Source organism: Henckelia pumila, chromosome 4, assembly GCF_033568475.1.
Source record: "Henckelia pumila isolate YLH828 chromosome 4, ASM3356847v2, whole genome shotgun sequence".
Classification (NCBI taxonomy): Eukaryota; Viridiplantae; Streptophyta; class Magnoliopsida; order Lamiales; family Gesneriaceae; genus Henckelia; species Henckelia pumila.
In genome coordinates, this window is record NC_133123.1 from 184,122,094 (window position 1) to 184,194,182 (window position 72,089).

A 72,089-nucleotide genomic window follows, 5' to 3' on the forward strand; every position below is an offset into this window, starting at 1 on the left:
AGCTCTTGGCACTACTCTGAGTTTGAGTACAGCTTACCACCCAGAGACCGACGGGCAGTGTGAGAGGACCATTCGTACCCTCGAGGATATGCTTCGAGCGACAGTGATGGATTTTTGTCCAGCGTGGCATGACCACTTGGCGTTAGTGGAGTTTGCTTATAACAACAGTTACCACAGTAGCATTGGCATGGCACCATTTGAGGCTCTTTATGGACATCATTGTCGTACACCTTTGTTTTGGGACGAGATTGGCGAGCGGCAGGTTGAGGGTCCTCAGATGATTCAGCAGATGACTGATGCAGTGGAGTTAATCCGACGCAGGATTAAGGCGGCCCAGGATCGACAGGCTAGCTACGCGAACACTCACCGGAGGCCATTACACTTCGAGGTAGGAGAGCATGTATTCTTGCGTGTGTCACCTTTCCGGAAGGTGATGAGGTTGGTCGCAAGGGTAAACTGACACCGAGATTCATTGGTCCTTTCGAGATTCTCGAGAAGGTTGGAGATGTGGCTTATTGTCTGGCCTTGCCACCCGATCTTTCCAGCATTCATGATGTGTTCCACGTGTCCTTGTTGAGACAGTACGTGGCGGATGAGTCACATATTTTGCATCCGACCGAGGTACGGTTAGATCAGGATCTGTCGTATGTGGAGAAGCCCCTACGAATTCTAGACAGGAAGGACAAGGTACTTCGTAACAAGCGTATACCGTTGGTGATGGTACAGTGGAAGCGCAGAGGTACAGAGGAAGCTACTTGGGAGTTGGAGAGCCGGATGCGAGCTGAGCATCCAGAGTTGTTTTGAGATTCTGTACTTTCTTGTATTGATTTTGTACTTGTTCAAGTGTAATAAAGAACATTCATGTTGAATCCTGTATTTTTCCTCTGACTTTAATTTTGAGGACGAAATTTCTTAAGTGATGGAGAATGTAGTGACCCGTATCCGTAATTAATGATTAATGAGTATATTAATCATAAGGATCATGTTTAGATTAAGTAAAACATGATTAAGGAAGTTTCTGTTGGATTAACGGACTTCGGAAATGGATTCAGAATAATCGGAAATGGTCCAGAGGGTGACCCAGAACGGAAGCAACGTTCTGGCAGCTGATGTCATCCATGATGTCAGCAATATTACGTCATTGTTTACGCACTTGATGGGACATCAGAAGCAACAAAGAGGAACGGACGCAACGTTCTTCTGTCAGAACGGACGCAATGAACCCGAACAGAAGCAACGTTCTGTGTCTATAATAATGAGGGCCGAGAGTTCATTTGAGATGCACCAATTCCTCTCTTCTCTCTCAATTCCTAAGCCTTCTAACTCAGATCTAGGGAGATCTAGGCGTCCTACGGGAAATCCGAAAGTGGCATAGCAATCTAGGCGTCGTAGCGGAGCTGTGGCCTAGTTTTGAGGCTATCGACAGCAAAGGGCTATCGACGGACACAGGTATAACTTTGGAATCCTAAAAATATTTAGGAGTATGCAATAGCTTAGTTAAGGCTTTTAGAGCTTAATTAATGATGCATGGGTTTGTATTAGCAGTAGACTGGATTAGTAGGCTTGGAGTCTAGACCAGCGGAGCTAGGTTTGACCAGCAGTTGTTAGAGGTACGTAAGTACTGACCGAGATAGCCGACATGATATATTTGCATGTATGTTTCATGAGTATGTGCTATATGTTTTATCATGTTTTAGCATGTTTTACCGCCTAAGCACATACATGATTTTACATGTGACTGCATCCTGAGAGATGTGAGTCATTGACAATCTCCATAGGGAATAATGATCTCATTTTGGACTCGAGTCAGGCATGACAGTTTTCATATGGGACTTGTATCCTGTTTTGGATTCGGGTCAGGATGAGGTTGGCTCAGCCCTGATATAGAATATACGAGTACCCGGCGGAGTAACTCTCTAGCCGGTACTGTATATTCCTGGCACCTTGAGCAAGTGTTTTACCTGAAATTTTAAATCATTTGTGTGCGCATATTTGTACTTATATCATTGCTTTCGTATTGAGCGTTGTCGCTCACACCCCTGTGTTTGGGTATTGTGATGTACCTTGTGGTGGGGCAGGTTTGAGGCTGGATGGTCCGGGCGGCTCTCAGCAGGGTTGAGGATCCACGAGTGTGAGGTGTTAGAGGGTAGGGATTTGTTTACCCTGAACCTTCGATTTGGTTGTATAATGGTATTTATACACTAGTGTTATCGTCGTTTGTATTCTGTCGATCGGATTTGTTGTATTTTATTATCCGCTTTGTACGCTTTAAAGTATTTTGCATGCTCTTTATTTATAACTCTGATTAGTTAGTGGATCCGGATTGGGTCATTACACAAATTCTGACTACATCTCTAGTGGTATGATCATAACTTATGAAAATATCCGACTGCTTATGATCAACCCTGATCTGAATCTCGCTACCTGCGATAACCTCCAACTATTTTCACTGGTCATCCTGCCACGGATAACAAGTTACGAATCTTTCTAGCATCAAAGTACGTACCTTCCGTACTTATTCCACTCGATGCTGACTAACGTTCCCAAAATAACACTACTAAGAAATCCAATGGCGAAACCCCACCTTTTGCCAAATCACACCAATTGTGACAATGTCGTTGTTCACAATCCTCGATCTTACAAAAGCCTTAGATCAACATCTCCAAAATACACTACCATCATGTTGGATACTTCGACAGACTAACACCCTCCACTGTATTAGTAGCCTATATCGAATGATCACCTCTATCTTGTCACTCGATATAACATTCTGACCAACAATGGTTACCCTATCATTGATAACATCAGTCTTTGTGAACTAGGCTTGCTCACTGGAATGAACAAAAATGGTTCATCTCAAGCCTTAACGTAAACCTCATAACATGCGGCACTCCAGTTAATCCATCTGACTGATCAGGCTCGATCCTAAAATCTCAATGGCATAGCACATCCAAAAATGCTGAGAGATTTGCGACAACAATCCCGCTAGACCCTGAAAACTACAGGTCTCAGCTGTTGTCTCATCCCACGAATAAAAAACTGTTGCTAACCTGCTAATGCACATCAAAATCCACGACATTTGTCGGACCACTACTCAAAGACAAACCTCTAAGAAGACCACCAGAAACACTTACGCAAAGTATTCGACTAACAGTCCCGAAGCTGTTGTCCATTAACAACATGGAAAAATTTTCCCAACTGGTCCACCTATTGCTACTACCAAGCAATGTTCAGATAAATCTATATCTTTCCAATCCAAGGAAATACTTATCTCATTCATCACTGATAAATTAAGCAACGTTATCAGACTAGCCATGACTACAAGAGTCAAAATACAATCACTTCTCGTGATCTATAGAAACTCTGAAGTCCAAATGACTGAACTCCAGGAAATCTCAACAACTAGAGAATCCTGAATGCACCTAAATCTCTTACTGTTCTGTGGTATTACCAAGGATCAAACTTTTAAGCACATAGGCTCAAAGTACTGACCTGAGTACCTCCAAATTCGATGCATCTCAAATCAACACTGATTTGGCTATACCTATCGACCACGTTGATTCACTACGACTAACGCATAATCTAATAGTATTAACCAAATTTAGGCAATCACTCGCCAATTCTTGGTCACTCAAAATTTTCACATGGCTCGATCAACGACTCTGATCTCACTGCCATAAGTTTAATATTCCCAAACGCAAGAATAACGCTGGTTCAACACATCTATCCTTGACAGCATCAGGGAATAGCTAAGAGTAGTCATTGGCACTCATCTTGCGCCATTTCAAAACTGCTAACTGCTACCTTGTTCACTCAAAGAGAATACAAAGGCGAATTAACCCCAAGAAATTTCCCTCAATCTGTCTACCTAGATCATTTCCATCCCAAGAAAAATCCTACGCTTAATCTCTGAATACATTAGACGACACTTTGTGCATCACTGGTAGAAATCTGGCTACCTACTAGATCCATCCGTCTAGCAATATCTCCTAGGTCAAAACCTACCTGCTCAGAGCACTCACTCGTCAAGGAAATCCTTCCAAGAATGGTCCTGACAGCATAAAACCCAAAACAATATCTCTGACAAAAGCCAGACGATAACTAAACCACTGATACCAACCCCGGTATCTAACCACACCAAGGTCATACCCCGTCATGACTGTTACCAATTCTTTAGACTGAGTAGCCTTCCCACCGTCACCTCCTGAAGTGCAAAGTCTTCCAGGTACATCGGCATAGGGTCGCGCCTCCTCACTTCTAATCCTGGTCACAATCCACAACCCTTGTTATTACTCGACCTGAAACCCTGGTGAAAAACCCATCATCACAAGGTCTCATCTAAAGAGGTCAGAAAAACTACAATTCTAAGAAAACATCCTAGAACAAAACCCAACGTTCTAAAGAAAACAGTTTAGAACTATATTCTCATGCCTCCTGAGGAATCACCTCATCACTGGCACTAACTATAGTCAATCAACTAACTAGGTCAATCCTAGGAAAACACCTAGACTAACCACCCGTCAAGCAGTTACAATCGGCTTACTCAAAATCTATGAGTTATAATAGTTAAAAACTAATCAACTAATCACTGGATTAATCTCAAAATAATATATGTATCATCGTTTCAAGTTATGTACAATTTTCTTTATTACAATCCCATGTAATAAAAATTTAGTATCCAAAAATACAATGAAAAATGTACGCCCAATAACTTGAAATGATAAAACCAGTGTCTGATGATTCATTACAATTGAAATACTGTTTACAACAACACAATATTTAAATCATCGTACTTGATATTGATTTCTTGAGCATGAAGCTTCTAATAGACATGCGCATCAATGCTAGCGTACTCCTGCCTAAATCTCTCTATATGCCCTCCTGCAAAAACCTTCGGAGAAATGGTTCGTGCTTGTTAACCAGCTATGCTCTGCATCAGTGCATGTCAGTCGTCTTCTTCTGCTCACGATCTAACGTCAGGGTTCTTCTTGCATCCATCACATGCTTTTGAACATGAAGTTTTCCGTTTTCCTACCGAAAGCATCGATACAAGCATACAGGCAGGGTCATGTTCTGCATGAGTTTAACAACCTTACGCTCAAAACCAGTCATGTCTTAGTCACTTGAGGCATTTTCTGGTGAAGGTCTTTATGACAATATCTCCAACTACGAGTGGAGAATCTTCAGAGGTGTGTCATCATGGCCGAACGGTTATAGATTCAAGCATCAAGTGTGTCCCAACCAATCCTCTGCCACTGCCTCTAACATCTGGTACTCGATCCAAAGCTAGGATCCACGTGAGTAGAAATCTCGGAAACTCGGACACGATACTTCGCTCCTGTCCGTACTTGCTAGAATCCCATAAGCCAAATCTTTAAAAATCTTGTCGATGATGATACTCTTCGGGCAACCTAATCTCCTCATCATCATCTCTTTTATGGTCTCATCAATCCTACAAGGATAACCTAAAGTCTCATTATTATATCACAAGTCTCTTTGCATGCGTTCTAATACCAATAAATATAGCGACCCAACCCGGATCCACTACCTTATCAGAGTTAGAGCATAATTAAGCATGCAATTTCAAATAAATACATAAATTCGCTGCAGAAGACTTAAATAAATGCTGGTCGGCGGAATACAATCAACTAAAACAGATTCGATATACAACTCAATCGAATTAAAACCTACAGCTAATCATGTTGTCTTCACTGATCGCTGGTCTCTCCAAGCTACTGGGCGCACTACCTGCGCCTGCATTTGCACCATCGAATGGGGTGTCCAGACATACAGAAAATACTGAACGTGAGCGACTACTCTCAATACCGAAGCAATGATATATAAAATACATGCAACACATAAATGACTTTAAAACAAGGGTAAAACAGTATACTCAGGGGCTCCATGAATATACAGCGCCGTGCTGGATAGCTAGTCCGCGGGGAACTTCTATATTCACCCATCAACTATAGCGTCTACTCCACCACCGTGGTCACTCCTAGTGATAGCAAAACCAGGTGTTGAGCCTCCCTAGACACGAATTCATAAGGAGTAACTCATCACCGATGGAAACTTTCATGACTCACATCGTACGCGATGCAGTCTTGTGTAAAAATCATGCATGTGCTAAAGCAGTAAAACATGAGAAACACATAGCACATACTCATGCAACACATATATCATATATCAAGCTGGTCATCTCACTCAGTACTTACGTACCTCACTAAAGGTAGTCCTAGCAGTCACACTATCGGTTCCAAGCCTATCATCAGCTTTACAATGCAAATTACTCATGCATTACTAACAAGCTCTAAAAGATATAACTAAGCTACTAGATACTCCTAAATAATTTAAGGAGACCATAGCTATATCTGCATCCGTCTTCAGCCCGCTGATGGCGACTGACTAAAAACTTAGGCACAGCTCCACTACTTCCGGATTCCCAATAGTACGCCTAGAAATTTCTAGATCTGACTAAAAAGGCTAAGAAAGAGAAAGATAATAGAGGAATGAGCGAGTTGAAATGAGGCCCTCGCACCCATATTTATAGACGCAGAACGTTGCGTCCGTTCCTCCGATCGTTGCGTCTGTTCAGTTTGTTCCATCCGTTCCGAGTTCGTTGCGTCCTATGTCCATCAAGTTCGTAAGCAATGACGTCATTTTGCTGATGTCACGAATAACATCAGCTGACCAAAACGTTGCGTCCGTTCCCCAAACGTTGCATCCGTTCTTGGTCATCCTTCGGGCCATTTTCGATCATTCTGAGTCCATCTATGATGTCCTTGAACTCGTCTAAGATTTCCTTAATCTAGTTTTACTTAATCTAAACCTGATTACTTGATTAATTATCCATAAATCATTAATTTTGGATACGGGTTACTAAATTAGCACTCACGTCTGTGTTTTTATCATGGACACTTCATTCGACGGGACAGGTTTCCAGATTTTTGAAGAGTTGGATCAGTGATTGGTCGATGACTAGGACTTGGGAGCAGGGGTCGCTGATGGACTTAGATTAAGCTTTTATTCGGTATTTAGTTGTTTTTTTTATTGGATTGTATAATTATTCTTTTGCTTTGGATTTTATTTATCGGTTGTATTATGTCAGGTTAGTAATTGGTTTAAGATTCCGCATTATCTCTTATTAAGTTTTTTGATCATTTCAATTGCATGCGTTAGTGTTTAACTAGTAAGTGATTCAGATTGGGTCACTACAATTTCATTTCCTAATAAATCAATTGTCCACGGAGAAAAAAATCCAAATATTTGTCCTTAAAATAGTCCAAATAATAGTATTCCACCGGCCTTACATTAAAAAAAAATGTAAATTTCCTTCGACTTTATATATGTGTGTGCAATATATAAGTCCTAAAAAGTGAAATTTCTAGTATTTTTCTAAAATGATTTTGATTTTTTATTTAAATAATAAATTAATTAATAACATGGCCCCAGCATTAAAATTTCAGTTTCTATTTGCAAAGTCAAAGCAACCGTTAGAAGTGGCGATTAAAGCATCGACCTCTTTAAAGCAAGGTTCTAAAAAACGCGAATCGCGTCGAAATGTGAAAGTCAAGTTTCAAGTTTTTCAAGTTTAAACAAGATTACTACGAGTTTAAACGCAAAAAAATGTTTTCAACTTTTATTAAAATTTTAATTATATTAATTCAAATAATAAATAAAATGATAAAATTACCATAAATTTAATATTAAATGAATAAATTTCAAGTTCTTAAAAACATAAAAGTATTAAAATTATATTAATTAATAGTTTTCTACATATCTAAAAAATAATATAATAAAAATAAGCTCATTATCAATTAATAATATGTTCTAAAAAGCGCGAAACACATCGAAGCGTAAAAGTAAGCAAGCGTATGTGGTATTAATACGAGCTTAAACATAAAATTTTAAATATCTAACACAAATTAATGGAGTAAATAATTCCTAAATATAATAAATTTAACTAGAATTCATTGATTTTTTGGCAAAGTCTAATTCAATTTATTATATCATTCATTTTATATCAATTATCATTAAATACAAACTCAATTTAACTAGACTGCTTTAAAATATTATTATTAATATTCTTCAATATGTACTGCATATACTCATCATTGGTACACTTAACTATCCAAGATTGTACAATTTTTATATTTTTAGCATTATTTACTAATCAATTTGATAATTCATGTTCTTTCTTCGTGTTATTAATCATTTTTTGTATTTTAAAAAATTGCACTTAAACGTATTTAATGACACTTAATATGATCAACAAGTGTGTGATCATTTTTAGCCGAAACGAGTTTTTTTTACTGTTTTTAGCCGAAACGAGGCGTTTTGAAGAAGTTTCAAGCTTAAACGAGATTAAACGAGATTTAATCAAGTTTTTTAGAACACTGCTTTAAAGTGAGTGAGTGCAGCCAATAGAAAAGTAAGAGCCACCTCAATCAAATAAATATGCTCCCCTATGCTGCCCCAAATATTAGAGCACCAAGTATATTGTGAGATGATTTCACGGATTTTTATATATTGAATGAATTAAATCTGTCTATATTTATAATAAAAAAATAATATTGTTTTAGTGGTCTAAATAAGATATATGTATCATACAATTGATACTTGATATCGTTTTACAGTAATTTTTGTGTATACGGCTTCGAATCAAATATACAAGTTTGTTTCATTTTTCACAAAATTTTAACAATCATCGGAGAAGCAAAATTCACAAACAAACTTTATATTTTAATCTTATTTAATTTAATCAAAAAATAATTTCGCATTTTCAAGATTATTAGTTAATTAATATGAATGTATTAATAAAACCAAAAAAAATGCTATAATATAAATATCATACTATATATTTGGAACAATTGGAAAAGGAAAGAAAATTTAGATGATTGGACCGATGGAGTATTTAATTCCTCCAAAGTTAATATTATATTTATATTACGGTATTAATGCTTATTTTTAAAATATAATTTTGAACTACTAAGTTAATTTATCCGGATTATAAATTAACCTTCAAGTACAACGAGAATCCGTGTAGATGGTCGAAAAAGTTGCCCTAAGTTCAGGCAATTTAGAAATTAGACTAGTTTGTATAATTCATTTAAGGTACATTTTTTTTCAATGGTCTCAAATATATATTATAATTTTCATATTTAATGTTATGTTAACTTTCTTATTTTTTTTAACTAATTTACTTCTATTAAATTAATATTATTAACTACTTATACGATTATTTTATTCTATTAAAATTTTCATTAAATAAAGATAAAATGTGAAATTAATTTCTAACATTTATTTTATCAAACACTTTCTTAATATGTATGAAAACACGCTAGCCTATATCAATGGGACGGAAAGAGTATTTAATTTTATCCAGAACATGTTAGCATTTTCCAACGCACGTCAGCGTTTTCGAACGTCCCGTCTGCATTTCTTGTGAAAGCGTGAAACATCAACACTATGACTAAAAAAAATACTTAACATAACTTACAAGTGAAAATTCTAAATTTGAATACTTACTAGATCAAAACACAACAAACAAACTTACATGAGCATTTTGACTACTCTGCTCTTAAAATTACATTTCGTACGTCATTTGATGTTAAAATGTTTTCGCTATTTTGTTCAAAAAAAATGTTTTGGCTAAGATAATATCTTTCGGAAAAGAATATTTTGATTTTTGATGCCGACTCTCTTTTTAATCGTAATGATTCCCAGCTAACATTAGGCAATTCGCACTGTTGTTTTTTGGAAACTATCTTCCTGAAAATGAATTGTGTTTTAATAATGTTCATAAATCATCACTTAAAAATGCATAAAACAGTACTATTTGAAATCTAAAATTTCATAATTAAAAATTGACAACTGCCAAATATTAAACATAATTGTTTGATTTTCAAAAAGTGCGGACAAAAGAGGATGAATTTTATGACTATTAAATGCATCTAAAATTTGGATCAAATTAAGAAAAGCCAACCCCTTTATTTATTTATTTTTAAAAAAACAAATTGACTCCCATCTTTGACAATCACTGATCTTTAAAAATAAATTTCTCGGGTTTTAAATTAGAATTTTGCGTGTACAAAAATTGATAGGTTAAATTAGATTTTGCGTGGACAAAAAAATTGTTGATATTTTAGCTAGAAACCTATAAAAACCTAACAAGGTAAAACATAGTATGGTTTTTGCGTGTCTCATTAATCTTTTATGGTGGGATTCCAGCTTCAAATTTAAGACAATTAGAAGATTAATTTAGTTCATTAAACTTTTTTTATGAAAATGTTTTAAAAAATCTAGAAAATTGCAGATGGTTTAAATGACTCCAACATATGACATATTTAAAAACAGAAAACTAAAATCAAAACTATTTTCCAGAAAGCTACATAGCTAATTTTTCCTATTTAATTAAAATAATTACTACGTAACCTATGTTTGGTGGGGCTTTGAATTGATTGGACTAATGTTGTAACAAAATTCGCCTTCAAAGAAAAGTCCCTAAATTATTACACGAAAATAAAATCTCTAAAATATTTTTTTAGAACAAAATAAGCATATCATTAATTTACAACTAAGTTACTAACACCTTATAATGAAAAAATAACACGATTTTAAAAAAAATGAAAAAATAACACAATTTGGGTGTGGATATAAAATTGAGTTTTTAACTAATTTATTATATTAAAAAAATTAATTTTTTAAAATAAATAATTATTTAAGTTATAGAATAATTTATTTGAGCCCAACAAATTTTGAATTAGAAAAATTTAGAAATAATATATATTTTTTGGTATAGTTACACTACTTAATAGTTTGTTATAAGTTTAAGCAATGAAAAAGTTGTGTTCATTGCTATAATTTTTTGTTGTAAATTGTAATAATGAATAAAAGTTTGATGCTGTATAAAGTATATTTTTATACACATGAATATAATAATCTAATTGTTGGTGGCCAATATATATTAAGTGCATGTCAGAGTGGCCTAGCCGTCTAGGTGGCACATTTAAAAAGCTTATTCTAATATGATATTGCTTAATCTATACAAATTAATGAAGGACACGATTGCATATCCATTTTAAAAAAATAAAGACGTTCTCTAAAGTTTTGCGACTTTGTATGAAACAATTTGTATCTATATAGAATATATATATATATATATATCACATTAATATTTCTTAACATAGTATTTTTTTTTGAGTGATTAAAGTAGTATGTTTGTTACTATCAAAAGAAAAAGTAGTATGTTTGTTACATAATTATTTATGGATAATGCTACGTATACGCAGAGTATTACATGTTGGTTATACATGATAGTTAAAATTACATTATTATGCTACATGCATTTTTGAAAGATTTTTTTCAAATAAAGTGTAAGGATAATCATGTAATTTTAAGTATCATGTATAACTCAACGTGTAAGACTCTGTGTACACGTAGCATTACCCATTATTTAATAATTCGTTAAAATGGGAAATTGATTTACCGAACAAAACTCACAAACTAAATCTATTCAATCAGTTATTTCAAAGATATGCTTATCCATAGTATAATAATAATAATAATAATAATAATAATAATTAATATTGAATACTAGGATTTTTTTTCCTCTAGGGTTTGCGAATCCTATTAGCTACGGCTGGATGCCTACTATTGCAGGGTTGCTTCACATGATCGTTCTTTGATTCATGATGTTGTTTTTGTTGCTCGAGTATGGACCCAGATGAAATTTCACAGTTGGTTAACGAGTTAAAAATCTCCAGAAAAAACCCTATTAGGATTGGGGAGGGGAGGTTACCGCGATGTTTGGTAGCAAAAGTGTTATCTCATAAAGGGGTGTCCAAGTTGGCGAAGTAGGTAAAATCTTGAGCAGAGGTCAGGAGTTCGATTCTTCCTACCAACACCTTCTTAGACTAGCCTGTTACACAGGGCTTGCCTAGTGTTGTTTACCTGGTTAACATAGTATTCAGGCTATTGCGTTAGTCCGGAGGTTTACCCAGTGCGCACCGAAAGTATCGGCTGCGGGTTCCCACGTCACAAAAAAAAAGTGCTATCTCCTAATGCTATAAACCAAGAAGCATTCCTACAACAGATTTCTCGAATTCTCCAGTCAGAACATCGGATTGATATTGAGGCAACAGGTGATAATACGTTTGTCTTTGAGTTCCATTCTCTACGTGATCGAAAAAGGGCCTTGAATGAGTCCCCATGGAATTTTTCACGATCGGTCTTTATTTTTAAGGAACCGTGTGGTTGGAATTTTCCATGATCCATGAAGTTCGAAGAAACCAATATTTGGGTCCAATTGCATAATCTCCCACTAGCACTTATGCATAAGGATCTCTTGTTGAAGATGGGTAGACAGATTGGCCAAGTTGTGGAGATAGATATGGGTGAGAACGGGGACTTTCTGGGGCGTTTCGCCAGAATACGTGTAACGCCCCAAATTTATCTTAATTGACTTTATTTGAAATAATCGGAGATTACAAAGTTCAAGAGCCGATTTGATTTTGATCGGGGTCTATTTTGCAAATTTCGGAATTTTCAGGGACTAAAATGCAAATTTGGGATTTGTTAGATATTTAAGCAAAAATCGACTCATCTCCTTCACTCCATCTCTCCCCCATCACGCCTCAACTCCATTGAAGCGCCTCCCAAGTTCTTCAAGCTTTCAGATTTCCGTTTCCGGTCGATCCGTCCGTTAGAATTTATTTCTGAAGGCAGATTAGCGATCACGGCCGCGAGAGCTTTGTTCTATCATAAGTCTTTCTTCGATCGGACACTTTCTATTTTTTGAATGGTGTTAGAATCGATTGAGTTTCAGTTATGTTGTTCTTGACCGAGTTCTTATCGATTATTCTCAGTCGGTTTTGAGATAGAGCGTCATTCGGAATTGTTATGATTTTTGCAGTGATTTTTGAAATTATGGATTTTGAGATTTGATGGGTTTGAGTTCTATTTGTTGATTTGGTATTGATTTGAGTTGATATCGATATTATACTGCTATCTACGTTTTCGGTTTGATCAGAATATAGCCGTTATGCCACCGGTTTGAGATTTTTCGGATTTTGGGAGTTTGATTGAGTTTTTGGGAATTGTTTGATTCGGATTGATTTATGTTCTTAATTATCTCCTTTTAGACTTGTTTGAGCATCGTTGGACTCGGAGTTCTTGGATTTCGAATCATCGAAGAGTCGATCGAGGTTTGGTATCGAGATTACCCCCTTTTTCGTTGAATTGATATTCGTTTGGATTGTGATAGGAATTCTTGTCCTTGTAGAAATCCAGTTGGAGCAGCATTTGAATTGAGAAAGGTATAAGACGACTTAGACTAGAATGGAACGAGTGACTCAAATCCGACTTGATTCGAGTGTTCCGAAAAAATCACATACTTGCATGTTAATTGAATTACTTGAATTTATTGAATGATTTATGATTTTCATTGCATTCATATTGAGCCAAATGATTGATTTCATTTTGATTTAGACGTTTTGAGAATTATAGCAGGGGGCATTGGCAGGCGATTTACTGCAATGACCGACTTAACTCTCTATAGTTGCTTCAGAGTATAGATGATTGAAATATGCACTATCCACCTCGAGGGGAGAGTCGGTGTGATTTGTGTGATATTTCATCCTTGGGATCCCAATAGAGGAAGATAATAACCAGAGTACCTTTTGATTATCCAGACTTGATAATCCCGAATTTTAAAGACATGCATTTCATTTTAGATTCCTCTTTGAATTGCATTGTTGATAATTGTATATCATTATTTGATGTATTGAATGATATTACATGTTTGTTGCTTATACTGGGAATATTATTCTCACCGGATTATCCAGTTGTTGTCTTGTATTTATATGTGTGCTTGGGAAACAAGTGGGGCAGGAGCGAGTCAGAGATCGCATGGCTGGATGGTGGAATGATAGAAGTAAGGACTTGATGTTTTAGAAGTCGATTATGTAATCGAATTTAGATTGTAATCGAACTCGTTTGTATTGTATTGCATTGGATAAGCTAGACTGAAGCATGTTCTACTAGTTTTGAGATTGTATAACCCTAGAACTATCTTGTTTTGGATTATGTTTGATGTTTGGATGATTTACCAATTGTTGGAATGATTGGGAATTGGATTTTGAACTAGAACTTCTTCTGGTTTTTCTGTGCAGAAGTGGCCGCTCGATCGGTAGAAGTTGACTGATCGAGCGGTGAAGCTGCAGCCAAGTTTCTGTTTTGAGTTTTGCACGCCCGCTCGATCGGTTGAATCTTACCAATCGAGCGGCGCAGCTTTTTTTTCACCCGGGCAGTAAGTTTGGAATTTCTGCTCGCTCGATCGGTTGATTTCTACCGATCGAGCGAGGCTTGTTTATCCCGAGATTAGATGTTTAGAATCAAGGTCTCACAAGACGGGTATGTATCAATGTCATGCAATCTTTAAGAAAATGTATTTGGATCCGTGCAATGAGGGAGGAGGATGATATTATAATTTTACTGGTTTATAAGAGACTTCTTGATTTTTGATATTCTTGCGGGAGGTTGGGTCATTCTCATCGGGAATGTGATGACGATTCCGCAGACAAGGATAAGCATGCCTACGGGGTTTGGATGAGGACTACGACTCACATAGGTATAAGTCGAGGTTCTGGAGGGAATGAGACAAAATCTGATTGCATCAGGAATACGGCGGACTCAAATGTAGGCTCGGAACAACGTGACTCATAGGATATGATTAACCCAGAATCGAGAGAAAAATTAGTTGTCGTTTACAAAATATGTAGCTCAGATGGAAATAATATAGTACACAACGGGGTTCTACACAAGGCAGTGGGTGTTGTAAATGAGATGGCTGTCAACGCTGAAATTCCATTTCTTGCAATCCAGCAAGCCTCAAACCAGCATGGTTCTAAGTCCTTATGTACAGAGACAATAGTAAAGGACTTGGTGAGGGAGGGGACAAAGACAGATAAATATAACGGGAAGTCTACGAAGCATTGTAAAAGAATGGTGAGGGAGAAGAATAAGATGGTGAAGGGGGCCTCAGAATATTTTTCTACAACAAGAATTAAAAAGTCTCCAGTGATGGAGACGAATTCCTTATCCCAGGAATACAACAGCCCTACGAAGAAGAGGGTGAGGAGCATGGATGAGATTATTGATTCTATTGATATAGTGGCGGTGGTTGCTTTGCAACCCCATCGATCTTTGTGAATACAATAACTTGGAATGCTCCGGGGCTTGGGAACCCCCGAGCATTTCGGTAACTTGGGCGATTGGTCACCTAAAAGAGACCCACTCTCTTATTTTTAAGTGAAACCAAATTGAGATAGGTTAATTGCAGATGGTGGAAACATAAATTGGGCTTCTCTGGGTGTTTTATGGTTGATTGTAGAGGAAGGAGTGGAGGACTAGCATTACTTTAGAAATAACCAGTTCAGGTCTCAATTAAATATTTCTCTCAGAGGCACATAGACTGTCTAGTCAATGAAGCAACACATGTTTGGAGATTCACTGGTTTCTATGGTCAACCGGAAGCCTCTCTCTGTCACCTCTCGTGGGAGATTTTGCATAGGCTAAAAGAAATAGCAGAGATTCTGGACATGCCATGCATGGTTAGTGGGAAGGGATTTTAATTAAATATGCTTTGACAGTGAGAAGTTGGTGACAACCATTGAACTCCGTCCCAAATGCAAGCCTTTAGGGATGTGCTTGAGCTCTGTGAACTTCAGGACCTTCATTGTATGTGTGAATACTACACATAGGTGAATAGAAGAGATGCCAGCGGTGTTATATACGAGAAGCTAGATCGTTTTGTGGCTAATATGAACTGGCGCATGAATTTTCCAACGGCTAGAGTATCATCTCTAAAATTTTACCATTCGGATCACCGACCAATTGGTCTTAAATTAAGGGGGGATCAGATGCAAAACATGACTGGGAATGGGAATATATTTGCACTTTTCATGTTTGAGAAGGTCTGGTTGATGGAGGCGAGTGCAAAGAGGTGATCACGTAGGGCTAGGAATTACAGGGACAACACGGCTCAATTCTGGATCGAATCTCGTCCTGCAAAAGGGCACTTTTGGATTGGGATAAAAACAGATATCGTCGCATACCTAGGCTACTTAAATCAAAGAGGAACCTACTGAACCAGCTTAGGACGAGTGCTCAATGGGGATATAATGTAGCGCAAATCAGAGAGCCAGAGGCCAAGGTTGAGAGCCTGGCTACTAAAGAAGAAATGTATTGGAGACAGTGGAGCATAATATCTAGGCTTAGGGATGGTGATCGGAACACCAAATATTTCCATTACAAATCTACCCATAGGAGAAGACATAATACCATAACTGGTTTAGTATCAAGCCACGGTGATTGGTGTACATAAAACAACGGCATGTCGGATATTGTGATGGAGTACTTTGAGACATTGTTTACAACATCCAGCCCATTTGGGGTCAAGATTGGAGGGTACTAGAGACCGTGGAGCCGAAAGTTGATGAACTCATGAATCTGTCTTTGTGAGCCCCTTTCTCTGTGATGGAGGTTAAACATGCTCTCTTTGATATGAATCCTGATGGATCCCTTGGTCCAGATGGTTTGTCTACCTTATTATATCAGAAGTATTGGGATATAGTGGGACATGGTGTTACAAAGGCAGTGCTTTGAGTACTCAATGAAGAAACCTCCTTAAAGGCATGGAACAAAACCCTTGTAGTAACCCAGAGTCCGTTTTAAGATAATAATATGATAAACATGATTAAGAGTTAGTATTTAACCAAATCAAAGGCTTAATTGGGCTTCATAAGCAAGAATTGGACTTCCAAACATAGACATGATCAAAAGCTTCGAATCCAGATCGGAAGCATCAAAATGGAGCCAGTTTACTTCGGAACTAAGGCATCAGCCAGCAATGCACGATGACTAAGCAACGATTTTGACAAGTGTCGGGCATGAACTAGATCAAAAGATCCAATCGACACGCATCACGCATGCAAAGATCGGAAGCTCCGATCTTGGAACGGAGGTTTCGATCGTGGCCGAGAGTTTGGCCTATAAATATGGGTCTTCGAAGTTCATTTTGAATTACGAATTCTCGAGTTTCCTTCTTCAGTTATATATAGTGTGAGGTATACACTTGATGGCTCTATCCGTTAATAGAGAGGTTCTGGAATAACAAGGGTGTTGTAGTAACCCGTATCCAGAATTAGCGATTAATGAGTATATTAATCGTTTAATCATGTTTAGATTATGTAAAACATGATTAAGGAAATTCCAAAAGGATTAACGGAGTCCAGAAATGGATTCAGGACACTCAAAAATGGTGGGTAAGGTTCGGAAGGATCGGACGATCCGAACTAGAGTTCGGAGGATCCGAACTTGGACGGAGCCAGGCTTCGGAGGCTCTGAAGACTTCGGACGATTCGAAGTGGGTTCGGGCGATCCGAAATGTAGTCCAGCCAGCTGTCCCAAAATATTACGTCATTGATGAAGTCATCCGGGAGATGTTCGGACGATCCGAAGGGTGTGTTCGGACCATCCGAACAGTGTTCGGGACAGGTGCATGGTTGCATGCGATTGGATTGACACGTGGAGGAGATCGGACGATCCGATGAGATGATCGGACGGCCCGAAGCAGTTCGAACGCTTCGAAGGCTAGATCGGACTTCCCGAACTTGTTCTATAAATATAGGGTCGCGGAGAATCATTTGGTGCAAATTCCGAAATCCTCTCCTTTGCCCGCGTGGCTCTATTTTAGGGCTTTGGGTACTCTTATTTTAGAGCTGGAGTAGGGAATATATTTTAGTATAGTTAGACAGTGTCTGATATATTAGCGGAGTGGTACTCGTGTAGCAGAACAGTGCTCGAGGTTGTGGAGCTGCAACAGGGGTGTACTCCTAGTTGCGGGATAGTCGCCATCAGTGGGCTGACGACGGACGCAGGTATAGCTATGGTCTCCTGAAATTATTTAGGAGTATGCCATAGCTTAGTTAAGGCTTTTAGAGCTTAATTAATGATGCATGAATATTTGCATTGTAGAGTTGATGATAGGCTTGGAACCTAGAGTGGGACTGCTAGGAACTGCCTGTAGTAAGGTACGCAAGTACAGACTGAGATAACCAGCGGGTTTTGCATGCTTATATGTTGCATTTTGTATGTCATTTATTATGCAGCATGTGCATATCATATTGTGCATGTCCATCTTGTGAGATGAGCCATGTAGGGCCGCTCAGCCCTGTCTGGACGGTTGATGTCTAGGGCCTATTGACTGACGGGTCATGGGTGGCTAGCATCGGGGGACACGGTCCACGTCCTGTAGGAATGAGCAGTGTACGCAGGGTTTGCTCCCCGGGTTGTACCACTCATGTCCTAGGCGCCATTACTGAGCATTATATACAGTTACCCCAGATATGGATACCCTATCATTTGCATGCATCATATTTGTATGTTTTACCTAGTGCTTTCGTATTGAGCTTACAGCTCACGTTCAGTCTTTTCTGTGTATTTGGACACCCCATTCGACGGGGCAGGTGTAGGTGCAGGATTGAGCACCAGGAGCTTGGAGTAGTCAGTGACCAGTGAAGACAGCAGGATTAGCTGTAGGTTTTGCCTTTAGGCTATTTATTCGATTTGGTTGTATAATTTATTTATCCGGTTGTATTCTGCCGGTCTGTTTTTATTTAAGTCTTCCGCAGCTATTTATTTAATGCATGTTTAATTATGCCCTTAACTCTGATTAGGTAGTGGATCTGGGTAGGGTCACTACATTTATTGGTATCAGAGCATATGCATGCAAGAGACTTGGGATATAGTAATGAGACTTTGGGTTATCCTTATAGGATTGATGAGACCTTGGAAGAGGTGATGATGCGACAATTAGTTTGCCCAGAGACTATCATCATCGGCAGGATTTCTGAAGATTTGGCTTATGGGATTCCAGCAAGTGCGGACAGGAGTGATGGATCGTGTCCGAGTTTTCGAGACTTCTACTCATGTGGATCCTGGCTTTGGATCGAGTACCGGATGCCAGAGGCAGTGGCAGAGCATTGGATGAGACGCACTTGATGCTTGCATTTGTATCGTCCATACCATGATGACACTACTCTGAAGATTCTCCACTAGTAGTTGGAGAGATTGTTAGATAGACCTTCACCAAAGAATGCCTCGAGTGCCTAAAGCATGACAGGTTTCGAGAGTGAGGTCTTTAACCTCGTTCGATAGGCACACGGGAAACTTCATGTTCAAAAGCATGATATGAATACAAGAAGAATGCTGATGGTAGATCGTGAGCAGAAGGGGTCGACTGACATGCACTGATACAGAGCATAGCTGATTAGCTATCACGAGCCATTTCTCCGGAGTTCTTCGTAGGAGGACATGTAGAGAGACTTGGTCGGGAGTATGCTTGTATCGATGCGTGTGTTGATTAGAAGCTTCATGCTCAAGAAACGAAGACTAGTACGATGATTTAAATACTGTATTGATGTAGTTGTAAACAGTATTTCAGTTGTAATAAATCATCATACTTTGGTTGTATTATTTCAAGTTTGGTTGTACATTTCATTGTATTCTGAATACTGTATGTATAACATGAGATTGTAATAAAGAGAAATTGTACATAACTTGAAATAAGTGATACATGTTTTATTTATCCAACAATTCATGAATGATTGCAAGTGATTTTGCTAGGATTGACATTGTTTTAGTTGATTAGTATTCAACTGCTGTAACTCATGGGATTTGAGTGAGCCAACTGTGACTGTTTGACTTGTGGTTAGTCTAGGCGTTTTCCTAGGATTGACCTAGTTAGTCAGTGAACTATGTTAGTGTCAGCGATGAGTGGACTCATCTAGAGGCATTAAGGATATTGTTCGGTTTAGAACGTTGGGCTTCATTCTAAGTTGTTTCCTTGAGAAACAGTAGGCTGTCTGACCTTTGTTAGGTTGAGACTTGTGATGATGGGTTTTCATCGGGATACCAGGTCCAGTATATGCCAAGAGTTGTGGACTATGACCATGACTATATGTGATGGGGTGCGACCCTATGTCAGTGTTACTCTGGGAGTCCTTGTACTTCAGAGGTTATCTGGGAGCCTTGGTGCTTCAGGATTGGCGGTGGGAAGGCTATTCAGTCTAGGGATTTGGTAGCAGTCACGACAGGGTATGACCTTGGATTAGATATCAGGTTTGATATCGATGGTTTGATATCATCTGGTGTGCCAGAAATATAGTTTGAATATTCTACTGTAGGAACCAGTCATGGAGGGATTTTCTTGACAAGCGTGTACTCTGAGCAGATAGGTATTAACTTTTGGGTTACTGCTAGACGTGTGGATCTAGTAGGTGGACGGATTTCTACCAGCGATGACTAGGGGTTGTCATCAGAGTTGTGGTTAGAATTTCCTTGTGATAGGAATTATCCAAGATATTGGATGGGATGTTGTTACAAAACTTAGACTCGAATACGAGGACTACTCCATGATGAATGACTTCATCTGCGAGGGATTATATCAGATGTTGAGAATTGTATACGACTATTTCAGATGTGAGGGAAGCATGGCCTATGACCGTGAAACCTTGGTGGTTGTCCCGGTGGGTTATTGAGGTAAGCTACCTTAGTCTTGAACTGTTGCACAATCTTAACAAGGGATATGATCAGGAGAGTGTTCGAAGATTGTGGAAATTTTTGGATTCTTCAGTTATTCTTCTTGGACTTGACGAGCCGTGGTGTTCATTCTGAATGAACGAGGCAAGGATAGTGAGTCCGATGATTGCACTAAGTACTGCCTAATATTTTCAGAGGTTGAGCGTAGGATTTTCCATGGGATGTAAATGGGCTTAGTTTATCTTGATGTTTGCCTTGGGTGAACTAGACAACGATTAGTAGTGCTAAAGTGGCACGGGATCTGTGCTAGTGACTACTATTGGTTATTGGGTAACTCTGTCAGAGTTAGGATGATTAAGTTCAGAATACGAAGCAGCGGTAAGTAGTGCTGAAAAGGCGCAGGACTTGTGCCAAGTAAACTACTTATGTACCGTGATCTGACACCGTTTGTAAATGGTTCCTTGTGGTAGCTAAGTCATGGTTATTGACCGAGCCATATAGGTTGGATGATCAGTGGTGGTCTGATCTGATAAGTGCGAGCTTAGGTAGATCGACGAATTCGAATGGTTGAGCCAATCAGGGTTGATCGGGATGTAGCAATTAAGAAATACTTGGGATAGTATTTTATTGCTTAGTTCTTAGGAGATGAGTACTTGGTACAGACTCAGAGCATTCGGCAATTTGGATGATTTAGAATCTCTAGGTTTTCCAGAGACGAATCTATCGAAAGATTGCAATTGACTTGTATGATCAAGTTAGGTGCTAACTTGACAGTGGAGACAAGCAAAGGAGTTGGTAGTTTCCGGTATGGTGCATTCTTGTTAAGAAGTAAACTGATATTGATCCAATCAATTGCTTAGTGATAGCAATAGGTCAGGAAAGGATCATGTTGTTGTTTCATGTGAGAGTTTTCCATTGAACAACAATAGTGAAGATTGTTGATCGGACATTTTGGTTAAGTGAGGACATCTATGTGAACCGTTGTGGTTGGATCCGACGAATAGTTGGAAATGCTAATGGACATTAGCAAGGAAATATCAGTTGTCTGATCTATGTGACATTAGCTAGGATATGATCCTCGAGATCCAGTAGGTTGTGTCACTAATCTTCCAGCGAGTGATGTGCGATATGTGACTGAGATAGTCAAGGATCGACTTATTAGCCAACGAGGTTTGCCTTTGGGGTCGAAGATTTCGCAAGATCGTGACGGATCGAGTTGTTCTTTCGAGTCAGTGAGTCACATCTATGCAGATTGTTTGTCAAAGATATTGCGTTGTAGCAATAAATGACAGTCAGAGACGCATTGTGTGGCAAGTTACTTCTAGCACAAGTATTTCCCAGGATTGACTAGGGAATCGACGAGTTAGATCGTTCAGTGCTGAGAATGATGCGTTCGGCAAGGGAGCGATTTGACTATTGAGAATCCGTTGGGATTTAGTTCTAGGATCAGTATGTTCAACCTTGGGAGGTTGGTATGAGCTGATGGTATTATCAGAGACTCTGAGTTGAGTTATACCAGGTGCAATGACTGTCGAGTTTCGAGACGGAATAGGAAGCGTTTCCATATGTCTGTGCACTGTGGAATATCCCAGTCGAGCATATTGGTGGGAGCTTACCTTAGTCTTGATGAGTGCACAGTGATTGCGAGTATGTATAACTATCAGGAGGATGTCCAACGATTGAGATTCATGGGTGAATAACCTATGGATGAGGTGATGTAAATCATTAGAGATGTAATAACTTCTATTGCAATGTAAGCGTGATTTCGCAGGCCAATGGCTAGGAGATGATGTAGCGTCATAAATTGCAAGTGATGATAGTTATCATCAAGGCACAGTGTTGAGGTTATGCTAAGAAACATGGATAGCAGAATGTACTAGACATGATGGTTTAAGTTCCCAGTATTTCTTGGGAAGCCGGTTGTGCTTCAAGGAGAGTGGGGAGGATAACCAGTCTAGGGAACATTGTGAGCAGTTACGTTGGAGTATAGACTTGAGTCCACTGGGTTATCTTAAAGCGAGATTCATGTTAGAATGTGCCAGCACAATGTTGGGATAAGTGTTTTCCTGACTAGAGGTGTCGAGCACCGAGAAATTTTGGAACCATTAGATGGTTAGTTTTGATTAGTGATTCGACGAATGCAATAAAACCAGTCAGGTTATGACTTGGTCTTCGTCAGTATAAGACTTCCTTTGAGACAATAATCTTAATCAAGTGGGTATTGAATCCTTCGTGGTCAGGAAGATCGTGGTCCGAGTGAAAGATGTATCAGTGTTATGATACGCTAGCGCTAAGGAAGTTCGATTGTCGGCCAGTAGCGCAGTAATTTTCAGCTGGGAAAATGTTAATGCGGTTCAGCGTTAATGGAGCTTGCAGAGAATTCGACGGAAGTCTGAGTGTGCCGGAGGATATTTCGACCAGACACTCGAGTAAGGTTTTCTTGTACGTTCTCAAGGTATTACCTTAGATTTCGAGGACGAAATCTTTTTAGTAACCCGTATCCAGAATTAGCGATTAATGAGTATATTAATCATGTAATCATGTTTAGATTATGTAAAACATGATTAAGGAAATTCCAAAAGGATTAACGGAGTCCAGAAATGGATTCAGGACGCTCAAAAATGGTGGGTAAGGTTCGGAAGGATCGGACGATCCGAATTAGAGTTCGGAGGATCCGAACTTGGACGGAGCCAGGCTTCGGAGGCTCTGAAGACTTTGACCGATCCGAAGTGGGTTCGGGCGATCCGAACTATAGTCCAGCCAGCTGTCCCAAAATATTACGTCATTGATGAAGTCATCCGGGAGATGTTCGGATGATCCGAAGGGTGTGTTCGGACCATCCGAACAGTGTTCGGGACAGGTGCATGGTTGCATGAGATTGGATTGACACGTGGCGGAGATCGGATGATCCGATGAGACGATCGGACGTCCCGAAGCAGTTCGGACGCTCCGAAGGCTAGATCGGACGGCCCGAACGTGTTCTATAAATATAGTGTCGCGGAGAATCATTTGGTGCAAATTCTGAAATCCTCTCCTTCGCCCGCGTGGCTCTATTTTAGGGCTTTGGGGTACTCTTATTTTAGAGTTGGAGTAGGGAATATATTTCAGTATAGTTAGACAGTGTCTGACATATTAGCGGAGCGATACTCGTGTAGCAGAACAGTGCTCGAGGTTGTGGAGCTGCAACAGGGGTGTACTCCTAGTTGCGGGATAGTCGCCATCAGTGGGCTGATGATGGACACAGGTATAGCTATGGTCTCCTGAAATTATTTAGGAGTATGCAATAGATTAGTTAAGGCTTTTAGAGCTTAATTCATGATGCATGGATATTTGCATTGTAGAGTTGATGATAGGCTTGGAACCTAGAGTGGGACTGCTAGGAACTGCCTGTAGTAAGGTACGCAAGTACAGACTGAGATAGCCAGCGGGTTTTGCATGCTTATATGTTGCATTTTGTATGTCATTTATTATGCAGCATGTGCATATCATATTGTGCCTGTCCATCTTGTGAAATGAGCCATGTAGGGCCGCTCAGCCCTGTCTGGACGGTTGATGTCTAGGGCCTATTGACTGACGGGTCATGGGTGGCTAGCATCGGGGGACACGGTCCACGTCCTGTAGGAATGAGCAGTGTACGCAGGGTTTGCTCCCCGGGTTGTACCACTCATGTCCTAGGCGCCATTACTGAGCATTATATACAGTTACCCCAGATATGGATACCTATCATTTGCATGCATCATATTTGTATGTTTTACCCAGTGCTTTCATATTGAGCTTAGAGCTCACGTCCAGTCTTTTCTGTGTATTTGTACACCCCATTTGACGGGGCAGGTGTAGGTGCAGGATTGAGCACCAGGAGCTTGGAGTAGTCAGTGACCAGTGAAGACAGCAGGATTAGCTGTAGGTTTTGCCTTTAGGCTATTTATTCGATTTGGTTGTATAAATCGAATTTATTTATCCGGTTGTATTCTGCCGGTCTGTTTTTATTTAAGTCTTCCAGCTATTTATTTAATGCATGTTTAATTATGCTCTTAACTCTGATTAGGTAGTGGATCCGGGTAGGGTCACTACAGGTGTAGTTATAGTCTTCCAGAACAAGTGACTCCAAAGGGTTTACTACGGATGAAGGTATGGTCCGGGAATCTTATTAAGATTTGGGAGTATTTATTAGCTTATTTAAGGCTTATAGAACTTGTGTAGTGATACAGTGAACTTTTTATTATAGTCTTGGAACCTAGGTCCTACTATACTCGAACTAACTTAGAGGTAGGTATACATTGACTGAGATTGCCAACAAGTATACATGTTTATATGTTGCATTTTTGTGGTATTATTATGTGTTATGATGTATGATTTACAACTTTCTATATTCATCTTGTTATACCCTGATTATAGAGCCACTCAGCTCTATATTTGTATATACTCTATCACTGGGAGTACCGCGACGGCGATGACATGTATGTCTAATTACTCCGGTGTACTAGACGAGTGTGGTTGTACCCAGAGGTTGATCTGAGAGGTTGCAACACTCATGTGGTGCCTGTACTGATCATGACTTATTAGATGACCCATTACCAGTCATCACAATTGCATGCATCATATATTTATGTTTACTCATGTTTATGTACTGGGTGTTAGTCGCTTACGTCCTAGTTATTATATTGGACACCCCATTCCATGAGGCAGGTCACAGGATGGATGGAGCGGGGAGTTAGAGGCAGGACTAGGGAGCAGGAGTTATGAGTGGATATTTTATACAGCAGGATTCGATATAGTTGTATAATGTTTTAGACAGTTTTATTTAAAGTCTTTTCGATATGGTTGTATCACAACTGAGAATAAGCTTTGAACTATTGTACTAAGTTTGTTATGTAAATTATGGGTTATATTTCCGCACGTTTTACTCTATTAAGAGCATATGTTTTAATTAAGATTAATGCATGTTATAGTTTCCAGTTACTAGGTGATTCAATGCAGGGTCACTAAATTTTTAGTATCAGAGCATGCATAGATTTAGGGATTAGTAATTGGGATTTAGCCTAGTCTTGAGTAATTTTGCGCATTTGGGTTTTTAATGTTCAAATATTTTTCAGATATGGCTGATCGAGGTAATGAGAGCCATGGAAGTGTTGGTCAGGCAAGTGGCCATCATCATCGCCATCACCAAGAGAGCAGGCGTCGCTATACTATAAATAAATTTCTGCAAGTAGGATTGAAACCCTTGATAGGAGGAGAGAATCCTTAGGAGGAAAGAAAATGAATGGTCAAGATCGAAAGTGCTTTTCAAAGCTTTCGAGTGTACTGAGGAGCAGAAAATGGAGGTTCTTGAATTTGTTCTTGATAGACGAGCACGATTATGGTGGGACGCCAAGGCTGCTCAGGAACGTACTAAGAGAGGACGGGTAACTTGGGAGGATTTTCGTCAGTAGTTCTAGAAACTTTATTTTCCTCCAACAGTCCGCCAGGCACGATCGATGGAGTTGCTGACACTGAGGCAGGGATCCATGACTATTGATGAGTATCAGTAGCGATTCATTGATCTGCTACCTTACAGTCCCCAAGTCAATGAAAGTGATGCGTCCAAGTATGATCTGTTTCTGCAAGGGCTCAATCAGGATATTTATTCACAGGTGGTTGTTTGTGATGATCCGACATCATATGAGACTTTGGTCAATCGGTGCCGTCAAGTGGAGAACAGCAACAGGCGGGCACAGCTGATGATGACGGTTCAGACTGGTGGATTACTTGGGCCTAGGGCTCAATCTGTTGTGCAATCAGGTTCTACGTATTCTTATACTACTACTTCTTTTGGATCTCGAGTTATGTTCCGATTTGGGAAAAAGAAGAAGAATGACCGTTGTAATAACTGTGGTGGGAAGCATACTACAGTAGCATGTCGGAAGGCATCTAGTGCTTGTTTTATCTGCGGCGAGCAAGGACATCTGCGGAGGGATTGTCCTACTCATATGGGAGCTGCTAGTGGATCGGGATCACAGGTTGGATCTCGGACTTCTACTCATCCACATCAGCCGCCAGCACCACCTAGTTTTTCAAGTTTTTGCCCACGCACTCAGGGGCAGGTATTTTCTCTCTCTCAGGAGCAAGCTACGGAGGGAAGCAATCGCACGTTGGTAGGTACATTTTTGTTATGTAGTATTCCTGCACTTGTTTTAATTGATACTGGAGCATCGCATTCTTTTATTTCTAGTCATTTTGTTAAGAGACATATATTACCTTATGTATCATTAGACTTGGATTTAGTTGTATCTACTCCACTGGAGAATGAGGTAGTAACTAAGCGTCTAGTGATGGGTTGCCTTATGGAGTTTGAGGGTCATCTGTTGTCTGCTAATCTGATGATTCTAGCGATGGCAGATTTTGATTGTATTTTGGGAATAGATATACTGAATTTGTATCACGCTACTGTGGATTGTTATCAGCGTCTGGTACAGTTTCATCCGGATGAGGGTGATAGCTGGTACTTCTATGGTGAGGGAGCACGACCTCCGATGCCACTTCTATCGGCTCTGAAGGCATGTCATGTCTTAGATTCAGGTGGGGAGAGCTACCTCATTTATGCAGTTGATATGTCCACGAGTAGTCAGCGTATTGATCAGTTACCTATGGTGTAGTGACCCGCACCGTGATCACCTATCAATAAGAAACTTAAGCATGCAATTAAACAATAATCTGAATCAGAGTAACTGCGGAATAAAAAATAATACCAGGTAAGCAAACCTAGTAGTCAACCTTGCTAACCAGCCATGGTCACCACCTAACCTCCCTGTCCCCAGGAGAACTACCTGCAATTGCCCAATGGAATAGGGCATCCAGCCAACAGAAAATAACCTAAAGTGAGCCTAACATGCTCAGTACGAGAGTATGAGTATACACTATTATATGCGCATGAATGCAAACAAACTGGGTACCAAGACACTCAGGTTAAGAAACTAGCTCATAGACCGGGCCTAGAGTATATAGCATGTTGCGTCGTCGCCTTAGGAGGTGGCTCATATACCCAGTGGATAATGGTGACCTGATACTAGTACATGTGTCGTACCATCACGGTGACCTGGCACAAGACTTACGTATACAACCATTCACTAACTCGTAGGGTGAGCATCATACTACATGATACCTCTAAGGTAAAGGCTCAATATGCTCATGTATGCAACATACAGTCAACATGCTGTATATAAAGGAATATAAAACATGCAATCACATAATCCATGCAAACATGTAATACATTCATACTCAATCTGGATATCTCAAATAATACTTTTGTACCTTACTAAGGCAGATCCTAGAAGCTCCCATCTAGGTCCAAGCCTACTATGAAGCACTACAATGTATAAATACCATGAATTAACTAACATGTCAAATATCACCTACTAGGCCCTAAAAGCCTTAATTAAACTATAGCATACTCCCTATTTACTATAGAGAACCAAAGTCATACCTTCGTCCGTCCTCAGCCCGCTGATGTCGCATGTCCCAGAGCCTGGGCATAGCCTAGCTATGACCCCTGGACGCCTCGCCAGAGCTCTGTCGCCTGGATACTACTGCGGACACTGTCCGCTATATAAAAACCACTACCTACTCCAAATCTTAAAATAAGAGTACCCAAAAGCTCTTAAAATTGAGCTAACATGGGTCAATGAGAGGATAAATTGCATCTGAAAATGAGGAATTCAGACCCCTATTTATAGGCCTAGATCGGACGCTCTGATCCCACGATTGGACGCTCCGATCCTGCATGTCTGGCCATGTGGCATGATCTTGTTGACACCTGCCCCGCCAGCACATCGGACGGTCCGATCTCTGCCACATGTCAATACCAAGTTGACACCTCAATGGTTGGGTTTGGATGCTCCATTCCTGGATCGGACGGTCCAATCCTGCCCGAGCTCATTTTTCAATTTAGTCCCTTAATCAATTCCTTAATTATGTTTAAGTCTATTATTCTTGTAAAATGGAACCGGGCTACTACATTCTCCCCCTACTTAAGATATTTCGACCTCGAACAATCTTAAGTATTGAATGCAATAAAATACTGATTAAACATATTTTATTCAAACTGAACATTTTACAAGATACAACTGAAATACAAAAATTTCAAAATAACTTTGGATAATCTGTACGCATACGACTCTCAAGTTCCCAAATGGCTTCCTCAGTGCCTCGGCACTACCACTAAACTAGAACAAGAGGAATGATCTTGTTGCGTAGCACCTTATCCTTATGACCTATGATACGCAAAGGTCCTTCCACGTACGTTAAATTCGTATCCAATTATATCTCAGAAAGCTATAAGATATGAGACTCATCTGCCACATACCGTCGCAACAGTGAGACATGGAATATGTCGTGGATAATTGACAAATACGGCGGTAACGCCAACCTATAATCCAGATCTCCAACACTTTCTAAAATCTCAAATGGACCAATGAACCTAGGAGATAGCTTACCGTTGAGATCGAATCTCAAAATCCTGCGAAATGGGGAGACTTTCAGAAACACTTTCTCGCCCACTTCAAACTGCAAAGGTCTGCGCTTAACATTCGCATAACTAGCCTGCCAATCTAGCGCATTCTTCCTCTTCTTGATCTGTCCAACAATATCAACAGCCTGCTGGACTAATTTTGGTCCATCTACCTGTTTCTCCCCCCACTTCCTCGCAGAACAGTGGAGTACGACATCGTCGCCCATACAACGCCAGAAACGGATCCATCCCAATACTGCGATGGTAACTGTTGTTGTACGCGAACTCAATTAATGGCAACTGATCTTGCCAAGTTGGACCAAAATCCAATGAACATGATCGCAATCATGTCTTCAAGAGTACGAATCATTCGCTCTTACTGCCCTGTCAGTCTCTGGTTGATATGTTGTACTCAAGATAAGAGTAGTACCCATAGCGCGCTGAATACTCCCCCAGAACATGGAAGTAAACTTGGGGTCTCGATCGCTGACTATGCTCACCGACATTCCGTGCAATCGAACAATCTCCTGGATGTAAAAACGTGACATCCTATCAAAACTGTAGTTCCGGTTATAAAGAATGAAATGTGCAGACTTGGTGAGTCGGTCCACCACAACCCAGATAGCATCACAATTCCTCGAGGATACCAGTAAATGGGTCACGAATTCCATCGTGTTCAAGACTCATTTCCACCAGAACCTTGTATGCAATTCCTTGTAAACCGAAAGAATTCTCATACTTTATAAATAATACTTGTCATAACACTTGTGAAAACGTCATTGTCTACAATTCTTGATTTCCTTGAACCCTTTAGATTCTCCTTTTGGAAATATAAATATTTTGTTGACCAAAAAGTCTATTAGTACAATATCTAGTACTAATATAATGACATCTATCTCATAACCTAAGATAATACTTGAAAATGAAAAAATACTGATTATCCAAACGGATAATAATAATTCCTTTTCTGAATTTTGACTTGCACTACTAGATGAACAAAATTATTTCATCCCTCTTTGGCAAAGTCCTTAAATCAAAACAATCTAGCTACCCCTGACTCTATCTCATCGAATCAAACTTAGCAATCGTCTAACGCATCCATTAGGCATCCCGAAAAATCATAGACAACAATTCCGCTAGACCTGGTAACTTTAGATCTTAGCTGCTGTGCTTTTTTCATGTCTAATAAATTGATGTTATTATGTTAGTACCCATTGAAATTCAAACACTTGCTAGATCAATTTCTGACACTGAAATCCCAGAATTACTGCAAAAACATTTCTAAGTACCTCTTACCAGGGTACTGTATTCATCCAATTAGTTTCTTCCAATGATTAACAATTTTACAGTTCAGTTCCTAATCATCAAGAAGTGAACAATTCCAATCGTTATTTCTGCAAAAGAACATTAACCTCCCCCATCATGGGGTCACAACATCTGTATCTATCACAGATAAATTAGAAGAAAAACTTCTTATCAATTCTTTTTAAGTAGAAGGAAACCCAAAAGCTTTACTAGCATACTCCTTGGAGACAACTATGTCCATATGATAGTCACAAATAGTCACTGGGCACTAATCTTGCACCAGCCTAATTGACTAATTTAAAGCAAAAATGAACACCTAAGTGTTCAACTTTCACTATCTAAGTGAATTCTCATAGTATCCATGTTGTAACTTAGCAGGCTCATGACATCTGTCAATCACTACCTAGATCAATCATCAGATAGATCTCAAATTCTTCTGATGCAAAATGTTCTTAGCTAGGAAATACTTATCCCAACATAGTTCTATTTACCAAAAAGATCAAGTATCTTTTCAAGGTTATCAAACTGACACTAAGTTATACTTTAACGTAACCGTTGTAATGATCTCTAGACTAAGTAAATTTTTCATTCCCTTCTGAAGTATAAGAGACTTCTAGAATATCATTAGAAATATACTCCTCCATGTCTAGTCTTGATCATAGTTCATGTTTCCCAGTATAAGTCATCTCAGTGTCCTGATAAAGATCATTTTTACTTGATAACCCATCGATCAAATTCCAATCATTACAGGGAAATTTACATAACTAAATTCATCACTTAGAATTTCCTGTTCATCTATTAATCAAGACCCTGATCACTAGTTATATCTCTGATAGAATCAGACAATACTGGCCAATCCTCTTGGTTCTCCCACAGTATCACGTGCGAAGACTATCCGTCTAGAATATACACTTGTCAAGAAATTCTTTCAAGACTATTCTATCCATGGAATCACTATATGTATCTTTGATAAAGTCAGACGATAATTCATAACCTCCCTTGGCACTAATCCCAGCACCAAGAATAATCTAAAGAAGACTCGAATAAAATCTAAATATTCTCCTGATAGTTATACTCATTGTTATGATTGTGCATACATCGAGACTGAGGTAAGTCTTCCTATAATGCCAAACTGGAATAGAAGAATCCTTCCAGAGTACACCGGCATAAGGTCGCACTTACTATACCATCTCAAACTCGACAGTCATCAGCATCCTAGCATAACTCATCCTTGAGTATTTGATACTATGCAACATTCCTGTTCGGACCAAAATCACTGGTCAAGGAAAATTCTCTGCAAAATCACAACTCAAATCCCGAGTCTGCAAGCATCTGACAACTTAATCCTATCAAATACTAATTCAACTAATCTCTTGGATTAAATCCTCGAAATCCCAATTTAAAACTAAAAATTATCTGCTCAGAACGATTACTAATCAAGGAAAAATCCATTTCAAGACTGTTCTGTCAACAGGACATCTGTATCTCTAACAGACAATAATTAAACCTTGATACCACACCTGCTATCTATCCAATCCAAAGCTATACCTTGTTGCGACTGTTGCCAAATCCCCAGACTGAGTAGCCTTCCCTATATAGTCCCCAGAGCACAAAGGCCTCCAAACAACCTTTGAAGTATGAAAACTTCCAGAGTAATACCGATTAAGGGTCGCGCCTTCTCACGTCTAGCCCTGGTCACAGTCCACAACTCTTGGTATTACTTAGCGTGGTATCCTGATGAAAAACCATCATCACAAGGCAACAACCTAAAGAGGTCAAAATAGCCAACTGTTCTAAGAAAATCCTCCTAGAACAAATACTCATGCCCCCTGATGAATCACATCATTCATGGCACTATCCATAGTCAATCGATTAGATAAGTCATCCTAGGAAAAATACCTAGTACTAATCAACTGAAAACATGCATAATTTAATCTTATTTATACCCATGTTTAAACAAATAACTGATCCTTTATTCAATATAACCAAGATAATCTCAAAGATTAAAATACTTGAACCACCAATCCAGGTTCTAATACAATATTTATTACAATCTCATGTAATACATAACTTAATCAAAAGATTACACTGAAAGATGTACAATACAACAAAATCTTAGTACATCAAATACTGAAATCTACATATGATTACAACTGAAATACTGTTTACAACAATACTTAATACAATATTTAAATTCCTGCGGAAGTCTTTCATTCCGTCTACTGATCTTGAACATGAAGTTTCCCGTCTGCTACTCATGTCAGCAGACTTTTTTCATCACAAGATCTAAAAGATAAAATCATGCTAATCTATCGGATCTTTCCAATATTGTTGGGTTCCTTATCTGGTAGATGACACAAGACTTTCCTAACAATCTCTCCAACTACTAGTGAAGAGTCTTCAGGGGTGGCTTCCTTGGTCGACGCAGAATGGATCACTACATGTCACACATTTCCTTTAACCCTGAGAAGTGCCTGGAGTAAAAAACTGGATCTTCTCTTTCAGCTACATCCTGTTGGGATCCACATAATACGAAATTCTGCTGCCAACCTTGGTAATGACGATCTTGAAAAAGCCTAGACATCCCGCTATTCCAATTCCTGATACTGCTATCGTCATTGAATCCAACATGAAATCCTACAAAGGATAACCCAAAATCAATACTATGTCCCAAAAGAATCTTATTGCATGCTCTGATACCATAAATGTAGTGACCCGCATCGTGATCACCTACAAATAAAAAACTTAAGCATGCAATTAAACAATAATCTAAATCAGAGTAACTGCGGAATAAAAAATAATACCAGGTAAGCAAAACCTAGTAGTCAACCTTGCTAACCAGCCATGGTCACCAACTAACCTCCCTATCCCCAGGAAAACTACTTGCAACTGTCCCATGGAATAAGGCATCCAGCTAACAGAAAACAACCGGAAGTGAGCCTAACATGCTCAGTACGAGAGTATTAGTTACATTATTATATGCGCATGAATGCAAATGAACTGGGTACCAAGACACTCAGGTCAAGAAACTAGCTCATAGACCGGGCCCAGGATATATAACACGTTGCGCCTTCGCCGCAGGAGTTGGCTCATATACCCAGTTGATAATGGTGACCGGATACTAGTACATGTGTCCTACCATCACGGTGACTTGACACAAGACTTACATATACAACAATCCACAAACTCGTCGGGTGAGAACCCTACTACAAGATACTTCTAAGGTAAAGACACAATATGTTCATGTATGCAGCATACAGTCAACATCCTGTATATAGAGGCATATAAAACATGCAATCACATAATCCATGCAAACACATAATACATGCATACTCAATCTGGATATCTCGAATAATACTTTCGTACCTTACTAAGGCAGATCCTAGAAGCTCTCATCTAGGTCCAAGCCTACCATGCAGCACTATAATGCATAAATACCATGCATTAACTAGCATGCCAAACATCACCTACTAGTCCCTAAAAGTCTTAATTAAACTATAGCCTACTCCCTATTTACTATAGGGAACCAAAGCCATACCTTCGTCTGTCGTCGGCCCGATGATGTCGCATGTCCCAGAGCCTGGGCATAGCCTAGCAACGACCCCTGGATGCCTCGCCAGAGCTCCGTCTCCTGGCTAATACTACGGACACTATCCGCTATATGAAAACTACTACCTACTCCAACTCTTAAAATAAGAGTACCCAAAAGCTCTTAAAATCGAGCTAACATGGGCCAAGGAGAGGATACATTGCATCTGAAAGTGAGGAATTCAGACCCCTATTTATAGGCCTAGATCGGATGCTCCGATCCCACGATCGGACGCTCTGATCCTTCATGTCTGGCCACGTGGCATGATCTTGTTGACACCTTCCCCGCCAACACATCGGACGGTCCGATAACTAGATCGGATGGTCCGATCTCCGCCACGTGTTAATACCAAGTTGACACCTCAATGGTTGGGTTCGGATGCTCCATTCCTGGATCGGACGGTCCGATCCTGCCCCAGCTCATTTTGCAATTTAGTCCCTTAATCCATTCCTTAATTACATTTAAGTCCCTTAATCTTTTAAAATGGAACCGGTCTACTACATGGGGTGAGCGAATTTCCTGATGTATTCCTTGATGAGATTCCTGGTTTTCCTCCGGTTAGAGAGTTTGAATTTGGTATTGATCTGATAGCAGGAACAACACCTATACCCCGAGCACCTTATCGTCTGGCTCCGTCAGAGATGAAGGAATTGAAACAACAGTTGCAGGATTTGCTTCATAAGGGATATATTTGCCCGAGTGTTTCTCCATGGGGAGAACCTGTTTTGTTTGTCAAGAAGAAGGATGGATCAATGAGATTATGTATTGATTATAGGCAGTTGATTCGTGTCACCATCAAGAATAAGTATCCTTTGCCACGAATTGATGATCTGTTTGATCAATTATAGGGTAATTCTGTTTATTCGAAGATAGATCTGAGATCGGGATACCATCATATGCGGATACAAGACTCAGATATTGCTACGACTGCTTTCAGAACAAGATACGGGCATTATGAATTTTTGGTGATGTCATTCGGTTTGACGAATGCACCAGCAGTCTTCATGAATCTGATGAATTAAGTATTTCGAGAATACTTAGATAGATTTGTCATTGTCTTCATTGATGATATTCTTGTTTATTCTCATGACAGGGATGATCATGCACAACATCTGAGAATTTTTTTATAGACGTTACGGGAGAAGCAGTTGTATGCGAAGTTGAGCAAGTGCAAGTTTTGGCTTTATCGGGTAGTGTTTCTCGGTCATGTGATTTCTAGTGAAGGAATATCTGTGGATCCAAGCAAGATCGAGGAAGTGCTGAACTGGTCTCGTCCAATGATGGTTGCTGAAATCCAAAGTTTCTTGGGTATAGCTGCTTATTACCGTCGGTTCATCGAGAATTTCGCACAGTTGGCTAGTCTTTGACACAGCTTACACGGAAATATGTTGCCTTCACATGGTCCTTGGATTGTGAGGAATCATTTCACGAGCTGTGTATACGTCTTACTATTGCACCTGTGCTAGCTCTACCTTCTGGATCAGGAGGTTATATTGTTTATACTGATGCCTCTGGTCAGGCGTTAGGATGTGTTTTGACACAGCGCGGACATGTTATTGACTATGCTTCTCGGCATTTGAAGACGCATGAGATGAATTATCCAGTGCATGATCTCGAGTTAGCCGCTATTGTATTTGCGCCAAGATTTGGAGGCATTATTTATATGGCGAGAAGTTTGAGATATTCACGGATCATGATAGTCTGAAATATTTATTCACTCAGGCGGATTTGAATATGCGACAGAGACGCTGGATGGACTTACTGAAAGATTATGGCTGCGAGATTAAGTATCATCCAGGTTCTACCAATCTTACTGTTGATGCCCTAAGTCAGAAGGTTAGACTTTTTGCACTTCAGACTAGTGATTTATCTCATATGATTCAAGAATGTTGTTCACTGAGTTTCACACTTAAGCACAAGAAATAAAGAAATGGAATTCGTTTGTATACTGTTTTATCTGAGCCAGCATTGTATTCTCGGATCAGAGAAGCTCATATATCTGATGTTAAGACTCGGCGTTTGGCACGTCTAGCCAATGGATTTAATACATATGGATTCCATTATCAGGCATATGGTTTATTATGCTTATCGAATCGAGTAGTTGTACCTGATGATGCGGAGCTCAGGAATGATATATTATCTCAAGCTCGCAGGAGTCGACTGTCAGTTCATCCTGGAAGCATGAAAATGTATAAGGACTTGAGAACCAGATTTTGGTGGAAGGAGATGAAACAGAGTGTGTATCAGTTTGTTTCTAGATGTCTTGTTTGTCAACAGGTCAAGGCTGAACACCGACGACCAGGTGCTTTGCTGCAAAATCTTGAGATTCCCGAATGGAAGTGGGAGCATGTGACTATGGATTTTGTCACCCACTTTCCTATGATAGCACGCGAGTGTGATGCTATTTGGGTCGTTGTTGACCTTTTGACGAAATCAGCACACTTCATTTTTTATAATGGAGAATATTCTTATGATCGCATGTCACGCTTATACATCTAGGAGATAGTGCGATTACATGGGATTCCGATGAGCATAGTCAGTGACAGAGATCCGCGGTTACCTCACATTTTTGGGTTAGTTTTCAGCAGTCATTGGGTACCACTCTAAGTCTGAGCACTGCATATCATCCGGAGATTGATGGCCAATCGGAACGGACGATACGTACACTTGAGGATATGTTGCATGCTTATTTGATGGATTTTGGTTTGTCTTGGCAGGATCAGTTACCTTTAATCAAATTTGCCTACAATAACAGTTATCATCGCAATATTGATATGACACCTTTTGAAGCATTGTATGGTCGACGATGTCGTACTCCACTATTCTGGGATGAGGTGGGAGAACGACAAGTAGAGGGTCCCTAATTGCTACAGCAGATTGTATACAAGGTAGATTTGATCAAGCGGAGGATCAAAGATGCTCAGGACAGACAAGCCAATTATGCTAATATTCACCGCAGGCCATTTCGGTTCGAGCCTAGCGAATATGTATTCCTTCGAGTATCACCTTTCAGGAAGGTGATGAGGTTTGGTTTAAAAGGCAAGTTATCACCTCGATATATTGGGCCTTTCCAGATACTGAAGAAGATCGGAGATGTTGCTTATCGTTTGGCGTTACCGCCATATCTTTCCAATATACATGATGTGTTTCACGTGTCGTTGCTTCGACAGTATGTAGCAGATGAGTCACATATTATCCAGTCTACTGACATTAAGCTAGAACCAGATCTATCTTATGTTGAACGACCACTCCGTATCCTTGACAGGAAGGAGAAAGTGCTTCGGAACTAAACTACTTGTGATGGTACAGTGGCAGCGCCGAGGCGTAGAAGAAGCAACTTGAGAGACGAAAAGTCGTATGCGAGCAGAATATCCTGATTTTTTTTGCTTTTTATTATTGATTACCATGTATCAGTGTAATTACAGTTTGTTGTAATAAAACATGGTTTTCTGTTTTTATTATTATCTTGATCATTACTTTAGAGTTTATTTCGCGGACGGAATATCTAAAGGTGGGGAGAATGTAGTAACCCAAAGTCCATTTTAAGATAAAAATATGATAAACATGATTAAGGGTTAGTATTTAACCAAATCAAGGGCTTAATTGAGCTTCATAAGCAAGAATTGGATTTCCAATCACGGACAGGATCGGAAGATCTGAATCCAAATCGAAAGCTCCGAACCCTGTAGATCGGAAGCATCAAAATGGAGCCAGTTTACTTCGGAACTAAGGCAGGATTGGAAGCTTCGATCCATGTTCAAAAGTTCCGATCTCCTTCATCCAGCAATGCACGATGACTAAGCCACGAGTTTTGACAAGTGTCGGGCATGCAGTAGAACGGAAGCTCGATCGACATGCATCACGCTAGCAGAGATCGGAAGCTCCTATCTCGGAACGGAGGTTCCGATCGTGGCCGAGAGTTTGGCCTATAAATAGGGGTCTTCGTAGTTCATTTTGAATTATGAATTCCCGAGTTTCCTTCTTTAGTTATATATAGTGTGAGGTATACACTTGAGGGCCCTATCGGTTAATAGAGAGGTTCTGGAATAATAAGTGTGTTGTTATAGTCCTCCAGAACAAGCGACTCCAAAGGGTGATGCAATCATGGATAGCTCGCATGTGGATCGAATGGCAAGAGGAGTTCGAGATCCTTTGGAGTTGCCACGAGGGCCAATAACGAGGAGCCGAGCTAACAAATTCAAGAAGGCACTTCAAAGGTTGATGCTAAATTACCAAGATGGGTTTGGAGCACTTGACGATCAATTTGGGAGTTGCATATGCGTCCTTGAAGTGTTGGGCGTAGGAAGGAGTGAAGAAAATCAAAGTAAGACAGAAGAGGTCTCGTTCGAGTGCAACCCAGTCTCGCTCGAGCGAGCTGCATAAACAATTTCGGGCAGAGGACTTCTCGCTCGAGCGCACTTCATGCTCGCTCGAGCGAGCTTAAGAAATGTCAAGACCAGAGTACCTCTCGCTCGAGCGAGCGAGTTTTTCCGGAAATTTACACACACTTCGGCGTGTTGTGTGTGTGTTCGGGATTTTGATATTTTGATGTTATTTTCCTATTTTTTGAGAGTTTTAATTATACTAGGAAATTTTCTAGATGATATCTTTGATATCTTTAGGGAATATTTTGCGTTATCTTTTATTTTTTATTGTAAACTATAAATACTTTTGTTTATTTCATTAATAATAATTCAGATTCAGTTTATACACAAATTATTAAAATTCTTTCTAGAATTTTATTCAAAGCTTTGCTTTGGCTTTTCAAATCAAACTTTTTTCCAATTTAATTATTTGGAAGCGTTTGTATATTGTTTTTCACTGAAGATTGTCAGATACAAGTTATCTGAAGGTTTTTTTTTGTTTCAATTGTCGTGATTTCTGTTGTTAATCGTACCGTCGATTAAAGGTGGAAATCCAAAATTCTATCAATTTTTACTTGTTTCAAAGATTGGGCAAAACTTTGGATCTTTTGTTTATTGATTAGAGGGTGCGATTCAAATTGTAATCGTGTTTGCTAATATTACACATCATGATTCATATCATTTGGTATCAAAGCCAAGGTGTAATTATCTTATCTTCATCTGTTCTTTGTTTTCTCCGTGTTTGTCGTTCTTTGTTCTTCATATATCTCATATCAAAATTTTGTGTCGTTTCTTTTAAACTTGTTATCAAAGTCTCGTGTCTTGAGCTACAAGTTATAAATTGAAAAAAAAAAGTGAAGAAAAGTAGCTTGTGGCAAATTTCTTTGTCTTTATTCATCCTTGAAGCGAGTCAGAGTCAAGTTGTCCATAAAATTTCCTACTTGTGTTTGTTCAATCTTTGTGGGTCAATTTTCAAGCGTCTAAAATTTTTAAACTTGAATGTTTGAATTTTATTCTACAAAGAAAAGCCTCTCCATAAATTTGAGTGAAAAAAAGGAGTGATTGAGTGATTCTTTTGGAGTGAACTGTGAGAATTTGTGTGAGGAAGTTTATTAATAACGATTTTCTTGCAGGTACCATGAACCCCAATAAAGATGTTAGTGAGATTGTGAACCAAGGAATTTCCAAGGTTCAGATGGATGCGTTGATGGGGCAGTTGACTAGGGTGATGAGGTCGGAGTTAGAGCCTCTTCATGAGAGGATGAGTAAGTTGGAGGATAGTAGTGTTAGTGAAAAAAAAAAATAGGAAGGGGAATGATTTTGATGAAGATAGGGAAAGTTTTGATGAAAATTGGGATGCGGAGAGAAGAATACATGGGGGTAGGCATAGGCGAGAAGCGGTACGTGAAAAATTTACGGAGGGCAGTAAGGAGGATGGGAATATTAGTAGCATTAAGATGAAAATTCCAGCGTTTCATGGAAAATCTGATCCGGAGGCGTATCTGGAATGGGAGAAGCGTGTGGAGTTTGTATTCGATTGCCATCACTATTCTGACCTTAAGAAAGTGAGGTTAGCAGTGGTTGAGCTTGTAGATTATGCATTAATCTGGTGGGATCAATTAGTGACCACTAGAAGGAGGTGTGGAGAGCCATCTATCGAGACGTGGGAAGAAATGAAGCGTGTCATGAAGAAGCTCTTTGTTCCTAACCATTAGTATCGTGAAATGTACAGGAGTCTACAGACTTTGAGGAAGGGTCCAAGGAGCATGGAGGATTACTACAAGGAGTTGGAGACCACGATGATCCAGACCAACATTGAGGAGGATAATGAAGCTACAATGGCCAGATTTTTGTGTGGATTGAATAGAGAAATCCAAAACCAAGTGGAGCTTCGCCACTGTTTTGATTTGGATGAGATGGTGCAGACGGCCATGAAGGTGGAGCAACAGCTCAAAAGAAAAGGAGCTGGCTGATTTCCTTCAGGTGGAGGATCGTTGACTTCTTGGCGTCCAAACATTGCAAAACGGGAGGACAAGAAGCCGGTGTTCAAACCAAAATCTGACACCAAATCGGAGGCACCAAAGCAAGTGGTTAAAGGTACATCTGAAACTTCTAATACTCGATCTATAGATATTATATGTTTTAGGTGTCAAGGTATTGGACATATTTCTATCCAATGCCCAAATAAGAAATTGATGATTATTAATGCTTGTGGTGATGTGGAGTCGGAGAGCGAGGAGGAAAATTATGATGGAATGTCTGCGTTGGTAGATCCTGATGAAAAGGATGGGTTTGGGGCTGTTGTTGGTGAGTTATTGGTGAGTAGGAGAGTATTACATGCACAACCTAGAGAAGAGGAAGAGATCCAGAAGGAAAATATTTTACATACTCGTTATTTTGTAAAGGGAAAGGTATGCAGTCTTATCATTGATGGGGGTAGTTGCACCAATGTAGCGAGTTGCAAACTTGTGGAAAAATTGGGTTGTCTCTTTTGAAGCATCCTCAACCATATAGGTTGCAATGGTTTAATGACTGTGTGGAGGTGAGAGTTAATAGGCGAGTTGTGGTGCCATTTTCTATTGGCAAATATGTTGATGAGGTTTTGTGTGATGTGGTCCCTATGCAAGTGTGTCATATTTTATTGGGTAGACCATGGCAGTTTGATAGGAGAGTGGTTCATGATGGCTTTAAAAATAAATATTCGTTTGTAATGAAAAAAGAGTACATTGTATTGTTGTCTATAACTCCAAAGAAAGTGTTGGAGGATCAAATGAAAAAGAAAAAGAGAGATGAGGCCGAAAAAAAGAGTGAACAAAAAAGTGAGATGGCGTTAGAAAAAAAGAATGATGAAAAAAAAAGATGAAAAAAAATTTGAGCGAAAAGAGGCTGAAAAAAATATATATATAGCCCAAAAGAGTGAGTTGAGAGATGTTATGAATTCTCAAATTCCACTTATGTTGATGATTTATAAGGAGGTACTTCTTAACACAAGTGATATAGGCGGAGATCTTCCGAGCATTGTTGTTTCTCTCTTGCAGGAGTTCGATGATTTATTTCCAGAGGATCTACCTCAAGGATTACCACCTTTGAGGGGGATTGAACACCAAATCGACTTGGGACCCGGGAGTGCATTACCGAATCGTCCAGCTTATAGGAGTAATCCGGAGGAAACTAAGGAGTTGCAACGACAGGTAAGTGAACTTTTAGATAAAGGTTTTGTGCGTGAGTCGATATCACCATGTGTTGTACCTGTGTTGTTAGTACCTAAAAAGGATGGATCTTTGCGTATGTGTGTTGATTGTAGAGCTATAAATAACATTACCATCAAGTATAGGCATCCTATTCCTAAACTAGATGATATGTTAGATGAATTGCATGGTGCTTGTGTGTTTAGCAAAATTGATCTTAAAAGTAGTTATCATCAAATTTAGATGAGAGAGGGAGATGAGTGGAAAACTGCATTTAAAACAAAGTATGGGTTGTATGAATGGATGGTTATGCCTTTTGGTTTGACTAATGCACCTAGTACTTTCATGCGTTTAATGAATCATGTTTTGCGTGCATATATTGGGAAGTTTGTGGTTGTCTATTTTGATTATATATTGGTATATAGCAAAAACTTAGATGATCATGTTGAACACTTGAGAGTTGTTTTAATCACATTGCGTGCGAACATTTATATGCTAACCTGAAGAAATGTGTGTTTTGTACAAAAGAACTCGTGTTTCTTGGGTTTGTTGGGAGTTCACAATGTGTGAAAGTTGATGAAGAAAAGGTAAGTGTTATTCGAGATTGGCCAACACCTACTTCTATTGGTCAAGTTCAAAGTTTCCATGGCCTTGCGAGTTTTTTCAGGAAGTTCGTGAAGGATTTTAGCACATTGGCGGCTCCTATGACTGCGGTCATCAAGAAAAACGTTTCATTCCATTGGGGCGAGGAGCAAGAGAAGTCTTTTAATATCATTAAGCAAAAACTAATTAATGCTCCTTTACTTGTTTTACCTGATTTTAATAATATGTTTGAAATTGAATGTGATGCATCAGGTGTAGGGACTGGAGGCGTTTTGATGCAAGGGGGAATGCCAGTGGCGTACTTCAGCGAGAAGTTGAGTGAAGCATCTTTGAATTATCCTACCTATGAGAAGGAGTTCTATGCGTTGGTGAGGGTAATCGAGACATGACAGCACTACTTGAGGCCAAAAGAGTTCGTGATTCATACGGATCATGAGACCTTGAAGCATCTCAAGGGGCAGCAGAAGTTGAATAAAAGACATGCCAAATGGGTAGCGTTCGTGGAGATTTTTCCTTATGTAATCAAGTACAAGCAAGGTAAGGAGAATGTAGTGGCGGATGCATTGTCAAGAAGGTACGTGCTCTTAACTACTTTAGACTCTAAATTTTTGGGGTTTGAGCATGTGAAAGCATTGTATGTGAGTGATGTTGATTTTGGTGAGATTTATGCATCATGTATGCGTGGTCCAAAGGATAAATTTTACTTGCATGATGGCTATTTGTTTAAAGAGGATAAATTGTGCATTCCTAAGTCTTCAATTAGGGAGTTACTTGTTAGGAAATCGCATAGTTGTGGTTTAATGGGGCATTTTGGTGTGGTTAAGACATATCAAATTTTGCATGAACATTTTTATTGGCCGCATATGAAGCATGATGTTGAGATAATGTGTGAGCGGTGTGTGACTTGTAAGAAAGAAAAGTCTAGATCACAACCACATGGGTTATATACTCCACTTCCAGTACCTAATGAACCGTGGGTAGATATTTCCATGGATTTTGTTCTTGGATTACCTAGGTCTAAGAAGGGGAGGGATTCTATTTATGTTGTTGTTGATAGGTTTTCAAAAATGGCACATTTTATTGCATGTTACAAATCAGATGATGCTTTGCATGTTGCAGATTTGTTCTTTAATGAGATTGTGAGATTGCATGGCATGTCTAGAAGTATTGTTTCTGATAGGAATACTCGATTTTTGAGTTACTTTTGGAAAACATTGTGGTGTAAACTTGGAACTAAGTTGTTGTTTTCTACTAGTTGTCATCCACAAACTGATGGACAAACTGAGGTAGTTAATAGAACTTTAGGGACATTGTTGCGCTCTATCATTAAAAGGAATTTGAAAAATTGGGAGGATTGTTTGCCATTTATTGAACTTGCTTATAATCGTAGTGTGCATTCTACTACGAATTATTCACCTTTTGAAATTGTGTATGGTTTTAACCCATTGACTCCGTTGGATTTGATGTCATTACCTATGAGTGAAAGGGTTAATCCGGATGGCAAGAATAAAGCTGAATTCGTGAGGAGCTTGCAAGAAAAATTACGTGAGAATATCGAGAAAAAGAATTTGCAGTATACCAAGCAAGCGAACAAGGGAAGGAAGAAGGTTGTATTTGAACCCGGTGATTGGGTTTGGTTGCATCTGAGAAAAGAGCATTTTTTGGAGAAGAGGCGTTCAAAGTTGTTACCTTGAGGGGATGGTCCTTTTCAAGTCGTGGAGAGAATCAACGACAATGCCTACAAACTAGATTTGCCAAGTGAGTATAACGTGAGTACTACATTTAATGTTTTTGACTTATCTTTGTTTGATGTAGGAGATGAACGAGATTTGAGGACAAATCACTTTCAAGAAAGGGAGGATGATGCGATCATGGATACTTCGCATGTGGATCGAATGGCAAGTGAAGTTCGAGATCCTTTGGAGTTGCCACGAGGGCCAATAACGAGGAGCCGAGCTAACAAATTCAAGAAGGAACTTCAAAAGCTGATGCTAAATTACCAAGATGGGGTTGGAGCACTTGAGGATCAATTTGGGAGTTGCATATGCGTCCTTGAAGTGTTGGGAGTAGGAAGGAGTGAATAAAATCAAAGTGAGATAGAAGAGGTCTCGCTCGAGCACAACCCATTCTCGCTCGAGCGAGCTGCATAAACAATTTCGGGCAGAGGACTTCTCGCTCGAGCGCACTTCATGCTCGCTCGAGCGAGCTTGAGAAATGTCAAAACCAGAGTACATCTCGCTCGAGCGAGAGTTATGCTTGCTCGAGCGAGCGAGTTTTTTCGGAAATTTACACACACTTTGGCGTGTTGTGTGTATGTTCGGGATTTTGATATTTTGATGTTATTTTCCTATTTTTTGAGAGTTTTAACTATACTAGGAAACTTTCTAGATGATATCTTTGATATCTTTAGGGAATATTTTGCGTTATCTTTTATTTTTTATTGTAAACTATAAATACTGTTGTTTATTTCATTAATAATAATTCAGATTCAGTTTATACACAAATTATTAAAATTCTCTCTAGAATTTTATTCAAAGCTTTGCTTTGGCTTTTCAAATCAAACTTTTTTCCAGTTATTACTTGGAAGCGTTTGTCGATTGTTTCTCACTGAAGATTGTCAGATACAAGTTATCTGAAGGTTTTCTTTGGTTTCAATTGTCGTGATTTCTGTTGTTAATCGTACCATCGATTAAAGGTGAAAATCCAAAATTCTATCAATTTTTACTTTTTTCAAAGATTGGGCAAAACTTTGGATCTTTTGTTTATTGATTAGAGGGTGCGATTCAAATTGTAATCATGTTTGCTAATCTTACACATCAAGATTCATATCAAAGGGCTTACTAAGGACGAAGGTATGGTCCGGGAATCTTATTAAGATTTAGGAGTATTTATTAGCTTAGTTAAGGCTTATAGAACTTGTGTAGTGATACGGTGAACTTTTGATTATAAGCTTGGAACCTAGGTCCTACTATACTCGAACTAACTTAGAGGTACGTACATATTGACTGAGATTTCCAGCGAGCATAATGTCTATATGTTGCATTTCTGTGGCATGATGTATGATTTACCGCTTTCTATATTCATATGTCATGTGCACATACACGTTGAGAAATACCTTGTTATACCCTGATTATAGAGTTTCTCAGCTCTATATTTTTATATAGTCTGTGAGGACCTCTGTTCTAATCAGCTAATCTCGAATAAAAAAATCATATATCGAATCAATTTCCCAAATATATCAAGCAAAGAAAATAATTTTTTTTTAAAACGGTTGGCTCGCTCTAGCGAGATTTGCGCTCGCTCGAGCGCACCCGGTAAAAGCCCTCTCGGGCAGAACCACTCACGCTCGAGCGAGATTTCCTCTCCCTCGAGCGTGCCCTACACCAAGGCACACTGCCTTTCGCCTCTCGCTCGAGCGCGAGCACTCCGGGAAGAAAATGCCAAGAAATAAAAAACAATGGTCCCCCAACTCGATTTTTAACATGCTATCAACTCAATTTATAAACGGTGCATAAAAATAAATGCAATATCATAAATCAACAATAAAATCATGCTTTCTTAAAATACCCAAATTCAACAGAAATTCTCGACAAGTCAAGTTATAAACATGTTTCGATTACAAGTTATACAACTTATAAAAATAAACGAGTTCAACATGCTATTCGGCTCTAAACCGACGCCTCACGTCTATCATTCACTCAAGAGCTAATCATGCCTTCTCTGACTCGATCCTGCCCCACATGCCTCCAAGTACACATACAAATCAAAGCAACAGCCGGATAACTCCGGTGAGAATAAAATCCCAGTATAAACGACGTAAACATGTAAAATCAACGAATATATCAAAATAATGATATAACATAAATATTCTTCGACGATGAATAAAATTAAATGCATGTATTTAAAATCAAGATTATTAAATCGGATAATCAAATGAGACTCGATACTTCGTTTGGGATCCCGAGGACAAGATCTTGCAACAACTCACCGACGCTCCCGATCGAGGTGGTGTTACGTATCTCTATCCTCTAGACTTTGGTGCAACTATAAGGATTATTCGGGCTCTGGGAGAACTCAACAACCCAGACCACTCGATTATAGCTCCCAAAACGTCTAATTCGCATTTGGGCAACTCAGCCCTCTCAAATCAAAGAATTAGGCTCAAGATGAATGCATATGAATCAAATGAAATTAAATCAAATCAAAAATAACTATTCTATTTATTCAGACATCAAAATATCTTAAATAACATCTCGAATCAATTTGTATATTCAAATCATGAATATAATCGATAATCATCGTAGTAATTCAAATAAGAAAACTCATGCTTTTTCAATCAAGTATAGGCATCAATTACTCCATCAAAATCATATAGACATACTCGTGTCTTTCAGATAATGTGAGACCTCGTTTCTAAACAACTAATATCAGACAACAAGCGATAAGAAATCAAGAACCCAATAAATATTTTTTTTTTTAAGGAGGCTCGCGCGCCCGCGCCTACATCCCGCAAATCCCAGCGCGCCCGCGCTCAAATCTCGCAAAGAGGCCGCGCGCCCGCGCCGTCCCCTCGCCCAGAAAAGTTAAGGCACTGTAATAAACTCAAACAAAACCTAAACACTTGCATTAAGAGTATTTGACATTCCAATAACAATACAAGAAAGGTTTAGGGAAGAGCAACATTCAATTCAATAGCACCTACATCGTTCTTGCTTACAAAACATATACGAGAAGTTCGAATGACTAAAAATGATCGCAAAACATAACTAGGTTGACATGCTGATTCGACTTCTAAACGAGTCTCACTTCTATCTCTTGCTCTGGACGCTAACCAGGTCTAAGCTGACTTGATCCTGCCCTTCCTGTTGCCAAGTACACATACAAAACAAAGCAACAGCCGGATAACCGGTGAGAATGATAATCCCAGTAAAATTAACATATCAAGTAATACAACAATAAACATGCTTCCAAGACAACAACAAAATCAATAACAACGTAATGAAATGCATGTCTTTAAACCGGGATATCAAATCTGATAACAAAGGATTGCTGCTGTGCTTTTGGGATCCCGAGGATGAGATCACGGGACGACTCACCGACTCTCCCAATCGAGGTGGTGCCACGTATCCCACTCCTCTATACTTTGAGCAACTATAATGAGTATGCTAGCACTAGGCGCAACGACTACGTCCTAGGCCACTCGAATATAGCTCCCAAACGTCTAACAAAAGGCTGTTCTGCCCATCGAAACAATAGTGTTGGCTCAATATGAATGCATATGGAAACAAAAGGAACTTAGCCATATAATTCATTCAAATAATCAACAAAATACAGGTTCCATAAACTAGAACCAGTATCAATGCAATATGTGATTTCAAGGAAAACTCGAGAACCAACTGTCCCGAGTATGCTATCCCGCTACAAGATTGCTTTTACCTTTCAATGCCGTAGATCCAACTCCGGACAAGCTACAACAAAAGGTTGTATCAACAACTAGACAACCTAAACAACAAACAACGGTTCAAGGAAATCTCTTTACCATTCTTCGTCCAACTCTCGACGAACAATGCTGCTAACACAGGGCTCGACACACTCCAACGAATCTGTACGAATACAAGATTTGATCAACAATCACGATCATTCACAAGCCAAGGCTTCACTCAATACCAAAAACGATTCGTAATCCCAAAACTCAAACCGACGACATAACGGCTATAAACTGAACAAACCGAAAATGCAGACAGCAGTTCAATACTGATATAACCTCATATCAATGCCCAAAACAACAATAACAAAGCAAACCCATCAATCTCAAAATACACATTTTCGAAAATGGCTTCCAAAAATCATAACAAATCCGGACGTCGCTCTAATTCAAAACCGACAGATAATAAACGATCAGAACTCTGTCTAGAACAACATACTAGAATCTAAATCGATTCTAACAACCTCCGAAAAACAAAACATATCCGATCGGAGAAATACTTACAATATAACAGAGCTCTCACTGCAGTGATCGATAATCTGCCTTCAGAAATAATTTCTAACGGACGGATCGAGCTCGGACTGGATTTTGAAAGCTTGAAGAAGCGTTTCCCCAAGCTCCAATGGAAGAACACGATGGAAGGGAAGAAAGAGAAGCAATAGAGACTAAGTCAAACCTCTTCCAAGTGTAGATAATATATTAAACTCAATATTTGCGTTTTAGACCCTGAAAAATCCAAAATTTGCAAAAAGGACCCTGATCAAAATCAAACCGGCTCGAGAACTCTGTAATCTCTGATTAACTCAAATAAACTTATTTAAGATAAAAACAGGGCGTTACAATTCTCCCCCACTAAGAAGAGATTTCGTCCTCGAAATCAACGAGAGCCACAACTCATAAGATAGAATAAAGAACTAAGGACAGTAAGAAGAACTCACGTCATCCGAATAGCTCCGAAAATCACTGTCTCATGTCAGATTCTGTCTCCCAAGTCGCTTCCTCGACGCCGTGACGGCTCCACTGCACTTTCACCAACGGAATCAACTTGGTTCTGAGTTGTTTCTCCTTCCGATCAAGGATCTGAATCGGTCGCTCAAAGTAGCTCAGAGTCTCGTCTAACTCGGCTTCGTCAGGCTGAAGGATATGAGAAATATCTGGTTGATACTTTCGCAGCATAGAGACGTGAAAAACGTCGTGAATACCAGATAAAGACGGAGGAAGTGCAAGTCTATAGGCAAGATCGCCTATCTTCTCGAGAATCTCGTACGGCCCGATGAATCTCGGAGATAACTTCCCTCTCTTACCGAATCTGACAGTGCCTCTGAAAGGTGAAATCTTCAGAAAGACTCGGTCTCCCTGATCAAAACTCAGAGGTCTACGCCTGACATTCGCATACTTCGCCTGTCTATCTTGAGCTGACTTCATTCTGGTCTGAATGATCTTAACCTGCTCTGCCATATCTCTAAGCATCTCCGGTCCCAAATCTGGTGACTCGGACAATTCATCCCAAAACAACGGAGATCGGCACTTTCTACCATACAAAGCCTCAAAAGGCGCCATACTGATACTCGCTTGGAAGCTGTTGTTGTAAGAAAACTCTACAAGAGGCAAAGAATCCTGCCAACTAGTGCCAAAGTCTAGCACCACCGCTCGCAGCATATCCTCTAACGTCTGGATAGTCCGCTCTGACTGCCCATCGGTCTGAGGATGGTAAGCTGTACTCAGATGCAATCGAGTACCAAGTGCCCCCTGAAGACTGTGCCAGAAGTGAGAAGTGAATCTAGGATCTCTGTCTGAAACGATCGACTTCGGCACACCATGCAGTCTCACAACATTGCTAACATACAACTCAGCCATCTGATCATGACGATACGTCATCCTGTACGGAATAAAACATGCAGACTTCGTCAATCGGTCGATCACTACCCAAATGGCATCGCATCCTCGAACGGATCGTGGTAGCTTTGTGACGAAATCCATGGAAATGTGATCCCACTTCCATTCAGGAACAGATAGACTGCGCAACAGACCTCCTGGTCGCTTCCGTTCTGCTTTCACCTGCTGACAATTCAAACACCGAGATACAAACCTCGCTACGTCGCTCTTCATTCTCTTCCACCAAAACTGAATCTTCAGATCGTTGTACATCTTACGACCTCCAGGATGAATACTAAACCGACTGCAATGAGCCTCTCGAAGAATACGCTGCCTCAAATCCGAAATATCAGGCACAACAATACGGTTATTCACATACAGTACATCATCTCTAACCTGGAATTCAGACTGATGCCCAGATCTGACTTTCTCTACTGAAACCTGAATGCTCGGCTCAGACTTCTGTGCTTCTCTGATTGCAACCAACAACTCCGGTTCGGCTTGAATAGCAAACACTCTGATAGTCTCTCTATCTGTTTCAAACTCTAAACCAGAAGTGCAACAATCATCGATCAACTGAGAAACACCAATAGTAGAAAGAGATAAAGAACAAAGCTTTCGGCTCAACGCATCTGCAACTGCATTCGACTTCCCCGGATAATACTTGATCTCACAGTGGAAATCTTTCAACAGATCTAACCACCTTCTCTGTCTCATATTCAGCTCTGCCTGAGAAAACAAGTACTTAAGACTCTTATGATCAGAAAAGATCTCGAAGGACTCACCATAAAGATAGTGACGCCATATCTTCAGAGCAAAGACGATCGCAGCTAGTTCAAGATCATGAACCGGATAACGAGTCTCGTGCGGTTTCAGCTGCCTCGATGCATACGCTATCACCTGCTTATGCTGCATCAGAACACAACCCAAGCCTCGGTTATAAGCATCACAATAGACTGTGAAACCTCCAGTACCTTTCGGAATAGAAAGAATTGGAGCACTGGTCAGTCTCCTCTTTAGATCAACAAAGCTAGCCTCACAATCTGCAGTCCAGACAAAAGGCGCATTCTTCTGAGTCAGCTGGGTAATAGGCTTGGCAATAGACGAGAAACCCTCGATGAAACGACGGTAATAACCAGCTAAACCCATGAAGCTTCGGATCTCCGGCACTGAAGTAGGTCTAGGCCAATTCATAACCGCTTCAATCTTGCTAGGATCGACAGAAATCCCCTCTCCAAAATGATATGACCGAGAAAGACAACTCGATCCAACCAGAATTCATACTTAGACAGCTTGGCAAACAACTTCTCAGCTCGTAAAATCTGCAGTACGGTCCTCAAGTGCTCTGCATGGTCAGTACGGTTCTTCGAGTAGATAAGAATATCATCGATAAAGATAATGACGAACTCATCTAAATAACGCTGAAAGATACGGTTCATCAAACCCATAAAAACCGCTGGAGCGTTAGTCAAACCGAACGGCATGACTATAAACTCAAAATGACCATACCTTGTTCTGAATGCGGTCTTAGGAACGTCTTCCTCTCGCACTCTCAACTGATGATAACCTGACCTCAGTATCAATCTTAGAGTAGACAGAAGAACCCTGCAGTTGATCAAACAAGTCATCTATTCGGGGTAAAAGATACATGTTCTTAACTGTAGCCTGATTCAATTGACGGTAGTCGATACAGAGCCGCATAGAACCATCCTTCTTCCGAACGAATAGAACAGGAGCACCCCAAGGCGACACACTAGGTCTGATGTATCCCTTGGCAATTAAATCCTCAAGCTGCTCCTTCAACTCTCTCAATTCAACAAGTGCCATACGATAAGGAGCTTTTGAAATAGGTTGAGTACCTGGCACTAAGTCAATGCTGAATTCAACCTCTCGAATGGGTGGCAATCCAGGAACATCTTCCGGAAACACATCAGCAAAATCTCTAACCACTGGTAAGTCAACCAAAGCTGGGCTAGATTTCAGTACATCAACCGCATAAACCAAAAATCCTTCTGCACCTCTCTGTAACAAACGAGTCATAGATAATACTGAAACCAAAGGAATTCTAGATCGAGAACCCTTACCAAAGAATTTCCACTCGTCTGCCATTTCAGGTCTGAACCTGACAACTTTCAGAAAACAATCAACTGTTGCCCTGTACTTGGTCAAAGCATCTATACCGACAATACAATCAAAATCTGACAACCCAAGCACAATACAGTCGAATTCTAACAATTTCCCCTCGAAACAAAGTTCACAGTTCTTGACTAGTCGGACAGAAACAATTCCTCCACCCAAAGGTGAAGTAACAGCTACTACTGTAGGCAACAATTTAGTTGGCAAAGCATGCAATAACACATATTTCTCAGAGATAAAGGAATGGGAAGCACCTGTATCTATCAAGACATGAGCAGAATGACCGAAAATCGAACAGTTACCTGCTATGACATCGTCAGGTGCTGCCTGAGCCTGATCCTCTGTCAATGCAAAGACTCGAGCTTGCTGTCTCGGAGGCTGGTTCGCACTAGTGCTTCCTCCCTGTCTGTTCTGCTGTTGCTGGGGTTGGAAAGAGTGCACTGCCAACGACTGCCTCTCCGGTTGAGCTGCAGGTCTAGACGGACTCCCACTCTGAGCTCTATCTCTGTTACGTTGTGGGCACACCTTAGAGAAGTGTCCCGGTTGCTGACATGTGTTACAATTACCGAAGACTCCCACACACTGATCCGGTGAGTGTCTTCCCCCGCACTTGCTGCAGTACATGGCTGAAGATCCAGAACTCTGTCCGGAACCGAATTGCTTCGAACCACTGGAACTGGACGAACTGTTTCCTTGCCTCTTGAACTGTTTACCTCTTGCTTTGTACTGATCCTTTCTGTTTCCCCCACTGCTACCACCTTCATGCCTCTGCTGCTGGTTCTGATGTTGAGGTGGCTGATTCTGGTACTGAGATGGTAGGTTCTGATACTGTCTCTGTTGCTGAGGTGCTACCTGGTTACCTCTTTGCCTCCACAAGCCTGCTTCCGCTCCCTTTGCGTAATTCATGGCATCCGTAAAGTTGCTAGGCCTGTTGGTGTTAACCAACGTGAAGACATCGGGGTTCAACCCGTTGATGAACTGATCTGCCTTAGCTTCTTCATCTCCGGCAATTAGCGGTGCAAAACGCAACAGACTATCGAACTTAGCCACGTACTCTTCAATGTTCAGATTCCCTTGCCTCAGATTTGCAAACTCTGCTCCCTTATCCTTACGATACAAGATAGGGAAAAACCGCTTATAAAACTCAGATTTAAAAAGAGTCCAAGTAACCTCTGTACCTCTACTCTCAAATGCTTTCTTTGTCATGATCCACCAGCTCTTAGCACCACCACGCAGCTGATGAATTACTAATCTGATTCGGCGGTCATCTGTGTAGTCAATGGAATCAAACAACTGATCCATATCATCCAACCAACTCTCGCAGTCAACTGGATTTTCTGAACCCATCAATAACGGCGGATTGAAAGACTGAAACCTCTTCAGCAAGGTTTCCATAGGAGTCGCTGAAGCATCCAACTGATCAACCTCAGTGCTAGCTTGCTCAGTCGCAGGGATAACTGGTGGTGTGTTTCTGTTTATCGCTCGACGAGGACCCATCTGATAATCAAAGGTTAGGACACGAGATATCTCAATCGCTACAATCAGTGCCCTTACAACCGCTTGGAATATCGGATACCAGTCGGTAACAGAAACAGTTATATCTCAAGTAGATCATGCTTTATAAATTAAATCACATAACCATGTAATTCAATAATTCTCAATAATAAAGCATGCTCGCATGGAATTAAGTACATAGTTAGAATAATTCAAACACATGCGAGGAGCCAATACACGCAGACTCGATCTACCCGCTCACTCTAGTTCGACCAAGAATCTTAACGCTTTGATACCACTTAATGTGAGACCTCGTTTCTAAACAACTAATATCAGACAACAAGCGATAAGAAATCAAGAACCCAATAAATATATTTTTTTTTTTTTGAAGGAGGCTCGCGCGCCCGCGCTGACATCAGTGCGCCCGCGCCTACATCCCGCAAATCCCAGCGCGCCTGCGCTCAAATCTCTCAAAGAGGCCGCGCGCCCGCACCGTCCCCTCGCCCAGAAAAGTTAAGGCACTGTAATAAACTCAAACAAAACCTAAACACTTGCATTAAGAGTATTTGACATTCCAATAACAATACAAGAAAGGTTTAGGGAAGAGCAACATTCAATTCAATAGCACCTACATCGTTCTTGCTTACAAAACATATACGAGAAGTTCGAATGACTAAACATGATCGCAAAACATAACTAGGTTGACATGCTGATTCGACTTCTAAACGAGTCTCACTTCTATCTCTTGCTCTGGACGCTAACCAGGTCTAAGCTGACTTGATCCTGCCCTTCCTGTTGCCAAGTACACATACAAAACAAAGCAACAGCCGGATAACCGATGAGAATGATAATCCCAGTAAAAGTAACATATCAAGTAATACAACAATAAACATGCTTCCAAGACAACAACAAAATCAATAACAACGTAATGAAATGCATGTCTTTAAACCGGGATATCAAATCTGATAACAAAGGATTGCTGCTGTGCTTTTGGGATCCCGAGGATGAGATCACGGGACGACTCACCGACTCTCCCAATCGAGGTGGTGCCACGTATCCCACTCCTCTAGAATTTGAGCAACTATAATGAGTATGCTAGCACTAGGCGCAACGACTACGTCCTAGGCCACTCGAATATAGCTCCCAAACGTCTAACAAAAGGCTGTTCTGCCCATCGAAACAATAGTGCTGGCTCAATATGAATGCATATGGAAACAAAAGAAACTTAGCCATATAATTCATTCAAATAATCAACAAAATACAGGTTCCATAAACTAGAACCAGTATCAATGCAATATGTGATTTCAAGGAAAACTCGAGAACCAACTGTCCCGAGTATGCTATCCCGCTACAAGATTGCTTTTACCTTTCAATGCCGTAGATCCAACTCTGGACAAGCTACAACAAAAGGTTGTATCAACAACTAGACAACCTAAACAACAAACAACGGTTCAAGGAAATCTCTTTATCGTTCTTCGTCCAACTCTCGACGAACAATGCTGCTAACACAGGGCTCGACACACTCCAACGAATCTGTACGAATACAAGATTTGATCAACAATCCCGATCATTCACAAGCCAAGGCTTCATTCAATACCAAAAACGATTCGAAAACCCAAAACTCAAACCGACGACATAACGGCTATAAACTGAACAAACCGGAAATGCAGACAGCAGTTCAATACTGATATAACCTCATATCAATGCCCAAAACAACAATAACAAAGCAAACCCATCAATCTCAAAATTCACATTTTCGAAAATGGCTTCCAAAAATCATAACAAATCCGGACGTCGCTCTAATTCAAAACCGACAGATAATAAATGATCAGAACTCTGTCTAGAACAACATACTAGAATCTAAATCGATTCTAACAACCTCCGAAAAACAAAACATATCCGATCGGAGAAATACTTACAATATAACAGAGCTCTCACTGCAGTGATCGATAATCTGCCTTCAGAAATAATTTCTAACGGACGGATCGAGCTCGGACTGGATTTTGAAAGCTTGAAGAAGCGTTTCCCCAAGCTCCAATGGAAGAACACGATGGAAGGGAAGAAGGAGAAGCAATAGAGACTAAGTCAAACCTCTTCCAAGTGTAGATAATATATTAAACTCAATATTTGCGTTTTAGACCCTAAAAAATCCAAAATTTGCAAAAAGGACCCTGATCAAAATCAAACCGGCTCGAGAACTCTGTAATCTCTGATTAACTCAAATAAACTCATTTAAGATAAAAAAAACAGGGCGTTACAGATAATATCAAAACTCAACAATTTAAATAATAGCACATAATCATACAAGTATGTGATTTCAACGGGAACTCGAGAATCTCAAACCCTCTCGAGTATTCATTCCCTAATCAATCGATGCCAGCTTATACCTTTAACTTGATTTCGGATTGCTCAATTCTGCTATAGCTGCACAACACCAAAAGTATAAGAATCTGCTCGAGTATTCTTCAATTCACTTCAAGTCAATATGATCTATTCAAGGTTTAATCCATCCAAACCTCAATCAAACTCCCGATCAATTCAAATTCTTGTCTTCGAATTCAATCACTCCCAAGTCAATATTGAAATGGATATTACAAATCATCAATATCTATTCTAAAACATATTCTCAATCCATTCAAGTTAATATCAATTCAAAACTTGGGTTTCTATTTCAAAAATCGAATCGGCAGCATAACGGCTAAAATCGAATATCCCAAAAATCCTCAACATCAATATCAACTCATTTCCAACTCCAATACATCATTTAAACATCATCAAAATCGAAATCTAGGCAACCCAAAATAGAATTTTTCGAAAATAACTCCAAAATCAAAAACATGTTCAAACGACGATCTTTTCTCGATCCGTCTTAGATATGCTATCTCTACAACCTCAAGAACATATATAAACATTAAAATATTGAATCTAACAAAAACACAAATTTTAGATCTTGGTAGAATCTTACCAAACTTACTTAGAAACGAAGCCTTCGACGCCAGGATTCCAAATATGCAGTTAGATTTAAAATCTAACGGTCGGATAAAGCCAAAACAAAGATTGGAAGCTTTGAAAATGGCGTGAAGTTTCTCTTGGAATCCCTCTGCCTCTCTCTTCTCGTTGGAATGGGAAAGATGAACATTACATATGATATATATATATATATATATATATATATATATATATATATATATATATATATATATACTTATCTAGCTAAGTGAGTGGACTAGTCAACCCAAGAATTGCAATATAATCATTTATCAAAGATAAAACTTCTAACTAAATCCTCGAATTATCATAATATCTGAATTTAAATCTTAATCCCAAAATTTCTTGAATTTAAATAATTTCGGGGCCTTACATAGTCTATCACTGGGAGTGCCGCGACGGCGGGGACATGTATGTCTGATTACTCCGGTGTACTAGACAAGTGTGGTTGTACCCAGAAATCTCCCTAGAAAGATAATATGAATTGTACTAAAATCTTTGTTGCCTCCCTCATTCGGGAACTGCCCGAATGGGGATCTAATGGTCCGTTTTTTCTTTCCCTGAAGGCAATGAAACACTAAACCCCGAAAGAGACTTATCCGGCACTATTCCCAAATTAGCCATGAATTTTACAGACATGAAAGAATGCATATCTCCAGTATCTATGAAAACATGAGCCGAAAAATTGTCAATACTAATCATACCTGTGACGATAGTGGAGTCTGGATCCACTTGATCCTGAGTCATCGCAAAAACTCTTCCCGTGACTGGCTCTTTAGACTGGGGACAATCCTTCACGAAATGACCCGGCTTCTTGTAGAGGAAATAGGCACCAGATTCCCAACACACACTGACCTGTATGAAACTTTCCACACTTCGGACAGGCTGCTCCGTTCATATCTTTTGGAGCATTGTTCGTCACAGGTCGCGGCCCTTGCGGTCACGGCCCTTGCGGTCGCGGCTGCATCTGCTGTTGAGGTCTATTCTGAGATGGAGACTAATATGGTCTCTTCCGACTAGGCCCTTGTTGATCACGGCCCTGGTAGTTCATCCTATTCTCCTAGGATCTCTTTCTCTGATAGCATCGACTGATCCACTGCTTCCATGTAAGTGGCCGCTCCACTCAACCTAACATCATGGAGGATGGAGGCATTTAGTCCCTCCATAAATTGTTTCAGCTCTTTAGCGGGGGTTTCCAGAAATCATGGGCACAAAATACCGCTCCTCTAATACTTCTTAACATACTCAGAAATGCTCATGATTCCCTGTAGAAGCTCCATAAACTCATTGGAAAGTCTAGTCCTCGTGCTCACTGTAAAGTACTTCCCATAGAATACATCTTTGAACCCATTCCACGTCAGTGTGGTTTGGTTCACAGCAGATCGAGCTCCTAGCCACCAAACACAAGCATCATCCCAGAACATGAAAACAACACACCTCACTCGGTTTGCATCAGTCAATTACATGAATTCAAAGATAGTCTCTAGGGACTGAATCCAATCCTCATCCACTATGAGATCGGCTCCTCCCTTGAATTCAAATGGCCCCAAGTCTTTGAATTGCTTGAAGATAGGGTTCGTCACCACTCTGGTATGGTTATTTCCTGCATTGACCGTCTGAGCTTGGAGCAACTTCTAGATCTGCTACCCTTGATCACGGCTCTGCTCTTGCAGTAAGGTGGCTAGTCCTGCCAAGAACTGGTTATTCTGGTTGTTCTGGTTGTTCTGGTCACCGGTCTCATTGGTCTGTCCTCTACGAGTAGCCATAATTCTGAGTCCATCATTGCCTACAACATAAGTCATGACTTTTACAAGGTAAAACATAACATTCACCAAACATAAGTCGTAAATATATCATGCTATCATGCAACCTAATCATTTAAAACCTTAAAACTTACAGACTTGAAGACGAAGCATTCGAGTCATGGAGAGTATGCATGCGCGCACTGTCTCCCAGAGTAAACTGCTCTGATACCAAGCTGTAAGGCCCCAGCTCTCGAGAACGCTACTTAACATTCATTCTTAAAATTTGAGAAAAATTTGCGGAAAAATAAAATCTTTATTCAAAAAAAAATTAAATGTGCGTCAATGATTTTTAAAAGATAATTCTCGACATCCATGCAAGACAAAACCCAACGTTAAAATATGTGGAACTTGGTTTCTTCCAAAATAACATAAAACATGTATAGTTAAAATATTTCTCTAAACACCGCTCTCATGCATCTTCCGCTTGCCCGACCGTGATATACTCCTCTTCAAGCCCAACTCCATACTCATCAATATAATCATCAAAAGCGTCATTACTTGCACCATTCAAGTATAGTGAGTCTAAAGACTCAGCAAGAAAATGCATACAAAAATCGTGTATAAAGTTAAAACTTGAAATAAAAACATAACTGGAACATAACACAAAACTTATCATTTTAGGGTGAAGAGATACGTATAATTGTGGCTACCATCATTATGAGTACATCATTGGTTCTCGTGATCACGGATTCGTTGTACAACAAGCATATGACATCGGCCATTCAAACTTTCATTCTTTGAAAAGGCCCATGCAGAGCTCATCTCGGAGTACCATTCCCTTAAATTCCATCTCGTGAGCACATAGTTTGGAAAGGTCCCTCCAGAGCTCATCCCGGAGTACCAGTCCCTTATTGCCACCACAAAAACACATACACCATCAAATTATCTTTCATGCATCATCAACGTCAAAACTTCATCATACATCATCTCATAACTTCATCATTTTTTCATAACTTTCGTAATAACGTCATGCATATCATACTTCATGGACTTTCATGACTTTCAATATAAACATAGGTTTCATGAGGAAATGTAACATATATTTGCATTATATAACTATATCGATCCACATGAGTCGTTCCGTCCGTCCCGGACATTCATATTTTAAAATTTTTCAGATATAACATCTTAAAAACACTTAAAATAGCTTAAAAGATCATAAATTTGAAGTTTGGACTTCAATTGCGAAAACCAAAAAGTCATGGACAGAACTTTTCCCGCCTGGGCAGAAAAATTTTTCGCTCGCGTGACGCGTGCTGCCTGGGTTTCCCAAGCTGTCCGAAGTTGCGCGAAATGGACGAAAAACATGTCATTCCGACCTCTTTTGATCCCTTTCAAATCCTTTTTAAGAAAATACTCACCCATACTTTTAAAAGAACGATTACACGTCATAAAAACTTCAAAAACTTAAAAGGAATCCAACACACAACTCAACTTTTCAAAATTTTGAATCAAAACTTCTACATACACCATACACATACCAAAATTCTAAATCTTCAGATCAAAATCATAAGCATCCTTAAACTTTTGCATCAAAAAACATCAGGAACGAATCACGCTTCATGATCTTACAACATGCTCTTAAAATTCTCATAAATCATGCATCATACAACATATAGACATTAGGGTTCATAGCAAAAAAATACCTATACTCTCGAATGGTGATTTCAAAATGTTAAAAATGTGCCTGAATACTGACGTTTGGATTTAATCTTCACTTTGGGAACGATCTAGCCTCGAACACTGAAGAATGTTTCCCTAGCCTTGGAAGCAATTTGAACATGAGAAAGGAAAAGGGCTAAGAAGTCGGCGTCTGGGAGGGGAAGAGAAAAGAAACTGAAAATTTTTTCTGACGCCTGATTAGTTTGTGACAAATGGGCTTGAAAGTCAGTCCGTTAGTCTCAAACACTAACTTTAAAAATCTACTGCACCCAACTAGTAAAATAACACTGCATAAATTTTAAACTTTAAATTAAACATAAAACATTTTCTCTTAACTTGTTCGAAGGCTAGACTCGTTCCTTCAGTCCAGAATTAAATTTCAAACCTGAAAACATTAAAATAACTTGCAACACATAAAATATTAGGCATATCATAACATCACATAATTTTAATCATAACAATTAAATTCTATGAATAAAATGCATAAAATCATATAAATCATTTAAAACTTTCGTGATCGAGCTAGTGAACTTTTGGACCTTACACAACCAATCAGGAGAATCTTGGATATGATGGTTTTTATGCAGAAGAAATCAGAAAGCCTCTAACGAACTCTGTGATTTCAGAGCTCACTCATGTTCGTAATTCGGCCAATAGAATGACACATAATTTAGCTCGTTTTGCTTCTTCTTCTTTCCCTTCACCCTTTGTACGAGTAAATGGTGAATTTTCTTATTGGTTGGTTAGACTTGTAATGGATGATTATTCTTAATAAAGTTACAAGTTTACAGTAAAAAAAATCATGCTTCCAACGGGGTGTTCGAGTTGATAAAATAAGTAAACGCTAGCTTGACAACTAGTCAAAAGTATTTCTCATATCACGGTTTATATGATTAGCTACTTGTGGATTACCACATCGTCGAGAGTATACCTAATATGCATAGTAACGATTACGGACACCACGAAAAAAAAAAGGTAAAATGATATATTATGACATATCATAACTACCGTATTGGATGATTAAAGATTAATATATACTAGTGAGTAAGCAAATATATTTGTATATAAAGCATTACGTATATGCATTATGCTAAATTATTTTGAATGTTAAAGATGATACCATTAATTAGAATAATACAAAATTATCATGAGGTGATGACCAATTTTGTGAGATATATCTCTTATTTGACTTAACAATAAAAAATATTATTTTTATGTCAGAAGTATTATTTTTATATTGTAAATATGAGTCAGATTGATCTGTCTCAACTCTCACGAATATAAATCCGTGAGGTTTTCTCAAAACACACCGAATATTCTAATACAATGTATTTCACAAATTTTTAAAATAAAATGTATAATACAATTATTATAAAATGATAATTATAATTATATAAATAAATAAATACATCAATAAACTAACCAAATTATCTCTCCCCTGCATCTCTCGATACGTGTCATTTGGTGTCTCAATGCTACCTAACAACAATTCATGAGTTTTTTTATGATAGCACATGTGTACTGCTTATATGCTGCCTCCAACGACCCTTGTTTTTTTATATTTAATATTTTCATGTAAACATATCAAATACAAAAAAAAAGGACCGACATCAAAGATTTTGGTACAATTCATATTATCTTTCTAGGGAGCTTTTTTTTGTTTTTGTTGATAAAAATTTACACACACACACATATATATATATATATGTATGTATGTATGTATATATATATATGAGTACGTCTCTTGTGAGACGGTCCTACGGATCTTTATCCGTGAGACGAATCAACCATGCCTATATTTATAATAAATAGTAATACTTGTAACATCAAAATCATTATTTTATCATGAGCGATCCAATTAAGATATCTCTTACAAAATTTATCCGTTAGACAGTCTCACATGAGATTTTGTTATATAATAAGTGTTTCTCTACATCTAATAGGAGAATGTCACATCAATTGATGCGCATATAGGTATCCACCGTGAAAGTCGTCCATGAGATCAAAACTCTATATATATATATATATAAATATACACAAAGTGTTTCTCTACACCTTTTGCTGCACTTGAAATAATTATGTAAATATATGAAAATTTTGTTATTTTCAATCTGATTATTTTTGCATGTATTTTCTAGTAGGAGTTATAGATTCATCTAAAAATTTAAAAGTATAAATACATATAATAAAAACGTTTAACTATTCAGATTTTCATCGCTCAGTGGATAAGATATATCACTTATTGATAAGTTAAAAAAGTTACTAAAATATATTATTTTATAGTATTATTTATATTAAATAAAATGGAGCACTTTTAATTAATCGATTGGGGTATTTTTTGGTATGTTTTTAAAATTCTCCATAATACCAAAGTTTGTTATTTTACGCCCCCAAACTTGATAAATAACAAGTGGATCCTGAAACACATGATACGTGTATTCTATATAAAAATTAGATAATAAATAGTTTACTTTTAAAAATAATTAAATTAGATTTATTGATTTTTGAAATTAAAATGATATGAGATAAAATTAAAAATGTGAAGAAAATTATGATATGTATAATTGGTTTGTTAGAAGGTGTTTTAGGAATTAAAATAAGTTTTACCATCATACCAAAATTAGGTAGTAAATACCGATTAGCTTTAATAAATAGTATAGATATAAGAAATAATGAAGAAGTAGAGATAGTAGAGTAAGCCTGAGAGTAGGGGTGGGTTTTCGGTATACCGTAGAAAAAATATTGGTATGAAAAAAATTCATAACGGTACCGATATCGAAATTCAGAAATTTTGGTATGGAAAAAATTCATACTAATACCGTAGAGATAACGAAAAAAAATTTGATATATCAAAAAAATGTCTATATATCGAAAAAATTTCGGTACGATATCCCGAAAAGTCGGTATTTTGGTTCGGTATCTCAGCCCTACCTGAGACGGTATCACGTATTTATATTCGGGAGATGAGTTGACATGATCCAAATTTATAATAAAAATTAATAATTTTCACAAGTCAGATCGAATAAAAATTTATCTCACAAAATTAATCTATGAGATCATCTCATAAGAGTTTCTGTGTAGATGATATATATATCAACACACAGTATACTATTTAATTTAATAATGCGGCAACTCTATTGAGTAACTAACTTGTCATTAATGGATAAAAAAACTACACCTTTATTTTATTTTTTTCAATAAAAATGCTTATAAAAACTTATTTTTGTTAATTATAAACATTATTAACTCATCTGTTAATTTTTTAAAAAAAATTAAGTATATTAAAATATATTAACGTAAATTATTGCATGTGTGAGTCACTAATATATATGATGTATGTATTGCATGCGTGAGTCACTAATATATATGATGTATGTATACATGATGAAGATTTTTGGAGGCTCCATTATTTTTTTTACAAATTAAATGACTCCCTACAAAGATTGTGGCAATAAAAGAAAAAATTTCTACCCATACGTAGAGTAAGTCTCTTATGAGATGTGAGACGAATCGACCAGTTCATAAAAAATTAGTTTCACAAATTGATCTATGAGACAGTTTCTGTAGTAATCCGCACCCCGTTTTATGAGATTAAATGGTAAAACATGATTAAGAAATCATAATCCTAATTATCCAGATGTTTAATTAGAAATGTGGAGTATGACCTTCAATACCACCGATGAGTTCGGAACTTCCGAATTGGGTTCGGAAGCACTGAACTAGAGATGTATATATCGGAAGCAGAGGACCAGTTCAGATCTTCCGAAGGTCAGGCCATGCGCTCTAAAGTTTGTGTCAACAATGTTTAGACACGCAATCGCATGCATGAGATCAGAGCTTCCGATCAGAGCATTTTGGCACTTGGACAACATGCGCAGTTCGGATCGTCCGAACTCCACCTACGAATAGGGCATTCGAGGCTCACTTTCAACTTTTCAGTTAACAAGTTTTCCCTCCCTATCTGTCTTTATTGTGGGTTTTGGCTATTCTAATAGAGGGTCGGGCAGTAACAAGGTGCTTCCGAAGGAGCTGCGGAGTGATGCTCAGAAGTTTGGGCATTCGACAGAAAAAGGGCCGACGACAGACGAAGGTGTAGTCTAAGATTCCTAAGTAGTAATAGAGAGTATTTATTAGCTTAGTTAACACTTTTAGAGCAGATTTAATGATATGATAATCATTGACTTGTAGGCTTGGACCCTTGATTGGTATTACTAGGACTGCCCTAGAAAGGTACGCAAGTATTGACTGAGATTGTCAGCTAGTATGCATGTTTATATGTTGCATTTTATGTGTCATGATCCATGTTTTACTGTTTTATATATTATGTGACATGTGCATATTCATGTTGAACCGAAACTTCTTCGAGATATACATTTGAGTAGGGCCGCTCAACTCTACATCTTGTTATATTATCGGACACCGAGAGACGCCATGATGGCGGAGACAGACGCTACGGTGATCTTCGACAAGTGTGTGAATGTACCCAGTGGAGTGAAAGAGTGGGTGCCCAGTGAGCCAACTTGTGGCTATGGGCTTTGATGACTCTTTGTACAAACGATCTTTTGTTTAATGTAATTTACACTTTTATTAATGGCAATGACTTTATCTTTCTTCATATTGTTATATTATGATATACTATTGTTGTTTTGATAAAGACCTTGAATATACTATAGTGTATGTAAGATGTGGTAGAACATGGGGATGTCTATCATGAAATACATCTTATAGTCACTGTATATTCTAAACTGTTCCTAGTCGATTGAGCCGTCCGATAATAAGGATAAGGATCGCTCGAGTTTGAGACTAGCATTTGCGATGCGGAGTACCACGTTTCATTGGTAGGGAACATGGAGATGTTCGAAGCATGCAAATGGATATTCATAGGATGAATAATCGAACTACCCTATCCGGACTTTCCAAGTGGTTATCACTTATCGAGTGGATAAAGTCCGCGGTTTTGGTTGTACACCATTAGTCCTTACTACTTGAAACATCATGGAGACTCTATATGCTAGTACTGTGCTTTGACTCGTTTACCGACTCTATGGGGGTCATCAGGTGTCGGGATTGGGTACAGTTACAACACATATAGGAGTCGATGCATTGTTGTCAAGGATTCACCACATACTTGCGAGTGTGGATATCCTATGCGATCTGAGGAGATATTAGTGTGACGAATCTCTGGCCAGAGTACTTGATGTGATTTAAGAAATGGTTTCTTAGTAGCACATGCGATGTCACTAATTTGATCTTCAAGATGTATTGCATAGTTATCGAATCTTGAGCGACTCTCGATATACCAATGGTTGTTGATTCGATCGGGATATATGGATGAAGGGACCGTACTGTACGCTAACCAAAATCTACTGGTTCTTGTAGGCACTATCAGTGATACCTAGGGAATCATGGGGCGATGTTGCTAGGCGCTTTACCATGATTCGTTGGGCAAGTCGGAAATCGTTGTTCCGAGTCACAACGAGTTGTGAGCCCACGGCTAGCTGTATCCCTGAACCATTGAGGGTCACACAGTGTAATGGAGTTTTAATCCCCGTTGAGATAGTTAAATTTAAAGAGTTAAATTTAATGAATAAAGAAGTTGGACTTCTTAAATAAGAGTAAGGGAGTAGGATTTCCTAAAATGACATAGGGATGTACATTTTTGGAAACCACTGAATTCGGATTCAGGAAAATTTATCTTGACTTTAAAATGTGCAGAAATGGTTTCTGTGCACATTGGTAAAATCGGTTTATCAATCGGAGTCACGATGAATTTTATATTAATTTCTGAACATGCGGGCTTTGCTTGTCGGGCCTCAACTTATGACTAATGGGCCCTAAGGTGTTAGTGGCCTGCATTATAAATAAGTTATTGCAGTACAGAAATTACATACAACTGGTCATAATTGAGACAGGATTTTTCGAAAAACCCTAGCCTCCCCTCTCAGTTCGGCCGCCCCTTCCCTTTCTCTGCCTGAGAAATTCCGGTCTGTGATTTTGAATTGCAGTCTGGAATAGCGAATCAAATTCGTTTATTCTCTTCGTAGAAAACTTCTGATAGATTTTCTAGTGCAATCTATCAGAGGGATTAAACCTCCATTCGTGGACCTGATTGAAGGAGTTCATCAGTTCCTGGGAGAGACAACAAGAGCAGAGAAATCTGTTGGAGTCCAATAATCTCGCTTCGAGATTGAAGGTAAAAATTACATAACAGTTATTTAATTTTTACACACACAAATAATTTAATCGTATGGTTGATACCCACACTATGGAATTGTTCCATAATAAAATTTTTAAACTTCCGCTGCACCGGGTATCAATCGTGATTGATCTGAACGCCAGTTTTTTCCAACAGTGGTATCAGAGCCAGGTTGCTCAGATCAAACGATTAAATTAATCGATTGTACAAAAAATTTTGGGTCTTGGTTTTTTAAAAACAAAATAAATATTTTAAATAAAAATTTTTTTTTTCCGGGCAAAACCCGGGCAGCGATTGGATCGCTGCCCGGTGGGGCAGCGACGGTCGCTACCCCAGGCGCCGCACGGCGCCGCCCAGGGGCGGCGCCAGGCGTCGCCAGGCGCCGCCAGGGCAGCGATTGTCGCTGCCCTAAAGGGGCAGCCGGGCTGCCCCGGCCCGCGCCCACAGGTGCGGGCCGGCCCGGGAGTGTCCCGGGCGGCCCGCGGGAAAAAAAAATTATTTTTTTTTATTTAAATTAATTTTAATGTGTTAAAATTTTATTTTTGGTCCGGTCAAAAATTGTTTTTGATTGGTTCACGAGGCATCGGATCGAATTGTTCGAGTCCGAAAATTTTAAAATTGATTTTTGGATAAATTTGAATTTTTGGAAAATTTTAATATTTTATCCTTAAATTGAATTTTGAAATCAATTATTTTTGGTACAATTGATGATAAGATTTGATCTTATGTATATATTAAGTAAAATATGATTTTATCTATAAAATTAGATTCTGTAGATAAAATATGATTTTATTTAATAAAAGGTAAAATATGATTTTATATGTAAAATGTGATTTTATATATAAAATATGATTTTATCCTGTTTAAATTTAAATTGCCATATGCATGATATCCAATAAATTAATTTTGAATTAAATGTTATTGGATAAGAATGATCGATTGCCATGACCAATTTTGTAGGTGTATGTTAGGAATTTACATTTGTTTTATTGTTGTTGGTTTTATTAATGGGCCTGGTTTATGGCCCAATATGAATGTCATATGTAATAAAATTGGGCTTGGTTTATGGCCCGTTCCCAACCCCTAAAAATGTATCCCCTACTTGTCATTGTTATTTATTGTAAATACATTAGATTTAGTGGGAGATCAAGATTTGAAGATGGTGGGCCCAGCAGACAAGACAGAAGAAATGTAAATTGGAAGCACATGTAATAGGATTGCATTGCATACTGCATATTACCTAGGATTGGACTAAGACTCGTGATTGGCAACCACGGGTCAATTAGAAATGGAATCGATCATCCTATATAATATATGATATTATGATTGTATGCATGTTTTAGACATAATTGCGTGAATCCGGCAAGCATGCAATAATTTGAAATTGATGAGACAAATTTTTTATAATTAAAAATCCCTCATTTTAAATATGATTTAAAATTGATATCAAGATAAATAAAGGAAATTTAAATTTGTTTAAATGTTCCTACCTTCCATCAACGGTCAATGTATGTGATGCTACCCGCGGATACGGTCCGGCTCATATTATTGGGGGGGCCCGTCCGTCGGAAAGCTGTACATTGGATCGACACATGTTGTAAGTTGGGTGGAACTCCCATGGGATCGGCTCATATTATTGGGGGATCCACATGGCGACCGTCCATCACAACTTAATATTGATGGGTCATCTTGACATGTCACTATAAACGGCGTCATATTATTGGGCCCTTATTGGACATGAGGTAAAAACATGGGGGTTGCTTTGGAAGCAATTGAGCTCTACCTTTTGAGAATTATGGTTGGCTGATATTATTCGGGACCATAAGTTTGTCAATTGGACTCCATGTTCTCACTAAGGAAAAAGTTTCCCGTTTTCACTAGAGGGTAGTGAAATCGTTAAAATAGTGGGAGTGAGATTCATAAAATTAAATTCGCCTATTTTATGTCTTAGTAAATTGCTTAAACAATCATTGATATATGTCTGTTTTTCTTTTCAGTATTTCATACAATGAATTCGCGTAATCCATTATTCTCGATCCTCGAACAAAACAAGTTGACTGGCGCAAACTATACGGAATGGTTCCGGAAGTTGAAGATTGTCTTGACTTCGGAGAAGATGCTCTACGTGTTAGAGAAATCACCTCCGAAGGAAGCACCAGCTGACGTAAGTCCGGAGGAATTGGCCAAACTTGATGCATGGTGGGACCATGACATCAAGACCAAATGCTATATGCAAGCCTCGATGTCTGATGAACTCCAGAGGCGATTTGAGGACACCGTGAATGCTGCTGACATTCACGCTCAACTCAAGGAACTTTTTGGGGCTCAATCGAGGGCTGAAAGGTTCGCTACTGTTAAGGAGCTAATGACGTGTCGCATGCGTGAAGGGACTTCGGTCTGTGATCATGGGGTACGAGTGATTTGGCTCATACAGAAGTTAGCAACTCTTGATTTGGTGTTGGAGCATGAACTCAACGTGGATTTACTGCTTCTGTCTCTTCCTTCTTCGTTTGACGGATTTGTGGTAAATTTTAATATGAACAAGATAGAGGCCACCCTTGAAGAGATGGTCAATATGCTTGTGACATATGAATCCACACTAAAGAAGGATAAACCAGCTTTCTTGGTGGGCTCCTCATCTTCTGCTAAGAAGGGGCCAAGTACGAAGGGTAAGAAACGTTCTGCCCCACCCAAGAAAGTCGAACCCGAGAAGAAGCACAAGACAAAGGCTTCAAACAATGGAAAATCCAAGGATGTTTGCCATTACTGCAAGAAGCCCGGTCATTGGAAGCGCAACTGTAAGGAATATCTAGAGCAGTTGGGAACTGCAAAGGGTATGTTCTATATTGAAATAAACATTTCACTTAATACTACTTCTTGGGTATTGGATACCGGATGTGGATCTCACATTTGCAATGATTTGCAGGTGATGACAAGAAGTCGCAGGCTTAGAATGGGTGAGACCCAGCTGAGGCTCGGGAATGGTTCCAGAGTTGAAGCTACAGCCATTGGAGATGTTTGTTTAATTTTGCAGAACGTTTTTAAGTTATTTTTAAGAGATGTTTTATTTGTTCCGGATTTAATTAAAAACATTATTTCTGTTTCTATGCTAGATAGAGATGGTTATTCTTGCAATTTTGTGAATGGGATTTGCAATATTTACAAGAATGAATGTTTGATTGGAAATGGACAACTTGAAAATGATCTATACAACTTAAAACTAAAAGACGTTCCAATAAATTATGTTGATAAACCGGCGACAACAAACAAAAGGAAAATCGATAGTCAAAACCCGGCAAACCTTTGGCACGCTAGACTAGGTCATATTTCCTCAAGGAGGATGAACAAGCTAGTGGGAGAGGGCATGTTTGATATGTCTGATATTAACTCTCTACCTACTTGTGAATCCTGCCTAAAAGGGAAAATGACTAAATCTCCTTTTAAGGGGAAACCTGAGCGTAGTCAAAATCTGTTGGATTTGATCCATACAGATGTTTGTGGTCCATTTAGAGTTGGGACTCAACATGGCCACACCTACTTCATTACCTTTACTGATGATTATTCAAGGTATGGGTATTTATATTTGATGAAATATAAGTCTGAAGCATTTGAAAAGTTCAAAGAATTCAAGGCTGAAGTAGAAAACAAGCTAGGTAAAAGTATTAAAGCACTTCGATCGGATCGAGGTGGAGAATACTTGAGTACCGAGTTTTTGGACTATCTGAAAGAGAATGGGATTCTCTCTCAGTGGACTCCTCCTATGACACCACAGCTGAATGGTGTATCGGAGCGTCGTAATCGAACTTTGTTGGACATGGTTCGATCCATGATGAGCTTCACTGAGCTTCCACCTTCGTTTTGGGGCTATGCGCTTGAAACGGCGGTATTGTTGTTGAACAACGTCCATACTAAAGCAGTGGACAAAACACCATACGAGTTATGGAATGGCAAAGCTCCTAAGTATTCGTACTTGAGGATTTGGGGATGTCCTGCTTACGTGAAGCGGACAGTGGGAGATAAGTTGGATAGTCGATCCAGCTTATGTTATTTTGTAGGGTATCCGAAGAATTCAATCGGATATTATTTCTATTATCCTGCTGAAACAAAGGTGTTTGTTTCTAGGAATGCCACCTTCTTGGAGAAGGAGTTCTTATTGGATAAGAAAGGCGAGATGATGGAACTCGAAGAAGTTCGAGAAGAACCCGAAATACAAATAACGATCCTACGCCTCAGGAACCATTACTGGACACGCCTGAACCTAGAAGATCCGAGAGGACTTCTAGACCTCCTGTTCGATATGGTCTTCTTCTTGAAGGGGATCAAGATGAACCCGACATTGGATGTGATCCAAGAAACTTCAAGGAAGCAATTTCTGATGCGGATTCAAATTTATGGCTTGAAGCTATGCAGTCTGAATTGGATTCGATGCATACAAACCAAGTTTGGTCTTTAGTAGATCCTCCTGATGGAATTGTTCCAATAGGGTGTAAATGGATCTACAAGAGAAAGCTTGGGCCTGATGGTAAGGTATTGACCTACAAGGCACGATTGGTGGCAAAAGGTTATACTCAAAGGCAAGGAGTTGACTATGATGAAACCTTTTCACCAGTTGCAATGTTCAAGTCCATAAGAATCCTTATTGCCATAGCTGCATGGTATGACTATGAGATATGGCAAATGGATGTGAAGACTGCCTTTCTTAATGGAGACATTAAGGAAGAAATCTATATGAAGCAGCCTGAGGGGTTCACATCCATGGGAAGCGAGCATAAGGTATGCAAGCTTCAGAGATCAATTTATGGTCTAAAACAAGCATCAAGAAGTTGGAACCAGAAATTTGATGAAACAATAAAAGATTTTGGTTTCATCAAGAACCCGGAGGAACCGTGCGTGTACAAGAAAGTAGTTAAGGATGATGTGACATTCTTAGTACTTTATGTTGATGACATCCTACTCATTGGGAATGATGTAGGGATGTTGCAGTCAACAAAGATATGGTTATCAGGTAGATTCTCGATGAAGGATTTGGGTGAGGCATCCTACATTCTTGGGATACAGATCTATAGAGATAGATCTAAGAGAATGATAGGACTCACTCAATCAACCTACATCGACACCATATTGAAACGGTTTTCAATGGATGGGTCCAAGAGAGGACATCTACCCATGTGTCATGGAGTTTCTTTATCCAAGTCTATGTGTCCCAAGACTGATGCAGAGATAGAGAATATGACACATGTACCATATGCGTCAGCTATAGGTAGTATCATGTATGGGATGATATCTACCAGACCGGATGTAGCATTTGCTCTGAGTGTCACGAGCAGATATCAGGCTAATCCTGGTCAAATGCATTGGAAAGCCGTGAAGGACATTCTTAAGTACTTACGAAGGACTAAGAATATGTTCATGGTATATGGAGGACGAGATCTGAAATTGGAAGGCTATACCGACTCTAGCTTCCAAAGTGACGTGGATGACTCGAAGTCAACCTCTGGATTTGTGTTCATGCTCAATGGCGGTGCTGTCTCTTGGAAGAGTTCCAAGCAGGACACCACAGCGGATTCCACCACTGAGGCTGAATACATTGCAGCATCAGCTGCTGCTAAAGAGGCCGTTTGGATGAGGAAGTTCGTCCAAGAGTTGGGCGTCATTCCTGAATTTGTTGGTCCAGTCCCGGTGTACTGTGACAACACGGGTGCCGTTGCTCAAGCAAAGGAACCAAGGTCTCATCAAAGATCCAAACACGTACTGAGGAAATACCACATCATCCGGGAGATTGTGGAAAGAGGAGACATCACTGTCGAACGAGTGGCCTCTGCAGACAATATCGCTGATCCGCTTACTAAGCCCTTGCCAGGACCATTGTTTGACAAACATCGCGAAGCAATGGGTCTACGTAGTATGACTAGTTGGCTATAGGGCAAGTGGGAGATTGAAAGAGTGGGTGCCCAGTGAGCCAACTTGTGGCTATGGGCTTTGATGACTCTTTGTACAAACGATCTTTTGTTTAATGTAATTTACACTTTTATTAATGGCAATGACTTTATCTTTCTTCATATTGTTATATTATGATATACTATTGTTGTTTTGATAAAGACCTTGAATATACTATAGTGTATGTAAGATGTGGTAGAACATGGGGATGTCTATCATGAAATACATCTTATAGTCACTGTATATTCTAAACTGTTCCTAGTCGATTGAGCCGTCCGATAATAAGGATAAGGATCGCTCGAGTTTGAGACTAGCATTTGCGATGCGGAGTACCACGTTTCATTGGTAGGGAACATGGAGATGTTCGAAGCATGCAAAT